This window comes from Clarias gariepinus, chromosome 18 (genome assembly GCF_024256425.1).
Source record: "Clarias gariepinus isolate MV-2021 ecotype Netherlands chromosome 18, CGAR_prim_01v2, whole genome shotgun sequence".
NCBI classification, from domain to species: domain Eukaryota; kingdom Metazoa; phylum Chordata; class Actinopteri; order Siluriformes; family Clariidae; genus Clarias; species Clarias gariepinus.
The window spans coordinates 24,969,239-25,041,327 of record NC_071117.1 but is presented as its reverse complement, the minus strand read 5'-3'; the positions used below and the strand labels follow the sequence as shown (position 1 = coordinate 25,041,327).

The window sequence follows — 72,089 nt, the reverse complement described above, 5'->3', positions numbered from 1 at the left end:
TTGTCTGTATAGCAATGTCCATGGCAGTGGGAAAAGTAGCATGGTCTCTTTCAAAATCTACTGTTTACTAATACTATGTTTTCGAAAAGACAATGTTAATGTAACTGCCATTTACCCCTTTGTGTGTCCACAGAGAGAGGACAACTGAAAGTTCTCCCTATATTAACTATCATGTTGCATATAACTACTCAAATGCATAAGGTGGCCAAGCAGCTTAGACTAAAACAACATGGGAACACCAACTGCGGCTGGTTGTACATGCTTTTTCCGCAAAACGCCCCTATTTCTCCCTCGTGGTTCCAGTGATTGTGGCTCTTATGCTAATCTGCATGTTTGGATCCTGTGTCCTTAAATGTTTTCAAAACATGATCATGTCACACCTTGAGACACAATACCAACAATACCAATGTGGTAGAGAAAATTTGTGCACCAGTGACCAGATTTTCATGTTACTTCATTTAAACATGCTATGGCTATAACATTTACATTTTTATTTGTGTTGTCTTAGGGAAAAAAAAATATTAATCATATGATTATATTTTGATGTATGTAACTACTCATCATAGGTTATAATGTAATCATGACGTCATCATTCTTCCAGGGTAAAGAACAACTACTACTATCATTATGATTTCTAAATGCTCAATGTGTGTGTTTAGGCAAATAACAGTTGCGCAAGGGCAAAGGGCAGACGGTTCAGTTTCTCCTTTGTAAATGCAAACTCTGTATGTATTGATATAACAGGCCTTTCTGCAAAAGAACTGTAAGATTTAAATTAATTGTCTATTTGATTTTTACTTACAATTGCTTTCTCGATCTTATTGACTCTGAAAGGATATTCCACAAGAAGTTACAGTACAAAATAGAACATAAATAGAAACTTTTTGTGTATTAAAACGTACTCCTTTATACAGTAAAAAGTAGAAGTATACAACTAGTTCCTGTAATTTCTCTCTCTCTCTCTCTCTCTCTCTCTCTCTCTCTCTCTCTCTCTCACTCACACACACACACACACACACACACACACACACTGTTAAAGTTGTATAAAATCAAGCACCTAGGCATGCCGACCGCTTCTAAAAACATTTGTCAAAAAGTTGGTCACTCTCACACTCAGTGAATTCCAACGTTGTACCATGATAGAATGCCACCAGTGCAGTAAGTCACCGAGAGGGGACAGTGGGAGACACAAAGTACACAGAGGTGCAGAGTCTTTGTGCAGAGTCACTAACTACAGACCTCCAAACTTTGTGATTAGCTGACTTCAGATTATCAGTGTGTAAAGAGATTCATGGGATAGGTTTTCATGGACAAGCAGCTGCATCCAAGCCTTAAATCACCAAGTGCAACATTTGATGCAGTGGTGTAAAGCATGCGACCACTGGACTCTAGAGTAGTGAAAACATGTTCTCTGGAGTAGCGAATAACACTTCTCTGTCTGTCAAGTCTAAGTTTGGTGGTTGCCAGAAGAACAGACTTCATTGTGCCAAGTGTAAAGTTTGGTGAAGGGCAGAAATTATGATGTAGGGTTGTTTTACAGGAGTTGGGCTGAGCCCCGGTTTATTAATCCTTGTGCCCAGGTTAGGTTTAGTATTTAGTGCGCATCGTTTCTTCAGTTTGTATATCTGTTATGTTACAATTATATTATAACATTTAGAAAGACATTTTATTTGGGGTAAAGTGACAGATGTGCCTTACTTTTTTCAGCAGAGCCTCTGTTTTACTGAATAATCCTTTTCTAAACGTGGGCTATTGTTGTTTACTCATAATATTTGTTAATTTAATTTAAATGAGGTTTGGGGTTTGGATTGTTGAGCCAGTCACTGCAATAGAATCCCGCCAACTCAACCACCTGAGAAGCACAGCACATAAGGCGACAACATAACCAAAGAAGGCACACGGTAAAGTGCTAGTAACCTCTTCTGTGTACCCCAACATGTTTTTGGACTAGAAGAAGATATTATTAAAGAAGCAGGTGGCGGGTAAAGATCCCCCTTAGCCATCCCAAAAGGGAGTTGCCAAAATTGTACCTGCGCACACACACACACACACACACACATACACACACACACACACACACAAATGCATTAAGTACCAAGAAAAATCTATTTGAACAAAAAAAATTGTATGTCCAGGGTTTTCTATAGGTTTTAGCAGTAACAAGTGTGTTCCTTACTTCTGTCAATTTGCAAATTACACGGCACAATAGATGACTATCAGTCCTTGTTTTGTCTGTGTAGCAATGCGCATTGCAGTCGAAAATGGCAGCATGATCCCTTTAAAAGACATTGGAACCAGGAATTGACATGGCATACAGGGAAATGCCTTCTGGCAATTTGCAAATTGCTCTTCATGAAAACTGACTAACAGTTCTTGCTTTGTCTGTGTAGCAATGTCCATGGCAGTGGAAAAAGTAGCATGGTCTCTTTTAAAATCTACTGTTTACTAATACTATGTTTTTCGCAAAGACAATGTTTATGTAACTGCCATCTACCCCTTGTGTGTCCATAGAGAGAGGACAACTTAAGAGATTTGCCTATATTAACTATCATGTTGCATATAACTACCCTAAATAGTGATGACCATGAGTCAATTTGGACAAATAAAGGGCCCCTATTTCTCCCTGGTGGTTCAAGTGATTGTGTCTCTTATACTGATCTGCATGTTTGGACCCTGTGTCCTTAAATGCTTTTAAAGCATGATCATGTCACACCTTGAGACGCAATACCAACAATACCAACGTGGTAGAGGAAATTTATGCACCAGTAACGATTTCAAGTTAAATATGCTATGGTTATATAATTTACATTTTTTGTGTGTGTTGTCTTAGGAAAATAAAAAAAAAAATGTAATCATGATGTCATGATTCTTCTAGGGTAAAGAACACCTACTACTATCGTTATGATTTCTAAATGCTCTCCTATTGTACCATGATAGGATGCCACCAGTGCAGTAAGTTCAATTTAATTCAATTTTATTTGTATAGCGCTTTTAGCAATTTTCATTGCCGCAAAGCAGCTTTACACAGTCAAAAGAATTATTTAAGTTTGTAAGTCATCGAGCGGGGACAGTGGGAGACACAAAGTACACAGAGGTCGCCAACTTTGTGCAGAGTCAATAACTACATACTTTAAAACTTCATGTGATTAGCTGACTTCAGATTATCAGTGTGTAAAGAGATTCATGGGATAGGTTTTCATGGCCAAGCAGCTGCATCCAAGCCTTACATCACCAAGTGCAACATTTGATGCAGTGGTGTAAAGCATGCAACCACTAGACTCTAGAGTGGTGAAGACATGTTCTCTGGAGTAGCGAATAACATTTCCCTGTCTGTCAAGTCTGAGTTTGGTGGTTGCCAGAAGAACAGACTTCATGGTGCCAAGTGTAAAGTTTGGAGAAGGGCGGAGATTATGATGTGGGGTTGTTTTGTGTTGGCCTGAGCCCCTTAGATCCAGTGACAGGAACTCCTAATGCTTATATATAAAATAAATGATGTTGTCTTCTTATTGGTATTAAATGATTTAAACAACATTAAATGCTTATAAATATGTTTTTTCTTTTCAGGAAAAGTACTTATTTATATATTTAAAAATAAAATTGCATGTTTTGAATATCACCATAAGAACATATGCAAATTCTTTTTTTTTAACCAACAGTAAATTATATAAGTATAATTTATAAGAATATTTATACAAAAAAACTTTAAATTAACTCTAAAATATCAATCATTAATTGCATAACCAATCAACTGAAAAATAATATATATATATATATATATATATATATATATATATATATATATATATATACGTTTAGGCTGGAAACATATGGTAACAATGACAAGCAGATCATTTTAAATATTTGACTTTTACATTTACATTTTAATTAATTTTAAATATAGGGTTTTAACTGGTTAATTTCAACTACTCATTTCAAACAGTCCATTTAAACAAAAAACGACCTATATATATTTCAGTTACATTCCCTTTCTATTAATTTTTAAATCATGTTTTAAATCTTTCCGGGGTGGGGGGGTTGGGGGTCAGACTCAGAACAGACTGCTCTGTTCTCATCCTTTATGTCTTGTTTGGTTAACACTCCATGCTTTATGCTTTCCTCTACAGAATATTTTTCTGAAATGCAGATAAAAATCCCATTGTGTGTCCCTCTCTTAGTGTAGTAGTGTTTTAGTAAAGGAAAGCAGATGACACTTTGCTGATTGAGAGCACATTTTAGTACCCTAAATTCAATTCAATTCAATTCAATTCAATTCAATTCAATTTTATTTGTATAGCGCTTTTAACGATTTACATCATCAAAAAGCAGCTTAACACAATCAAAAGAATTAAGTTTGTATGAAATGTGAATGTGTATGAATCAAAATTATATGATTGTCTCCGATGAGCAAGGCCAGGACGACGGCGACAGTGGCAAGGACAGTGAACCAGACTCAACAGGGAACCCATCCTCATCTGGGTGAAAACAGATAGCAGGGATTGATGTGCATAATAATATGCGAGATTGGAAGTTCAGTATAAAAGGACATGTGTAAGATTAAAGTCCAGTTTGTTCCTGGAGGCTCAGGTAGACTGTGAGAAATTCTAGTCCTGAACTATTGAGCGACTGAAGTCACAGGTCCTCAGAGAACAGCTGTCTGCATCAGTCGAGGACAGAACCACCTTCATGGAAAAGTGGAACCACCCCCTGTCACCACACGCATTCCAGGCAGACCACACGGGGCATCCATGTGATGAGATCTCCAACCAGAAGCAGGACTCCAGGATGAGTTAGAGAGGTCCAGCAGGCAGAGGGGGTCTGAATCACTGGCAGCTCAGGAGCAACATGTATAGCTCGACAGAGAGATAGGTAGAGGAAAAAGAAGAGACGGAGAGAGAGAGAGAGGATAGAGCAGAAAAGGAAGGAGCAAAAAAGATGGAGAAATAACAGTTAGGTATGGTCACAGTCGAACAATGTATAAGGTGAATGTATATTTAGTGCAGAGTGCAAGTAGGGACTTCGGCAGGACTAACTATGACAGCATAACTAAAAGGGAGAGCCAGAAGGAAACACAGACATGATGGCTTCCAAAGATGTAAAGCAACCAATCACCTCACCGTCAACAAACCTGAGTAACCAATGAGAGTGGGGAAGACAGCATCTAAACATACCAGTTCACCTACGTCTCTACGTCCATAAGTCCCCCAGATCTGCTCCTTTACCTAAGGCTAATCTATTTATAAAAATGCTTGGCTAAATAAATAGGTTTTTAGCCTGGACTTAAACACGGAGACTGTGTCTGAGTCCCGAACACTATTTGGAACACTATTCCATAACTTTGGGGCTTTGTAAGAAAAAGCTCTGCCCCCTGCTGTAGTTTTAATAATACACGGTACTGACAAGCAGCCTGCATCCTTTGATCGAAGTAGGCATGGCGGATTGTAAGACACTAGAGGTGAATCCCAATTCTACCCCTTACCCCTACACTTAGCCCTACCCCTCCGTTTGGCGCGTTCACGTGAAGGGGTAGGGGTGTCTCATTTCTCTTTTGGTTGGAGGGGTAGGGCTAAGGGGAAGGGCCAGATAGCCCTCGAAACGAAGATTTTTCGGGACCTCACTTCAAACGAAGGGCTAACGAAATTTTCAAGATGGCCGCTCACTTGAGCGAGCAGACCCGTAAATTTAACGATTTTTTGCCATTAATAAGGATTTTTATGACAAGTTTTTATTATATGTATATTAATTTTAGTCTTGTGTTTGTGTTTATGGTGATGTTTTGTAAAAAAACGTTTGCAAAAAAAACGCTAAAGTTTGCTAGCGGATAGCGCCGATTGCGCAATATTACAAAAATATATTTTTATGTCATATACACTTTACTACATGCTACAAACAAATATGAAAGTTCAGGAGCACGGCAGTCTGCCGAGCTTTTGATAACGCATTGTTTGTTTTGCTTACGGCCATACTGTATGTGTACATGTAAATGAACGGATACGTATGATGACGTATAACAGTGTTGTAGTGGTGTCCCATTTCTTAGGGGAAATATTTTAACCCTTCCCCTTTCCACTTCGTTTTAAGGGACAAGGGGAAGGGGCGAGGGGTAGGGGAAGGGGTAGGGGAAGGGGTAAGGGGTAGAATTGGGATTGGGCTTAGCAGTTCACTCAGATACTGCGGCGCGAGACCATTTAATGCTTTATACGTCAAAAGTAGTATTTTAAAATCGATGCGAAATTACACAGGAAGCCAATGCAATGTGGATAAGATAGGGGTGATGTGCTTATATCTTCTGGTTCGAGTGAGGACTCTCGCTGCTGCATTCTGGACTAATTGAAGCTTGTTTAAGCACCTAGTTGAACAACCAGACAGTAAGGCGTTACAATAATCCAACCTAGACGTGATAAAAGCCTGAACTAGTTTTTCTGCATCATTTGGTGACAATATATTTCTTATTTTGGCAATATTTCTGAGGTGAAAGAATGCTATCCTGGTAATATTATCTACATGTGCTTCAAATGAAAGGCTTGAATCTATAATCACACTGAGGTCTTTTACTGTTGCACTTGATGAAACAGAAAGGCCATTTAAAATCACAGTGTGATCAAAAAGCTTACTTCAAGCTGCTTGTGGTCCTATGACTAGAACTTCTGTCTTATCAGGATTAAGCAGAAGGTAATTAATTAACATCCAATCCCTTATGTCCTGCACACATTGCTCAATTTTAGTAAACTGGTTTTTCTCATCTGGTTTTGCTGAAACGTATACTTGTGTGTCATCAGCATAACAATGAAAACTAATACCATGTTTACAAATTATGTTGCCTAGAGGCAGCATGTAACTGGAAAAAAGCAGTGGGAAAAAGCAGGGTATGCTATTCCTATGTAGATATGAACATAGCTGCTGTGATACTACCTTTTCCAGAATTTTAGAGATAAAGGGGAGGTTTGATATCGGCCTGTAATTGGAAAGCTGACAGGGGTCAAGGTCAGGTTTTTTGATTAGTGGTTTAAAAACTGCTAATTTAAGGGATTTAGGAACATACCTACTGCGAAGTGAACAGTTAATTACTTTTAACAGGGGTTCTGTTATTGCTTGAACTATCTGCTTGAGAAAATGTGTCAGTATAGGATCTAATATACAGGTTGACGATTTTGAAGAGGAGATGAGTGAAATTAGTTCTCTTGCTTCAAGGGGAATAAAGTATTCTAGGTTCTGATGTGATGTGATAAATTTATCATCTGTATCACTTAAATTGCCTGGTTTCAAAGCCTGAATTTTTTGCCTAATATTTATGATTTTGGTATTGAAAAAGTTCATTAAATCCTCACTACTGTATGTTGTTGTTGTGGAGATTTCTGCAGTGGTCTTGTTTTTAGTTAATTTAGCTATGGTAGTAAATAAAAATTTAGGATTATTTTTGTTATTTTTTATAAGAGTGGAGAGATACATTGACCTAGCAGCATTTAGAGCTCTTCTATAGGTTAGGATGCTCTCCTTCCATGATATTTGGAAAACTAACAATTTAGTTTGACACCATTTGCGTTCTAATTTTCGGGCGGTTTGTTTTAGAGTGCGTGTGTGATCGTTATACCAAGGAGCGTGTTTCTTATCTCTAATCATTTTTCTTTTAACTGGAGCTACATTATCTAAGCTATAATGAAGTGTTGACTCTAGATATTCAGTCGCTTGATCGAGTTCTGTGGAATCAAATGGCGATCCAATCAAAGTTGAGAACTCTGGAAGATTATCGATATAGCTCTGTGTGGTATTTGATGTGAATGTACGTTTAAGGCGGTAGCGCGGTGCTGTGCGTACATTATTACTATGAGACACTAATCGGGACAAGACAGTGATCTGATATAACTTTAGACTGTGGAATTGTAATTATGTTTCTTATACTTAATCTGAAGGATAATATTAAGTCCAAAGTGTGACCTGCTTTATGAGTGGGTCCTACTACACACTGATTTACTCCTACTGAGTCCAGTATGGACATAAATGCTGTTCTCAGAGGGTCTTCTGGATTCTCAAAACTCATATTAAAATCTCCAGCAATTAACGCTTTGTCTACGGAAACTAGGTTTGAGAGGAAATTCACAGAGAAATTTAGAGTACGGCCCTGGGGGTCTGTAAATAATGATTAGCGGAATCGTCTAAGCTGACTTTATGTTACTATAGAGAATTTCAAATGCATTAAATTTAAATCTGTGTTTTTGTACGATAGCCAGATTATCGTTGTAAATAACGCCTCCTCCTCTACCAGTTAACCAAGGCTGGTGTATGTAGCTGTATCCAGGAGGACTAGCTTCATTTAGAGCTACATACTCGTCCTGTTTAATCCAGGTTTCAGTTAAACATAATATATCAAACTGCTGGTCTGTGATAGTTTCGTTAATAATAACTGCTTTAGATGCGAGAGATCTAATATTTAACAGTCCTAGTTTCAGATCAGAGGTGCTGGCTGCGCATTCAGTATGATCTGAGTTTGTAATATCTATGTTAATTAAATTATTAAAAAAGACTTTCTGAGTTTTTCTAAATTTGCTTTTAGCTCGGGGAACAGACACATTCTCAATACAGTGAACCCTGAGTGATAACTCTATGCAGCTAGCAGACAGTTGGTTTAGCCTGTTTGTCTGCTCCCTGGCCTGGGCTCTGGATTGTCACCGATTAACTAGGCCTCTTTTGAGACCATGAGCTATACTACAGGAAATGAGAGCAGCACCTTTCCGAGTGGGATGGACACCGTCCCGCCCCAACAGGCCAGTTTTGCCCTCAAAGGTCTTCCAATTATCTATGAAGCCCACATTGTTTTCAGAGCACCACCCGGACATCCAGCGGTTCAGCGACCATAACCTGCTGTAAGTTATGTCACCACGTCTGATTGGGATGGGACCAGAGCATATTACGTCATCGGACATCACCTTCGCTAATTTTCCGTAAAGTTATACTTGCTAACTTCTGACTGACGAAGGCGTATATCGTTAGCTCCAGCATGTACCACTATCTTGGAGAACCTGTGCTGTCCTAGAGCCCTAAGATTACCTGCTATGTCCGGTGCTCTGGCTCCCGGGATACACCTAACCACTGCCGCTGGCGCCCCTAAAGGTCTAGCTAATTTCACATGTCTCATTATAGAGTCTCCTTTAACCAGAGCTCTTTTTAGGTTTCTCAGTGGGTGCATCACTGAGGAGAGCAAACCTGTTGGACACGTGAAGCACGGAAGAGGTGTGCTCCGGTGGGCTAGCCTTAGCGTTAGCTTTGGCTGAACGAGTATGCCGCCGAGTCGTCACCCACTCGCCCCGCTGTGAGGGCTCTAATGCCGGAATCGGGGGCTGGTTATCTCCGCCTGCGGCACCCAGACTGTCCACTACAGGAATAACGCTGCTCTTACACTCTCTAACCCTCTCTAAAGTCTGGAACGCTGATATCTTCTCCGTTAGAGTGCTCACTAACATACACCTATCACAAGTAAAATTACCACTAATGACGGAGGAAGAATGTCTAAACATCCTGCACTCTACACACTGAACAAGCTGAATATTAGACATGATATCGTACCTGAGTCGGAGTTGTAGTTATTTGGTGATGGATTCCGCTTGTTGTTCTCAGATGATACGCGCGTTCTCCGAAAAAGCGCAAACAGAAAAAGGCAAAAATCCAGTAGTATTAAAGCCTGAAAATTAGTTAATGTTGTTATTTAGAATAAACAAGAAAAGGTAATATAATTTAAACCCTGATACAAACAAACAAGGAACTTTCGCGGGAACAATACGAAAAACAGGAAGCTACGTCACAGGAAACAGAATCATCAACAATCATAAATAGCAAGACTGGCAACTGTAGTAGATGTGTAGCAATGAGGAGGGCAATTTAAGAAATGTGGTTGCTTTAAGAAATTACAGTAATACTGTAATACAGCACCAAAGGACTGTCACCACATCCATAACACTGAAAAATCTACCATCCAGATAAACAAGAAACAATTCTGATTGGCTGCTGGATCCATATATAACCAAATCACATCAAAGAGAAGTAAATTTGCATAGAGGAGACAATCATCTTGGTTTTGAAATGAAGGTTTTGAAACGAAGTTTTTCGTTGTTAATATATCTCAAAACAGTTGTACTGTTAGTCGAAAATATAGAGTCCAGCAACTCCATTTCCAGTTGGCCTTTCAATATTTTGTCAGTGTTCACAGCAACCACTGGTGCAGTCAATTCCATTTGCGGAATAGTGGTTTGTTTCAGAGGTGCTACACGAGAATTCCCCATCATAAAGGCACAATGTGTGAGTCCATTAGCATTTACCAACTTGAGGTATGAGACAATTCCATATCCCATCTCACTTGCATCTGAAAAGTAATGAAGTCGGGCTGTAGTTGTAACTCCAAAGTCAACTGGTTTTATGCATCTTGCCACGCTGAACTTAGACAATTGATGCAACTTTTGTAGCCAGGCCTTCCATCTTTTTGCAAACTGTTCAGGAATGTTGTCATCCCATATGAGTTTTTCTTTGCACAACTACTGTAATGCATTAAGATCTTGGCTGGCAGTATGACAGGTGCAAGGAAACCCAAGGGGTTGTAAATTGAACTAGAAATTGACAAGATTCCTCTTCTGGTCACAGACTGCTCTTTTAAGCTAATCTTAAACTTGAACGTGTCTGAATTGATGCACCACAACACCCCTAGAGCTCTCTCGACAGGAAGTGCATCTTTACTCAAATCCAAGTCTCTCATGTCTTTGATTCTTTCACTCTCAGAAATAAAAGTCAGTAAGGCACGACTATTATTGTACTTGCCCACTTGGTGAGGTGGAACCTGTCAGGGATCGGTAGGGGGCGTGGTGGATCCAAACGCAGAGGAAACAGATCACTTTAGATAGCAAATGGAGTTTGGGTGCTTGTGACTTGGTTGACAACGTTATAGTTTAAATGTCTTGACCTTAATTCCGCATAGAGCTGGGATTTGTAATAAATCCACTGGAAAGCGGAAGCGCGGAGCGCCGGCACGAGCGGGCCGAGGGAGGAGGGGGTGTGTGCGACGCTTGATTCGCAGAGACGCGGAAGCGCGAGCTTTATGCCGGTATGGATGAATCTTGCGGGTACCCAGCTTCTCTCTTCAGGACCGTAACCCTCCCAGTCCACTAAATACTGGAGACCACGCCCACGGCGGCGAGACTTGAGGAGTCTGTGAACAGTGAAGGCTTCACCCCCATCTAAGAGTCGGGGGGGTGGAGGGGGTTGGGAGGGTGTGGACAGTGGGCAAGAGGCCAGGCGACGAATCTGGGAGACGTGGAAAGTGGGGTTAATTTGGCGCATGGTGAGAGGTAGCGATAGCCGGACAGAGCATGGATTGATAATGCGGTTAATAGTGAAGGGGCCAGCGAACCTTGGAAAAAGCTTCTTCGAAGTGGTCTTGAGGGGAAGGTCCCGTGTAGATAGCATGACCCTTTGACCGACACGATACCTGGGGGCCGATGATCGATGACGGTTAGCATGACGCTGGAAGGTACTCACAGTGTGCAAGAGTTGCTTGCGGGCCTGCTGCCATGTCCTTTTGCAGCGACAGACAAAGTTTAGCACTGAGGGAACCGCCACCTCCTCTTCTTGGGCAGGAAAGAGGGGTGGCAGCAGTGAAAGGGGAACATGCCTGTGGAGGAAGTTGGGAGCGAGTTGTGGGCATACTCGACCCAGGAAATGAATCTGCTCCAAAAGGATGGGTCCCGGGAAGCCATGCACCTTAGGGCCTGTAGGTGCATGTTATTCACAAGTTCTGACGCGTGTCTTTACTTACACAGTGTCACTGACGACATCAGACGATTCGTTGATTTCTTTGTCTCTTGTTTATTTTCAACATCAAAAACAACGGTTGTTACAGTTTCTTGCATAAATCCAATGTAGTCACGACAAGTCGCTTGCTGTGTTCTGTAGCTTCGATAGATTACAGTTACAACAAGTTATTTTACTGTATTCCTTTTAGCTTACTGTCTCTTGGTCAAAAGCTTGTGTGCTCCACACCTTTCTGTATCCTTCCGTGTCTTTACAACAACTACAACTAACGTGCGTGATAGACATGGAACTGCATAACTGTGGGATGATGTAACAGAACAACCCATGAAATGATGTCACAATACAAATTATGAGTATGATACTTAATGCTTAATGCTTAACTAATAAACTAAAATAAGATAAACATAACAACAAATCACAAGAATGAAATATGGCCCTTACATTTCCAGCCCCTAATTGACAGGCAGGAAGACTGACAATTACACACATTTTTTGTTTTGTTGTTTTTTCCTTTTTTTTTTTTTACAATTGGGCCACAACATTTACTATTGGATTAAGATTTGAATTAACTTTTTTAACACTTTAGAATTGACTTTCTTAACACTTTAGACATTTGTTAACGGTTTAACTTAAGGTATTCATATCGCTGCGTACCAAATGAAAGGAACATGACTACTTTATAAGGTAATTAACAGTCCATTTCACATATGAGGCACAGCTTATCGATGGGTTTTTCCAGGGTACTGGTTTTAGTTTTGACCAGTACACGTCTCACAAGTCCTTTTTTATCAGGGAACACTTTCGTGATCTGTCCGACGACCCATGAATTTCTTGGAGAAGACTCATCAATTATTAGAACTACGTCTCCAATCGAGAGGTTTTTTCTCACCTGAGACCATTTTTGGCGCTCCTGAAGCAAGGGCAGGTATTCACGCACCCATCGCTTCCAAAATAGGTCGGCAAGGTACTGAATTTGCTTCCACTTGCGACGTGCATAAATGTCCTCTTTTTTGAAAAGACCAGGAGGCAAGTTTGGGGCTCCAGGTCTGTGGGATCGTCTGTAGCGGTGGTAAGGGGACGGTCATTCATTATAGCTTCCACCTCACACAGGAATGTGTGCAAGCTCTCATCGTTTAGTGTTTGTTCTTTTAGTACAGACCTCAAGATTTTTTTAACTGACCTTATCTGCCTTTCCCATATTCCACCGAAGTGAGACCCAGCAGGAGGATTAAATATCCATTGAAGGGTCCAAAATAGTCTACCCCTACGTTAGTGAACGGTGGGTGATCTGGTGTTATTCTATCGCAAGGCACTTCTGACATTTTTTGTTCACTATTCTTCGCTCTGATCTTTCTGCATGTCACGCAACTGAAAAGAAACTTTCTCACAAGGGAATTTGCTGTCGGAATCCAGTATTTCTGCCGCAGTTTTGAAAGCATATAATTCCTTCCACAATGTCCGACCTGTTCGTGAGTGTTTCTTAAGATTAGAGTTGTAATGTGTGAGTCTTTGGGTATAATGACAGGGTGTTTTGTATGCTCAGGCATTGCAGACCTACCAAGACGTCCTCCAACTCTTAGCACTCCATTCTGCAGTACTGGATCTAGTTTAGAGAGACAACTGTCTCTTTTTACGGATGCATTACCCTTTTGTAACATGGAAATTTCATCTTTTGAAGTTTTGGTTTTGAACGAACTTAATGACTTCGTTTTCTGCCATTGTTTTTCTGTTATTGAGTTGTTTGCCTGTCCCTTAATCCTTTTTGTTTTCTGTTTAAGCATATCCTTAACGCAAAGAATCCAGGCAACGGATCTTTTTAACTTATACCAGTCAGAGTGATAGTAAATCAGTTTACTCACGGCATCTGTGCTCTCTGTAGTTTTTACGAGATTCACTGAGGCTGAGTGGTTAATCTCAATGTCATCCTCTTTCGTTGACAGATCGTGAATGTTTTCAGGCCATTTACTCTCTGGTGTTTTAAGAAAGGGGGGACCATGGATCCAATTGTTGTTTTTCATGAATTTTTCACAGAAAACTCCTCTGGAAGCAGCGTCAGCTGGGTTTTTTGAAGTGTTGACGTACCTCCACTGCTGTGGCTTGGTTGACTCTCGTATGATGGAGATTCTGTTAGCGACAAAGGTTTTAAAGTGAAGTTTTTCATTAACAATGTATCTCAAGACAGTTGTGCTGTTGGTCCAAAACACAGAGTCCAGCAGTTCTATATCCAGTTGACCTTTCAACATTTTGTCGTTGTTTACGGCAACCACTGCCGCTGTCAGTTCCATTCGGGGGATAGTAGTTTGTTTCCATATCCCATTTCACTTGCATCTGAGAAGTGGTGAAGTTGTGCTGTAGTTGTAACTCCAAAGTCAACTGGTTTTACGCATCTTGCTACACTAAACTCAGACAATTGATGCAACTCGTGTAGCCAGGCCCTCCATCTTTTTATAAATTGTTCGGGAATGTCATCGTCCCAAGCGAGTCTCTCTTTACATAACTGCTGCATTAAGATCTTAGCTGGCAGTTTGACTGGTGCAAGGAAGCCTAAGGGGTCATAAATTGAACTAGTGACTGACAAGATTCCTCTTCTAGTCACAGGCCGCTCTTTTAAACTAATCTTGAACTTGAGCGTGTCTGAATTAATACACCACAGCACCCCTAGAGCTCTCTCAACAGGGAGTACGTCTTTACTCAAATCTAAGTCCCTCATGTCTTTAATTCTCTCACCCTCAGGGATGGAAGCTAGCAATGTATGACTATTAGTTGCCCACTTGGTGAGGTGAAACCCTCCACTTGCGCACAGTTTGGTGAGATTACTATATAGCGCAACTGCTTGACTATGACTAGAGACAGACTTTAAGCAGTCGTCTACATAAAAGTTTTTAAGTACTGTGTTGACTGCCTCGGCAGATGCATTGCATGAAGTATCTGGGTTGCCGCCTGATGCCCCGTAAATGAGCGATCGAAAACTCTTCTCATTTCGTCAGTGAAGGTCTTATACATGAAGCAGCATGGAACTTGGGCATCCCATAATGCCGTCCCCCACTCTCTAGCCTTTCCAGTGAGCAGGGTAATAATATAGGCGACTTTGGAACGCTCTGTGGGAAATGACATAGCCTGCAGCTCTAGCACAAGGGAGCATTGAGATAAAAAAAAAGAGTGACACGTGCCTGGGTTGCCATCATAGGTAGGTGGAGCAGGGAGGCGTAGCTCCTGAGAGGGAGGAAGTATCTGAGTGGGGGGGGCGAGGAGTGGGTGCAGGAGGTGGCCGATCCTGAATCTGAGCAGAAAGAGATTGCAAAGTTTCTGTGATGGTTTGAAGAGTATTAGTTATCTGAGAGATTTCCTGCTGGTAAGTGCCTAAGAGGGCTCCTTGGCTCTCCAGTGCCCCCCTCAGGCGAGCGGCTTCTGCTGGATCCATTCCTTGGCCAGTTTATTCTGTCAGGGATCGGTAGGGGGCGTGGTGGATCCAAACGCAGAGGAAACAGATCACTTTAGATAGCAAATGGAGTTTGGGTGCTTGTGACTTGGTTGACAACGTTATAGTTTAAATGTCTTGACCTTAATTCCGCGTAGAGCTGGGATTTGGAATAAATCCACTGGAAAGCGGAAGCACCGGCACGAGCGGGCCGAGGGAGGAGGGGGTGTGTGCGACGCTTGACTCGCAGAGACGCGGAAGGCAGGAGCGAGCAGAGCCGGCGAGAAGCAGCAGCGTGAGTCCGGTTAGGAGAGGAGATAAATCGGGGTCGTGGAGCTGGCGAGGGTCGAAGCCGAAGAAAGGGGAAGAGGTCCGTGATCCAAATTCGTGGTCGATGGCAGGTAAGCAGTCGGTAACGGGAAAACTCCAAATGTGTCAGATCCAAAACGAAAGGCGAAGTCGTAGTCAAAAGGGCGAAGCGAGGTCGATACTTGGCAGGCTGAGACGAGAGATAGCGCTGGTAAATTGAGGCTGAGAAGGCACACAATAAACTGGCGATGTGGTGGTGTCAGCGCATGGCTTAAATAGGCATGAGAGGTGATTGCTGATAGGAGACAGGTGTGTGGAGAGCGGAAGGTGAGGCGGTGAGTTGGAAGGAGTGGTTGGGAGAAAGGAACGGGAATGCTTTAACGATCATGGCGAGACTGTGGCTTGACGTGGCATGACTGAACCCTCCACTTGCACGAAGGTTGGTAAGATTGTTATATAACGCAACTGCTTGATCATGGCTCGAAACGGACTTCCAACAGTCATCTACATAAAAGTTTCTAAGTACTGTGTTGACTGCCTCAGAAGATGCATTGCTGCGGTTTTCTTCTGCTGTTTTCCTAAGGGCGAAGTTAGCAACACTTGGAAACGATTTTGCACCAAACAGATGAATGACCATCTTGTACTCGACCAAATCTTGATTTACATCTCCATTCGGCCACCATAGGAAGCGCAGCAAATCTGTGTCTTTTTCCGGAACTCTCACCTGATAATACATGGCTTCCACATCTGCCATCATGGTAACTTCCTCTTGTCTAAAGTTGTGTAAGCATGCCAATGAGTGAATTCGTCATGTCCGGTCCCTGTATGAGCTCGCTATTCAATGATACTCCCTGGTAGCTGGCAGCACAGTCAAAGACGACCCTTAGCTTTTTCTTCTGAGGATGATATACACCATGGTGAGGTATTTACCACACTTGACCATCTTGTCGACTCAAGTGGGGTGTAGGAACCTTGACTGCATGACCTTTTTCAAACATGTCATTCATGAAGTTTGAATACTCCTCGTGAAAAGAGCGGTTATTCTTGAATTTTCTTTTGAAATTCAGTGCTCGCTGCATGGCTGCACTTCAGTTGTTGGGCATTTAAATAGCTGCTTTCTTACATGGAAGACCAATATATAAGTGATTATCAGTAAACTGCAGAGAGTTAGACACAGAGTCTAAAAACTGATAATCCTCTTGTGACAACTCGGCCTTATCATCACAATTATGTTCAGGAAAATCATGGTTGTACTGTTGTATCAGCATTTGTTCCACACTTTCGATGGAAATTCTGTTGGCTGTAACACTCGCCTGCTCGTTGTCATACGTGCTTTCCTCTACCGATTCTCGAAGAGGCCCATTTACAGTCCAAGAGCAGTCTTTACTGCATATGGCCCTTTGTGCCTGCTGTTAATTACTTGTCGTGCTGTTGTGGAATGTTTTCCACTGAGACTGGGATGGTCTTTTGTGTAAACACTTTTTCAGTTTTATCAAATTTTACCATTACCTGAGCTGTGTCTTGTGCAGCAATGTGTAGCATGCGAGGATGTTTCTTTGAGCACGACTGACATGTGATTGTTCTTGTGCAGTCTTTGCATAATGTCCTTTTACTAAACATCCAAAGCAAAATCCATTATTTTTCAAAAAGTCCAATTTGTCTTTATATATCTTAGCATTGAACTGGTAGCATTCATCTAAGGTATGACTTTTCTTACAGAATTCACAAAGTTTAGTGAAACTGGTAACTAATGCACCATTACTCTTCGCTGTAATCAAGTCTTTATGATTTTTCACCAACCTGTTTTATGCCGGTTGCAAAGCTGCTACCTCTTTTTCCTTCCTTTTTTAGCTTGGATCCTTGAAGAGATTTATTACAGTGTTTCTTATCACTAGGTCAGAATGTCCAGATCTCCAAAGAGTGGATTTGACAATACTTTTGCTTGTCGATCAACGAATTCCACCAACTGCACGAACTTGGCTCTTTTCCGACGGCGCTCCTCGTATTCGTATGCATGGACCCTCCATCTTTCACGCAATTTGTAGGGCAGTTTTGAGATAATAATCCTCATGTTGGTAGGATTATCTAACTCATCCATGTATTCAATGTCTTCCATAACATTGCAGCAAGTTACCAGAAACAGGGAGAAAGCGCTTAATGACTTTCCATTCTCTGACTTTATTTCAGGCCATGTGAATGCCTTTTGCATCAGCGCTGTTGCAATTTTTAGCTCATTTCCAAACCTGTTATGTAACAGTTTCATTGCTTCTGTATAAACTGTGCTGGCAGCTCACAAGGTCTTTAGGCTCTCCTCTAGTGTACTGCTCAAGAAAGTATAACTTATCAGCATCACTATCAGTTCTAGATTCAACAACATGTTTAAACGCCTTCATAATAGACCTGATCTCAAGCGGGTCTCCATGAAACAAAGAAACGTCACACTGAGGTAAAGAAATCAATGTATCAATATTTTGGAATCAATATTCATTGTCTTGGGTAAACCGTTCCTTCAAAGTACTTGTCTTCTTAGGTCTGACACTTACGGGCACACTTGAATGGGCTGCTTCACAACATGACATTCAACATGACATTCTGCCATATTTTGATGACACACTGTACTTGTCATGTTCATTATGTTCCGATTTGGAAACATGCACCACTCGATTCGATGACCACACTCTGTTTTGCAGGATGTTGTCGTTCTTCACAATCCTGGTACACCTTTAATTTAGCATCAGACAACGGCAAATGCCGTTTCGATTTTCAGCTTTTCCATTTTAGCCCTTAAGTGTGCTCCCTTAGTTTTTTAATTGTGCCTTTAATTGTGCTTCCTTAGTTTTAATTGTGTCTTTAATTGTGCTTCCTCCATTTTTAATTGTCTTTAATTGTGCTTCCTCCATTTTTAATTGTGTCTTTAATTGTGCTTCCTCCATTTCTAATGCCTGCCGTTCTTCTAGGGTCACTGATTTAACCAACAAATCTGCTCTGTGAGGTTCTTCTTTAAGACGAGCTGAGGATGCTGCAGATGTTGAGGACCTTTTGGATACTGCCGTAGCTACACTTCCAGGCTTATTAGAAGCGAGTGTCTTATACTCCACCGTTGACACGCTGTCCATTGGTGAAACTTCATCATTGAATGTTTGAGACATCTTAAAGCGGTTCTTAGTGTCCACAATCCACAACTCCACTTTTGCCATGAATTCTGCACAGCAATTTGGGCTGATACCAGTTTTCCTGATCAGGTTTGTGTTCTTCTCCATTTAGCACTTCCGCATTGCTTTAAATAACCTCTTCTAACAGCTTTTTGTAGTTCTTATGATACTTAGTTTCAACATCATTCAAATTGCAAGCATTGTTCAAAAGCAACTCTATTTCATTGGATTTTGCAGTCATTTGACTTAACTTGCCTCTTCTGGCATTAATCGTTTTGTGAAGCTTCTCTTCCAAACTTTTGTCGATGAGCACCCTCACACGCTTAGACTCGGTAATGGTAGCATTGTCATCGTCGTCTGCCATAACGAATTTCAAGGCAAGCAAATCCTCTTATAGTTTTAATTACTTATCAACACTCACATAAGGAGGAAAGCGTCTGTCGTTAGCAGCTTGCAACCCTTATTGCCTCTGGGGATTGGCCCTTGGATAAAATCCCCTGGCTTTTAGCCACAACTGAAGAGATCGCATGTGCAGAAGGTCCCAGGGTATCACCGTGGAAACAGCTGCCAAAAGTTACTTTCTGGCCTAGCTTGATCTCCTTTAGGGCATTGAGAATGGATTCAACATGCGCAGGAGACAGCTGTGCCCGCATTGCGGCCGAATCTCATATGACGCCCATAATATGTCGTACTTGAGCAGGAAAGAGAATGCTGTTCGTGGCATTAAATCTCAATCCTAAGAATTAAAGTGAGCTAGGATGACATCTCAATGTCGTAGCGCTAGCTGCTAAGACTGAGTCAGAATCGGCCATTCATCTGTGTAATTCAGGATACGAATGCACTGAAATTATAGAGCCAGGGCTGCATCTGTACATTTTATATATGTGCGATACTGGTAGGCTTCGCCCGAAAGCGAACCTCGGAAATTTCCTGTGTTGTGGCAATAAAAATATGCATCCTTCTGGTGGATTGTTACAAACAAACGCTCTGGTTTGATTTGAGAAACAATCATTTTGGCCGTCAACATTTTGGTATTCAGCCCACAAAATGTAAAATTGGACGCAACCCCCCGTGTCCAAGAAATACTGACTATAATAGCCTGATTCTCTGTCTGGCAGGGGAACATGTTCTATGGCCCCTTTTCCCAGCAAAGCCTGTAAACTCTGCAGTGCTTTGTGCCTAAAGAAACATATCTGGCAGTAGGTTCCCTGCTGCCGGCCCCTCAAAAAGGTGCACAAATTTTGACAGTTCGGCTACAGGGGGGAGGGGGGTGGCGTTAGATGTTCGGCATCCTGAAACATGGCAGGATGGAACCATACACCTAACATTTTACTAGAGACTGTTGCTCCCCGAAACACTCGTGGTGACGGAGATTGAACCACGGCCTCCCTGAAGCGGACTGCGAGGCGCAGCGAGTCCTACCCTAATCTGCATGGGGTGCTTGCCTCGGCACACCCTCTGCGCTTCACACCTGGCGAGAACCGGACCTGGTCAGGACTGGATGGCTGACAGTCCCAACCACGGAGCACGGCGTGGAGAAACCTCACAAAGGCCTGCTCATAGAACTTAGCCTTCCCAAAACCTAGTGGCAGCGGTGTTCACGGCTTCGCCAAAAATGCCGGAAGGCGAGATGGGGGCATCAAGGAGAAAGACGTGATCCCTGTCCTTGATGTCCGTAAGGTTAGGCGACAGTTGTCTCCCTGTGGTGACCATGGCGGCCATAGAACGGCCGATAGCACAGGCCGTCTGCTTGGTGGCATGGAGAAATAATTTGTGTCAAACTCATAGTTTTGCAAACTCCGCATCATTTACAGACCCGCCAATGCTCAGATCTCCCAGTAGGTCAGCCTGGTATGCCTGCAAAGCCATTGTGTGCTGGGCAGCACCAGCCTGACCCACTGCCTGAAAAAGCTTTTCCCACCAACGAAGATGTTAGTCTACACGGCTTGGTGGGGAGTGTGGATAGTTAGTCTACACGGCTTTTTAGGGAGGATGAGTTCCCAGGAGAGAGAGAGCCCACAAGCGTCTCTTTAATCTGAGGCATCAGAATAAAAAAACTTGTTTTTTTTTTCGGATCAACGAAATTTGAGCAAATCAATGTCGATAGCACAAAACACAGGATGAATACAGCTTATTTCATGAAAGAGTTAACTTATCATGGAAGTTGCCAAGAAGGGGAGGGGCCATCGTTGAGAACAGAAACCTGTCTTTTAACTTTGAGCATTTGGGGGATTTTATTATTTATTTATTTTTTACGGCGAATCGACGCGTATGTGTTAGACCGTACAGCACAGAAACAGTTTGGCAGTGGCAATGTTTTATGTCATGGAATGTAAATGACCCTGAGGTACAGAATTATCCTGTCCTTAAAGCAGAACCTAGTTTTCCTAACGGCGCAAATATAGTCTGCCTGGGCGATATTTACAAGACTACCATGATGTTGTTCATCCGTGCTAGGACATGCTAGCCTCCTGATTGCTGGACCTAGAGTGGGACCCAGAGCCAAGGACGAGGGTCTAAACCACATAGAAAGGGTACGAAACTCTCCGCGCATATCCCTTATTGCCTTTGGGGATTGGCCCTTGAATTAAATCCCCAGGCACTTAGCCACCACTGAAGTGGTGAAAGTTACTTCCTGGCTTAGCTTGAAATCCTTTAGAGTGTTTAAAATGGATTTGACGCACGCAGGAGACAGCTGTGCCCGCATTGCGGTCGGATCCCACATGACACTGAATGTATGCTTTGTGTAGGAACGAGAACACTTTTCATGGCGTTGAGACTCGATCCTAAAGAAAATAAGGTGAGCTACGATGACATGTTGATGCCGAGGCGCTAGCTTCATAGAGACGGTAAGAGGCTCTTGGCGCGTAACCCTTGTTGCCTCTTAGCTGCTGGAGGGAGTATTTCCGGGCCAGAAATAGAGTTATTGTTTCGGGGCAATTGATGTGCCACATGAGTAGATGACCTTTCCAGATCCCTTGGGCTGGGCGGCCATCTAAGGCCGTTAGCAGCCTGCGATGACCTTAGACGGACCTAGAGTGGGACTCAGAGTCTAGGACGAGGGTCTGAACCACATAGAAAGGGTACGAAGCTCCTGGCATGTAACCCTTGTTGCCTCTGGGGATTGGCCCTTGGATGAAATCCCCCGGCACTTAGCCACCACTGAAACCACTCTAGGAGCAGTGATGTTACCACCTGGCCTAGCTTATGCTCCTTTAAAGTGCTATAATAAATTCGGCGCACATAGGAGACAGCTATGCCCGCATTGCGCTTGGATTCCGCATGACACTCAACTTCATACCTTGTGTAGAAAGAAGAATGCTTTTGTGGCATTAGGGCTTCACCCTAAGAAGTGAAGTGAGCTAGGGCGACGTGTTGATGCCGAACGGCTCTGTCTGGGAGGGGAACATGCGCTATGGCCCCTTTTACCAGCAAGCCTGTAATTTTGGATTAACAGAGGTGATCAGTGTGGCTTCACGGAGGTGTAAACCCACACTGTTAAAACACAATGATAGAATCCAGTAGCCCGTGAGACATGCTTGACAGTCGCTTACACATTGCCAACTTCTCCGATGGGGCGGTAGCTTTGTTGCTTAGCTAGGCGGAGGGGTGGTGGTGATGGTGGTGGCTGTTAGGTGTTCAGTGTCCTGAAACATGGCAGGAGGAACCCAAGCACCTAACACTTTGTTGGAAGACCGCTGTCGCCCGAAACACCAGTGGTGGCGGGAATTGAGCACCGGCCTCCTTAGGGTGCTGGTTTTCCACAGTGCTTCATGCTTAAGGAGACATAGCTGGCAGTAGGTTCCCCACTGCCAGCCTCTCTAAAAGTGCACGAACTTTGACACCTCGGCTAGATGGGTGTGTTAGATGTTCGGCATCCTGAACATGGGAGGAATGGCCCAGACACGTAACATTTCGCTGGAGACTGCTGCTCCCCGAAACACCAGTGGTGGCGGAGCTTGAACCACGGCCTCCTGCTGCTCTCAGTAGGTCAGTCTGGTATGCCTGCAAAGCCACTGTGTGCAGGACAGCACCAGGCTGACCCGCTGCCTGAAAAATCTCCTCCCACCAACGAAGATGTTAGTCTACACACTTGGTGGGGAGTGTGGATTTTTCCTGCGAGGATGAGCTCCCAGGAGAGGGATAGCCCGCGAGCATCACTCTGATCTGGGACATCATCATAAAGCACCGCGTTTTCATCCATGACATTGGAACAAATCAGATGTCACAAAAACACGGGATAAATACGGCTTATTCCATAAAAGAGTTAACTCATGGAGGTCGCCAGGAGGGGGAGGGGCCATCCTTGAACTAACACACTGGCTCATCACTAGAGGAGAGCCTGGTTTCCATAACCGCGGAAGCGAGAGAGAAAGTTCTTCTCCCCATCACAAGAAGTGCTGAAGCGCGCTTGAGAAGTGGAAGGTAAAAGGCTCATGATCAGGCGAGAGAGTCTCGTGCGCTTTTACCAGATTTGCACACGAGAAATGCGCTGCAGGTCGTGGTTTCGCTTTTAGACGGTGAACCCGAGTGCGAAGGACTAGGGAGAAATCGCAATACTTACCTGCTCCCTAAAGCCCTAGGATAGCGTGCTCTTCCCCCAAACACACAAAACAGAAAGCGTGGAGATCGCCTCAGCGAGATATTCTTTTACACGGAGGGACGGACTCATGTCTAACTCTGCCATCTTTCTGGTGAATAGTAAGACACTTTCTATTTTCTCCTTCTGTTAAAAAAATGCTTACACACACGCACACACACAACATGTATCCTGAAGATAAAAAGATCTGAGGATGTTTCCGGTTCATGCCTATTTATAACCTCCAGGTGCACCTCATTGGTTGACGTCACCTGCCTAAGGTTATACATGCCAAAATATTTGCCGTGTTTGACACACACGTGCTTCACAACTGGTCACAAGGAATCGTTTCCTTGAACTCCAGAGCCCTTCGCGCAGCATCGAGTGTAGCTTTTGAAAGGGAACAACTTACTAAAGTTGAGCAATGTGTGCAGGACATAAGAGATTAGATGTTAATTAACTTCCTTCTGCTTAATCCTGATAAGACAGAAGTTCTAGACTGTAAATTTAAATGGCCTTTCTGTTCCATCAAGTGCAACAGTGAAAGACCTTGATGTGATTATAGATCCCAGTGCTGCTTGTCAGTACCATGTATTATAAAATACAGCTGGGGCAGAGCTTTTTCTTACAAAGCCCCAAAATTATGGAATAGTCTTCCAAATAATGTTTGGGATTGCCAATGTCAGACACAGTCTCAGTGTTTAAGTCTAGGCTAAAAACCTATTTATTTAGCCAAGCATTTTTGCAAATAGATTTGCCTTGGGTAAAGAAGCAGATCTTTATGGATGCAGTGAGAGAGGACATGAAGTTAGTTGGTGTGAGAGAAGAGGATGCAGAGGATAGAGTTGGATGGAGGCGAATGATTCGCTGTTGCGACCCCTGAAAGGGAACAGCCGAAAGACAAAGAAGAAGAAGAAAGAAGCAGATCTGGGGGACTCATGGACATAGGGTATTATGGTGAACTGGTATGTTTAGATGCTGTCTTCCCCACTCTCATTAATCACTCAGGTTTGTTGACGGTTAGGTGATTGTATGCTTTACATCTCTGGGAGCCCTTGTGTCTGTGTTTCCTTCTGGTTCTTCCTTTTGTTTGACTACCACCATACCTAACTGCCATCTCTCCTATTCTTTTGCTTTCTCCTATTGTCTCTCTTCTCTTCTCTCTCTCCCTCTCTGTCTTTTCCTCTACCTGTCTCCCTGTTGAGCTATACATGTTGCTTTTGAGCTGCCAGTGATCCAGACCGCCTCTGCCCTCTGGAGCTGTCTGACTCGTCCTGGTGTCTTGCTTCTGGTTGGAGATCTCGTTGCATGGATGCCTTGTGTGCTTTCGCTTTTCCAGAAAGATGATCCTGTCCTTGGCTGATGCAGACAGCTGTTCTCTGAGGACTTGTGACTTCAGTCGCTTAATAGTTCAGGACTGGAGTTTCCTACAGTCTACCTGAGCCTCCAATTACGAACTGGACTCAATTTTAACTTAAACACATCTCCTGTTATACTGAACTTCCAGTCTTACACAGTATAATGCAGATCAATCCCTGCTATCTGTTTCACCCAAATGAGAATGGGTTCCCTGTTAAGTCTGATTCCTCTCAAGGTTTCTTTCTATTACTATCTCAGAGAGTTTTTCCTTGCCACTGTCGTTGTCATCCTCGGCTTGCTCACAGAGACATGTCATTCATTCACACATCTTATCATTTTGATTTATACATGTTTACATGTCATACAAATTTAATTAATTATTTTAATTGTGTAAAGCTACTTTGCAACAATGTCAATTGTTAAAACACTATACAAACAAAATTGAATTGAATTGAATCTTTAATCCACCACATTTTTTACATTTGTCTCCTCAGTTTCATAAAAGACTCTTCTTCAGATAAAACTCATCAACAGAACTGCCCAAATGACTGTTGCTAATGGTGGCTCTGAGTTTTACATGGCTTGTCGCAAACTGCAAATGGGACTTCTTATGGCTTTCTTTTAATAAAGGCTTTCTTCTTGCCCCCTTCCATAAAGGTCAGATTTGTGAAGTGCGTGACTAATAGTTTTTCTGTGGGTAGATTCTTCCCCATGAGCTCATCCAGAGTTACTATGAGTCTCTTGACTGCTTCTCTGATTAATTCTTTACTTGCCTGGCCTATTAGCCATGTGTTGGTAGGTTTGCAGATGTGCCATACCCTTTTCATTTTTTGATGATAGATTTAACAGTGCTTTGTGAAATGTTCAAAGCTTGGAATAATATTTACAACCTAACCCTGCTATAAACTGCTCCACAGCTTTATCTCTGACCTGTCTGGTGTGTTCCGTGGGCTTCATGATGCTGTTTTTTTTTACTAATGTTCTCTAAAAAACCTCACAGAACAGCTGCATTTATACTGAGATTAAAGTTGTTGTTGTTGTTGTTGTTGAAGCATGTGTGTCAAACACGCCAAAAATTTTGGCATATATAACCTCGGTCAGGTGACAAAATTTGATTAGGTGCACTTGGAGGTTATAAATAAGCATGAAACGGAAATATCCTCAGCTCTTTTTGTCTTTAAGGACCGATATTGTGTGTGCATGTGTGCAAGCACTTTTTCAAAGCAGAAAAAGAAGAAAAGCAAAAAGAGAAAGCGTCTTATTGCTCACCAGAAAGATGGCAGAGTTAGACAGGAGTGACGTCCCTTCGGGTAAAAAAATATATTGCTGAGGAAGATCTTCACGCTTTCTGTTTTCAGTGTTTGGGGGAAGATTACGCTATCCTTGGGCTTAAGGGAGCAGGTAACTGTTGTGATTTCTCCCTATTAAAGTCCCTCACGCTCGGCTCGCCGTCTTTAAAATGAAAAAATGAAACCGCGAGCTGCGACGCATTTCTCGCGTGCATAACTGGCGGAAGTGCACGAGATGGAATCTTCCTTTTCTCTCGCTTTCTCACCGGATCATGAGCCTTTACCGCCCATGTCTCAAACGCGCTCTGGCGCTTCTTGTGAAGGGGCGGAAGAAACTTTCTCTCTCGCTTCCACTATCATTTCAGAGCGCTCCACTAATGATGAGCGAGCGTATCAGTAGATTTTAGAGGTGGTAACACATGCAGTCGAACGCGTACACCTCGATTCACCGTAAATAAATAAATAAATAAAATCTCCTAAACGCTCAAAGTTAGACGACAGGTTTCTGTCGGGTGGCCGGAGGAGGGGCCTCAATGATGGCCCCGCCCCTTCTCGGCGACCTCCATGATGAGTTAACTCTTTCATAGAATAAGCCATATCATTCATCCCCATGTTTTTGTGCTATTGACATTGATTTATTCGAATGTTGTTGATGCGAAAAGTGCGCATCTATCTTGCAGGCTATCTTTCTCCTGGGAGCTTATCCTCCCTGAAAAAATCCACACTCCCCACCAAGCCGTGTACTGTAGACTAACATCTTCGTTGGTGGGAAAAGCTTTTTCAGAAAAAAGCAGGTCAGGCTGGTGATGTCCTGCACACAATGGCTTTCCAGTTTCTTCCTATTACCATCTCGGGAAGTTTTTCCTTGCCACTGTCTCCGTTGTCCTTGGCTTGCTCATCAGGGACAATCATATTATTTTGATTTATACACATTCACATTTCATATAAACTTAATGCTTTTAATTGTCTAAAGCTGCTTTGTGACAATTTAAATTGTTAAAAGCGCTATACAAATAAAATTTAATTGAATTGTGGATGACGCGGCATTTGCGAAGCTACGTCAAACCACAGATTTATTTCTCCATGCCACCAAGCAGACGGCCTGTGCTATCGGCTGTTCTATGGCTGCCATGGCCTAGTAGTCAGTCCTCTAGAAGAACTTATGCCCTTAAATGGAATGTATTGAAAATTGGTGCATAGTAAAAGATGTAGACCCAGTCCACTGCCAAATTGTTTCAGTGCTGAAGTTTTTACAAAAAAATTGACCCCGGGTTCATGCCCTAGTATTCTCAGAACATATTTAGCTGCTATTTTGGCTTGTCATGTCTTTGCCCCTGGGCCGGTCAAGGCTATTCTACATCCTCACCCCAACCATCTTCCGAAGGTTCCATTCTCAACCATGCACCCAGTTGTTCTCTAAGCCTTTTGTCCTCTGCATTTTACAGCTCCGGAGTACAAAAAGACTTTACTTACTGTGTCCAGTACGTGCTCTTCAGATTTACGCCCACTGCACTAGCCAGTGCTGTAAGTCAGAACAGCTTTTTATTAGACAAACACTGTCACATTGGGTGAGAGATGTTATTGCCCTAGCCTACCAGGCGCGTGGTCACACTTCGCCTAGGAATCAGGGCTCATTCGACCAGGGGGATTACCTCTTCAACTTCGCTGGCAAGAGGTGTCCCCTTGCAGCAAGGTTGGTCCTCTCCGCACACATTTGTCAGATTTTATAGTTTGGATGTTTATGCTACTCAGGGCTTGCAAGTCCTCGAGTCAGCATCCCAAAGTTATGTCTAAGACCTCTTTGGCTATTGTGGGCACACCACACAACCCTGGGGGGCCAGACACTTGCAGTGCAGCGGCATTGGTATTATTTGGGAGTTCATCTGAATAATAAACTTGACTGGTCGCATAGCACAACAGCTATCTACAAGAAAGGACAGATCCAGCTGTATTTTATGAAAAGGCTCAGGTCCTTTAACGTCAGCAACACCATTCTTAGGATGTTTTATAAGACTGTTGTTGCAATTGTAATTTTTTTTACATTAAAATGCAAATATAAAAAAATTGAAATGCAAAAAAAAAATGGTTGTTATCATGCAACTGATCAGTTTAATCATTTGGCAGAAGACGTCCAGATAAAGCCACCCCCGATCCCTCTTATGTAATTCATCATTCTTGGCATTCTTGGCTTATTATGTGTGGCTTCTGCTTTGTTGGAATGAAAGCCTGCCCCCGCACTGGACTGAACTGTGGTTCTTGATAAAGAGTAACTAGTGCCACAGGTTGCTCCACCTTTCGTGCCAGTTCCTTTCAAATGATTAGGTCAGTCACAATTAAAGAAGACAAAGACTCTTGTTTTAAAAAAGAAAGTAAGTTTCATCTATTATGTTTCTCCTCATTGCTGCTAGGAATCTAAGGGGTGTAAGGAAAATTATAGATCTTAACTTTAAGATGTTCAGGTAAAGAATCGACTCCTTTTTCAATTCAACAGAAGGATAAAGTTTGCTTTAGCCTGTCTGGGAATGTGGAAATTAACCAAGATGCTAAAGTACACACCCAAATCTGGGGATTTGCTGCTTAACTGTGTGATTTAGAACAGAAAAATACAATAATGTGCTTGAGAAGGCTGGGAAGCTATGTTTGGGAACATATTTACTGTACATAATATAAATACAGTCATATTTTAGTGTGGGTGGTCGTTATTTAGGGCATGTGTATGTGTGTATATATATATATATATATATATATATATATATATATATATATATATATATAATGATCTACAACATTAGACATTACAAAAACTTTTTTTTTTCCACAGGGGTGTGTAGACTTTTCATATCCACTGTCAGAAGTTATAACTGAATAAAAACCTTATCGTATATTTTAAAGAATAAAATGTATATATTATAAAATAATTATATATACTTGCTACATAAAAAGGTGTATTGTGGACACTGCTTAGTGGTAGGTGTTTCACCTGCTGTGCGCAAGGCCGGGTATGATTTTCAGCCAGTGCCCAAACCCCAGCCACTGGATGCAGTGGTTGCATCAGTCAGGGCATCCGGCGTAAAACCTGTGCCAAGTTGTAGTGCGGACTGGGTATTCCGCTGTGGCGACCCCTTGTCGGGAGCAGCCAAAAGACCAACAACATAACAAGGTGTATTGCAATAATAAAATAATTACACAAATATATATATATTCATTTATTTATTTATTTTTGTCCAAAAAAAAAAAATACACTCTTTAACGATTGTTATTTAAGCCATTTATATACCTTTATGTAAAAGTGATTAAGTTTAACTCTAAAAATATTAAATAATCGAGTACAACTACTCAGTTAATCTTTTCTAATTAATATTGTGGCGTGGGTGGGGTTTGAGTTACAACCATCATGCTTTGCGGGAGGGAGTGTTTTGTGTTCACCGTGTTGGGGAAAGGTGTTTGGGGTAGTGGTTTCGGCCAGGGTGTGTGTGTGTGGGTAGATGTTTGTTTTAATTAGTGTGGATGTGTCTTTTGGGAAGTTGGATGTGCTGTCTTGTGCTGGTATTCAATAAAATACTCCCAGCCATTTGCATTGGGCAGCCAGGAAGCTCACTCGTCTCTCCAAGTTCCTGCTTAGCGGTGAAAAACGCTACAATATATATATTGGTGGTGGTGTTTGTTTACATTGACCAAGTAGCTTATTAGTAGCTTATTTTAAACTAGATTATTAAATCTGGCAAATAACTGTTCAAAAGAACTTCGCTTAATGTTTCATTCTACATACTATGTCTATACATGGTAAACTATCTATTAAGTGATGCTTACAAGTATGCCCAAATCTAGGCAAGAGAACTGAATTGTCTTTGTTGAGTGACGGGTATGGCTAAACCCACCTAAAGGCAAAAGCACTGAATAAGTAAAAACAACACCGTGATGTAATCTGGCATGACAGACACACAAGCAAACAGACATACTATACATACACACTAAAAGACTGGTTTCGGGTCATCCAATGTATGAAACATAAAGATTAAAGTAGGGTTGTCATACATTCCTTTTATTCCAGCCAACTGTAAAATAAATAAAATAGTAGCCTAAGTTAATTTATGCTAAATGAAAAAAAAAAGTGTCATCTACTGCTGAGATAGCACACCTGCAGTTGTATAAAAGGCAAGGGCACATGGGTGATCTTCAGAGAGGGAGATCTTTCCAGAACATAACACGTGTGTGCTTTAAAGAACAAAAATTATAAGTACACATTTGCCGAAAAATGTATACACACTTCAAGAGTTATCTATGCCCTCAAATAGAATTATGGCATTCTAGACTCATAAGGTGTGGCTTCTGCTTTGTTGAAATAAAGGCCTGCACCCACTCCAGCCCTTTCTGAATCACCTGTGCATGTAAAGTATCTTTAAAAGTTCACTTTTATAAACTAAAAAGTGGGACAGTTTACTGCCAAGAATTATAGAAATGGTACGCTTGCATGTATAATACTAGTATATTCATAGTAGTATACTTACTACATAAAGTTGTCATCGGTGTGGTAGTGATGGTGGTGACCTTTTGGATTCTCCCATTAAGGGTTCGCCAGGGCAAACCATCCGAATGACCTTTTCTGACGCAACCCTCCCATTTTATCTGGTCTTGGAACCTGCACTGCATCTAGTGGCTGGGTTTGGGCATTGGCTGGGAATCAAATCAAGGGTCTCTCTTATGCTGGGCAAGAAACTGAACACACTTACTGTATAAAGTATACTTAGCAAATATACTTGATCTTTAATTAAGTTCATTTAATAAAACTTATTTTAAGTATACTTTTTTGGTTACTGTAAGTTATCAACTGAATGCTTATGCTAACATTTAAGAATACAGCAGTCGCATAGCAGCAACAGAAGAATAACACACACAAATGATGCAAGATAAACTGATCTGAACACATACAGTACATTAAAGGTGCTGTCACACTAAGTACTACTGCTTGTCCCTCTGCATTCTTCCACAGACCAGGTTTTTAAAAGGCTTTTTTGTTTAACAACCTAATTGTCACACCTGGATATAAACCCCCTTTAATTTCTAAAAAATTTAAAGCATTCACAAATGTAGTATAATGATTTGTCTTCTTCTGGGCAAATATGTATCCCCTGTAAATATTCCCTTTATCCTAGCATACCCATTTTAATTTTCCACCTTCTGAACAAAGCTTATTTAATTTCTAGTTATATTTAAAAAGATTATACAGTAATCATAATTATAGGCTTTGCTAAGTGTACAGGCTATGTAAGAGAAGAGAAAATAAACCCAGGTACTTAAGCCAGTCTACAAGATAAGATATATAGATACAAGATTACAGACACACATACATTTTTTTAAGTGCTGTCTCACCACTCCTGCGGGGTAACGCAAATCTATACTGACTTAAAAGCTATCACCCTTTTTCTCGATTAAGCACTTTCGTTCATTTTCGAAAGAACAAACCTCATTGTTCTCTATGGCACTAGGAGTAATTTAGCGATCATCGCAAGGTGCAGATTACCAGTAAAATGCATAGAACGAAAATTATCCTTTCTGTTCAGCATCTGAAGGATCGAAAATGAACTATGTTGATGCACTGGAAACTAGAAATGCTGGACTAGTACTGTCCGATAAAATGTTATTATCTTAAAAAAAATACAGCAATATTTTTTTCCCATAAAAACATAAAAACAAAACAAACAAAATATGGGGAAGCGTGACTCCGGGCAGCGCCTCTAGCACTAAGCTCTTCCCTGAGCTCTGGTCTCCAATCATGGCAATAGCGAGCAGCGCGAGGTTCTTTTTTTTTTTATTATTTTTTTTTTTTGTGAGTTGGCCATGATAAAACAAGTCAAAGACTGCTGTATCAAAAAAGAAAGTTAATTTCGTCCCTTATGCTTCTTCTCAAGGCTCCTTGTAATCTAAATAGTATGTAAGGCAAATTACAGTTCAAAAGTTTAAGGTGTTCAGCTGAAGAATCGACTCCTTTTTCGACTCAACAAAAGGATGAAGTCTACTTTAGCCTGTCTGGGAATGTGGAAATTAACATCATGCTGGAATACACACCCAAATCAAGGGATGATCTACTTAAGTTGCTTAAGTGTGTGATTCAGAACAGAAAAAAAAAAGAAATTCACATTGCCTAATGAAACCAAGAAGAGCAAGGTTGAGTTCTGGTCCTGTATGACCAGCTAGAAATACTGAACCTTAAAATGTATTTAATTGAATGTTTGTTCTATTACTACCAATTTAGCGTACAGTAGCTGTACTGTATTAAAGAGTAGTAATACATTGTTAAAAACAAAAAAAGGTGCCTCAAAACAGTTTAGTAACAAGTTGCACAGGTAGTATTGGTTTTGTTTTTTTAAAGATTATTCACCTTATAGAGAAATTTCTGGCCAAACTTAATATTTTAAATTGTTTTTTTTTTATTTAAACTAGTACACAGTTCAAAATCTTAAGGTGACTCAACTTATCTCTAGTACAAATATTCTCAAGTAGCAGAGGTTGTGGTATATTTCTCTAATGTTAACTTATCCCAAGTTGTATTTTTTTCCATTACAATTTTTGGTTCAGTTAATTATTCATCTCTTGGGTCAAGTTAGACGTTCCTTTTAGTGAAAGCAATTAGTAGTCACAGCCCATTTATGTAGTTCGTTCAAGTGAATTTTATGTAAGAATACCCTAACAACTAAAACACACAAACATTATTTAAAAAACTTTAGGTTAGTAAAATACCTGGACAATACCTGATGCTTCTTGTTCTTTTATGGATTTTAAATTTAAATATTATTAACCATTTTTAAAAATAAGCAAAGATTATTTGTGGTAATTTTCCCCCCCAGTGTGACATAAAAAAGACCTATGCACATGAAACCCAGTACAGATTTAAAGCTCACTGAGCTGAACAACTTTCGTGTTGCATGTCATGGGCTCAACTCAGCAGGAAGTCAGTAATTTTGTGTCATTGGCAAAAGGCACCCGATGGAATTTGATATACTCCCCCCTAGGGAATTTATACTATCGCCAAAAATCCAGACCTATGTGATCTAAAGACACTGAGGATGCAAAATTGTGGAAGGATTTTTAATATCTCAAACGGTCTTAAAATGTCTTAAACTTAAACTTAATAACTTTTTGTGTGACATAATATTTAGTAAGGGCCTTGGTCGCTCAGTGATAGGTGTTTAGCCTACCATGTGGAAGACCCAGGGTCGATTCCCAGTCAGTGCCCAAAACCCAGCCACTTGGATGCAGTGCTTGTCCCAAGCTCGGATTAAATGGCAGAGTGGCTTCAGGAAGGGCATCCGGCATAAAACCTGTGCCAACTTGTATATTCGGACCGGATGGTGCACCCTTGCTGGAAGCAGCCGAGAGACCAACAAAAACATCTTCAGTGACATCACATTGAGTGCCATTATGGTGTAATGCTTTTTTTTCCAGCATCTGAGGCTTTTTGGAGATCTTAACATAAAGTTAAAATTACTTTTTCTAAAATTACATAATAATGCTATTGGGATATCCCCTATACAATATCTATGTTAGGTTTACAATGTTTTTTATAATATCATATTAAATCAGTATACCATAAAAAAGAAATATGGTTTATTAAATTATCCTTTTACTGGCACATAGACAATACCAGGCAGCTTAATGTTCACGAGGTCAGGAACCTTAAGGTCTGATGAGTTTTTCATTGATCCCCAGGCCCCAGCTATTTTATTCTGTGCTAAAAGGACATAATAATTAAAACAATTAAATATTACTGTAGATTAGTGTCACAGCGTGCACCTGTGATGGGCATGTTCCCAAATCTATTATCGCTCTTCACTTACTCTATAGGCTGCGGGTATGCAAATGGATGGAGCCGCCTATTCGGGCTGGCTGGCGATAATTAACATTAATAGGATCTCGGGTTTGCTCCGCATTATAAAAGCAAGGTGTGGAGTTTTAGTCCAAAGTCCGGGAAGTCCAATATGACACGCCCCAGGGACTTTTAAAATAAGACACTGGAATTCCGGCCTTTGATCCAGCACAAGAAAAAGCTGCGCGAGCTCTCGCGGCTGAAGAGGGAAAAGGCTGCGAGGAGGATTGCGTTAAGGCCCCCGTTACCAGCCGAAAAAGCAACCCAGCCAACAGACGTCAGCAAGGACTCCCGCCTAAGGCCACGCCCAGAGAGGGCTGGGAGCGGCCAGGCCGGCCATCGACAGTGGGAGAAGAACCATTGAGGGAGTGTGCAGGAGCGCAGCCTCCACGTGTTCTGTTCTGCTAGGACCTGCACGTGCACTTTCTTTCCTTTCCTTTCCATCCTCCCTCCTTTAACCCTTTCCTTATTGGTGCCGTCCATGCACATTGGGTCAAACCCGTTACATTAAGTTATTAAAATAAAAGTAAAATAAAATAAAAATTGGACAGCCAGTGTTAAAAAATAACAAAGCACTAATAAAGCTAACTTACTAACATAACCCCGAAATAGGATGGAACACTTCAATACTATTGCAAAAGTTTGTTACGAAAATGTTTGGAAGAAACTGAGTCTCATTTATACCATATGTTTTTATATATCCAACACTATTAAATTTGACTGACCACACCTTGTCTCTTCAATGCAAATATGTAAAATATCCAAATTTAGACTCCAAATCCCATAAAATACAGAAGATGGTAAATGTAAAAGTAAGTCGCATCCATAATGTTAGTCAAGTAAAATAATTTAGGTACCCCTAATGTGCTAATGTCTGCTGTTTTTTTGTTTGTTTTTGTATGGTTCATAGAAAAATTCATCACAAAGGTTAATAAGAAGTAATAGTTCTACATTTGATATTGTGATTCCACATGATCATTCTGAAGCCAAGCTAAATCATGGGTTTGCTTTTTACACCCGATACATGATACTACTGTATGTTGTTGTATTCTTTGGCAGCCATGTTTTAGGTCATTCTGGGTTTCAGGAGTGGGAGGTGATGAATTTTATCTCTGTTTAGAGTATATTTAAAGGAAATCTCATTTGATTTAAAATTATTTTTTTTACAAAAAAATTCTACACTGCTATTAAAAAACCACAGGCTACCCAAAAGCTGTTCTTGTATTTGTCAATCATTTAAGAATTGCTGCTTAATCTTTATGGATTATACAGTCCCTTGCAAAAGTATTCATACCCCTTGAAGTTTTCCACATGTTACAAAGACAAACATAAAACTATTTTGGGGGGGATTTATGTGGAAGACGAACACAAAGGAAAATTATGAATGGTTTTAATTTTAATTTCTTTCTTTCTTTCTTTCTTTTTTTTTTTTTTACAAATAATTGCCTGTGTGGTGTGCATTTGTATTCTCAGCCCCCTTTACTCTGATACCCCTAACTAAAATCCAGTGGAAGTAAGCTCATTAGTAAATAGAGTCCACCTGTGTGTAATTTAATCTCAGTATAAAATACATCTGTTATGTGAAGCCCTCAGAGGTTTGTTAGAAAACATTAGTGGACAAACAGCATCATGAAGCCCAAGGAACACAGCTGACAGGTCAGGCATAAAGTTGTGGAAAGATTTAAAGTAGGGTTAAGTTATAACAAAAATACCCCAAGCTTTGGACATCTCACATAGCATTGTTTAATCCATCATCCAAAAATGAAAAGAGTATGGCACAGCATCATCTTCAAAAGCACACAAATATGCAGTTATGCATCATATAAAACTCTTTAGAAATCCTAAAATGAAATGATTATCACCATTCTTTTAGCACATTGTTTATGGAATTATTATTTAAAAAAAAAAAAAAATTAAGCCAGATTTATTGCCCACCAAAACATACAAACTAGAGTTAATGAAAGTTTATGCGAAATTAATCATTATTTGTTCAATTGAAACATAATAAATAATAATGAATGATTTTCCAAGCATGTCTACTAAAAAGGCTTTCTGTATTGTAGAACTCTTTGACTAACTTATTAATACAAACAAATAAAATTGAGGCTGAGTTGTTCTTTTGTCATCAGCCAAAAACGCTCCCTGTTTAGTAATGTGATGTGAAATAGAAAAGCATGTACTCAAAAAGTACACCTAAATCTAGTCTAGGATATTTTGTTACACACTATAGTGAGAAATAACAAACTCTAATTCTATTACTTTGAATATTATGCCAAGAAATAAACAGATTTTAATTAACTGTTAGGTAAGTAGGTTTTAATCAGAAAGTGAATATTTTTATCTTTGACAGTTATACCATTTAAAAAAATATTTCCATTTTTCTCATAATCGATTTATATATACGTATATATTTGTATATTTGCACTGACATTTAAGTCTAAGAAATGATAATTCTTTTGAGAGCCTTCTTCAGACGATCCTGGCGGCTTTTTAGGTTGTTGCGTTTGATGTAGATGTCATCAGTTTCTTCCAGCAGCACATCAATGTCATTGAGCCGCATGAGCTGTAGCATTTCTCTCTGCAGCTGCTTAGCTGATTCCTGAAGCATTATGTACCTAATCACCATTGGCACCTGGTCAGCCAGTCGCCTACTTGCAATCTAGACACATATTCAATAAAAGAATAAAAAATTAAGACAATAAAAAAATATATACTATTTACCTCTTACAGAGTCAGTCAGCTAAGCCATGCATGTTGTTTTGATAGATTTAGATATTTGACAGTAATAGAAGTCTATAAGTCTATACAGTATGTCAAATAAGATTGTATTCAAGACCATGAATAGCCAAAGTGAAGTCATGGCTAAGTTTTAAGAAGGTTAGGACCAAGTCATAATCGAGCTCAAAAGAAAACCACACCAATTCATGACTTTATCCAAAGCCCATGTTTAAAGAGCCCAATGCAAAAGACTAATGCAAATGCCAGTAAGTACAAGACAACTTAAATTCAGTGCAGAAAACCTCAACACAAAAAGGTGAATAAATAAAAGTGGAAGAATTTCAGTAAGGTTAGCCTTAAAATTTTATCATCAAGAGAAATACATAAGAGAATAATTAAAAATTATTCTATTCTATAGCTTGTAATGAAGATACACAGCATTATCCTTTAATTTAGCTGACCTCGTAGTGTTTTGGTTAAAGGTAACTGTATTAATCTGTAATAAACTTAACACAATTCAGATTGAACATTACTGGAATGTGTTGTCTTTATATATACTTGAATTATAATAATTTGTTAAAAATCAAAACATCTACTATATAAAATTAGGATTTCATGAGATGTAGAATGCACTACCCATTATGATTATGCACTTTTACTGTAGTTAAATAAGATAACATTGGAAATATTCAGTAATATCAATTAAACCTTAAGTAAATGAACTGTTGGTAATCCTCACTTACGCTGTAGTAAGACTTGAGGTGGCGTGTCAGTTCCTCCATGGCATCTTCAATATCTGACTGTTTGTACAAACCACCACTACGAGGGTAAGCCACACCATGGGCTTGTCTCTCTGCTTTTTCTTCCATGAGCTTCAGCTTCTTCAGACTGTCACTGTACATGCTATCTTGGGTGTAGACCATCAGCTCCATTCTAAACTGAGTCCTCAGCATTGATTCTGCTTCTTTTTCCTTTGTCTCCTTTATGTTCTCAATCTTGGTCTAGAAGAACAAAGAACCATCTCACCAAGACAGGTTTGTACATGATCCTCCCTAATAGCTTGATTAACTTTTTCAGCCTTATTTTTGTGATTATTGTCGTGTATACTGTCATTTTGTGCTTAGGCCAACAGTCGTAAACAGAGATGGTTGTTATTAGTATCTGTGGTGTTTTGTTGGTATATACACTATGCGGACCTACCTTTGCAATTTTAAGGATTTGAGGGAATTCTTTAAAGTTTGCTTCAGACAGATGAATCAATATATTCATAATGAGATCTAAAAAAAAATAATGGAAGATCTCTGTAAACATAACATGTGCAATAAAACATTTAGGGGAATTTTTTTTTGTCACTCTATTATTTTCACTCTACACGCTACCATATGTGAGAGCACAGGTTATGTTTCAGCCACTTATCTTTTTTATTTTAACCTTATTTTATTCCATTTTATTATGTTATAATTAAGCCTTGCTTTTATGTTTTTATGTCCATTGGCTTGCTGTGGATCACTCTGGGTTTCATTTATTTTAAATGCTAATGTCTGTTACTGTGTCATTTAATGCTGCTGCATAACTTTAATGTCCCTCATGATTTATAAAGATTTATCTTATATAAATACATATTATTACTAGCATTACTTTTAGTAGTAATAGCAGTAGTATAAGTAGTAGTAGTGTCTGTAAATAAATCCATCCAATATACCTGAAATGTCATTCATCCTCGCAACAGCAGGTTCCTCCAGCTCCTTGATCTGGTTTCTCACTATCACCTCGAAGGCCTGATAGTTCAGGAAGCCTGGACATTCTCTGCCACGGTATTTTTCCTCATATTCCTTTAGTTCCTTCTCAATGACCTTCTTAACTAGAATGTTTTTCCCAAAGTATTCAGAATAAAATTAAATATAAACATCAATGTGGTCAATCTTACAATCCCTCCACACTCATGTTTTAATGTCATTCAGTAAGAAGTGGGTACTCATTGTATAACACTAAACATAGTTATTGTAATTGTCACAATTATCTATATCTGTAGACATTTACAACTTAGTACATCAATTATTTGGTTCTGGCCTCAGATATGGTTATACATATGGTTATATTTTTACTAATTTCTCATGAATTTTCAGAAACTCTGAATAAAACAAAAAAGAAGTCATCTTCACCTAGTTTATTATTTATTTTATATCACCAAGTCTCTTCTCCTATATGTAAAACACTACAACAACTCATTATTTGATAATTTAGCATGCGAGCGTATTTTTTTAATATGCACTCATTTCAAACAACATCCTTCAAAAATAATTCTGAAAGGGTGAATTAAAGACTAATAATATGACAATTACAAATTGGTTATGAGTAACAAGTGTTGTTAAACAGGTGAACCAATTATGTAAGAGTAGACAAGGAGTTTCAAAGAAAGTCATAATCCTAGAGGAAGGATATGGTGAGGCTCACTAATTAGCCAACAGATGCACCAGCAAATTATCCAATAGTTTCAGGATAACATTTCCCATTGTTAGTACACAAGATCATCAAGAAATCTATGGAAACCCATCATGATGTCGACTCAGTACCACTTTTGGAAACCTTCCATTAACACATACATCTATAATTTCCAGAGGTGTCAAAGACTTTGCCTAAGAGTCAATACTTCAAATAGTTTTTAGAAACTGTCATGTTCTCTGGGTCAATGAAGAAACGGACAAATTAAGTTTTTATTAGCATTAGGCCCAATGGTAATTAACCCATGCCACAAACACTGGCATATGACTGAAGTTAACTTTTTTAGTAAACCTTACAATGTAAGGTCACCATTGTAAGGACACGGGTCTCATGGTGACCTTACATTTATGTAAGGTCACCATTGAAAGGACACGGGTCTCATGAGGGGCAGATCCGCAGGCTGCTACCCCGCGAAGTTCTGAACAGGCAGAGGTGCGGCTACTTATACATGCAGTTGCCAGGCAACGCAGATCGTTAATTAAGTGCAAACATGCACTGTAAACCCGAATAAGTTGGCAAAACTCAAAATTTGAGGTAATCAGTTACACAAAATTTAAGTAATTATGTTTCCAGTTATAAGTAAACGAAACTATAATTTTTTGAGTTTGTTGTACTCATTTATATTAATCGTTCTTTACTTGTATTATTGAGTAGCCTAACAAATTCTTTTTAGTTGTTGCAAATTAAATAAATAGTTGTTGGTCTTTCGGCTGCTCCCGGCAATGGGTCGATACAGCAGACAATCCGGTCCACACACAAGGTTGGCACAGGTTTTATGCTAGATGCCCTTCCTGACACAACGCTTTTATCTCGGCTTGGTACAGGAACTTCATCCAGTTGTTGGGAATCAAACCCTGGCCTTTCGCATGGCAGGCGAAACACCTACCACTAAGCCACCAGTGCTCTATTGTCCTAATGACATCAGACACAAAATCGCTAGTCTGAAAGATTTTAAGTTGGTGAAACTTTAAGGTGATAGTTACTGTTACTTACTGTAAGTACTTAAAGATACTAAAAACATAAAATTTGTTCAGTTAAAGTGTAATTTCTACATACTTATAAATACAAAGAAGTTATAAATTCTTATCAAGGTCTATTCATTTGAACTAATTGTAATTATTTAAGTTAACAGTACTCAATATGTTTAATTACTTTGAGCATTAGGGTTTACATTGTAAATTATCTCTTATAAACTATCTCTCTCCTATAAATCCTTGATAAGGGTGTTATGATCACAAGTCATATATATAAATATAAATGTATTGCATAATAAATTGTTTTCTTTCCTTCTTTGGATTTCTTGTATGTTTGAGTGTTGTGTGTGTGTGTGTGTGGTGTGGTGTGTGTGGTGTGTGTGTGGAGTTAAAGGAACTCTTCTGTGAGATCTTCTGTGTCTCCCCTATTCAAACTAAAATTTTATTTGTCACATACACAGCCATACACAGTACGATATGTAGTGTAATGCTCACAATGCATTCAAATAGAGTGAAGCAAGCTGATTGGACAAGCTGGAATTACCATGTAAAAAACTGTCCCTCTCTCTACCCTGCCACTCCGAACTAAACCGTTTGCGTGTGCGGTGACCAGAATTGAGTAGCAATTTGGAAACTTCAGTTGTGTTGTTAACTAGTGGAAAAATAATCACTGTATATATTGAGCACTTTGTTGCCTTTGTCAGAGTGAGAAGCCCCTTTTATTTTTACCCTCTGTTTTTTTGTGTTTGTTTGTTTAGGAAGTTAGGCTAGACAATTTTGTATTTTACTTTGTATTTGATTTTTGATTAGGCAAGCCTAGGGCGCGGTAGAGTATTTTTGTTTGTTGTTTTGGGCATTGCTCAACTCAGAGTGTAAATAAAGGCTACATAGCATTGTAGCACATATTTTAGTGTTAACAGCTGCAATGCCCTTAACACTAGAACCCCTGGATGTTTGGCTCGAACCAAACTAGCATCTTCTCCTTCTACTCTGTACACATGCTGTGGCCTTTCCTCATCCATTATAATGGAATACAATTAAAATGTTTCTTAACATGTTTAGAAAAAGTGCGGAGAGTGGTATCATTCATATCAAAATATCAAATGTCTGCATTTATAGGTATAATAGGTGATACTGGGTGTGGATGCATACATGAGGCTTTTTGTTTCACATTTTATATTTACACAGCCAGTGTTTTCTATTCATCCTACCCCTGTTGAAAATTCTTGGGCAAAGTTTAAAGTTGTGATGTCTTGCTAGGGGTTAAGTGAGTAACTGCAGTAACCAACTATTTTAATACTAACCAAACTGGTCTGGAGATGTAGGCAGAGGGGCTACTAACCTTGTTTGGGACAAACATTTTTGTTGGCTTCAGGGATTCTAGTGCTAACATGCAGCCACAGTGATGTAGCATCCCACCATGTCACTTACATTTCTCTTCTGATTTTTGTAGATCAGTCTTCCAGTCAGCAAACTCTTTCCTCAGACTTGAGAAGATGTTGACCTGTGGCAAATTCTTCAGCTCCTCTCCAGCTGTGAGGTTGATAGCATCCTGATTGAATGCTGTTATTTTCTAAAAAAAAATATATATATATATATATATATATATATATATACAATATTATTTAGTCTTTTTTTGTTTTGTTTTACATTAAAAAACTCTTGAAAAAATGAACGCTTTACAGCACAGCCATATTGAAATGGTAGCATATAAATTAAAAGAATTAAAAGAATATTTTGCTACAATAGAGATGAAAATGCAAATGTGTGTTGCTCTATTAGTGCAATACCAGTGGCATGTTCTCCCGGAGGTCAAGGTCTTTTTACGGACTGTACATTTCAGTTTAGTTAAAAATAAAATACTAATACTTTATTTCTTTTGCGGTAGGAAACTGCCATCTTAATTTTTTTCACTGAGTACAGTGAGTGAAACAGTGCCACACCCACATTACCTAAGGAAAGTGTGGTGAAATGCGGTGTTGCACTTTTACCACCATGTCTGAAAGGAATGCTTTGAAGTTTCCATCATTAGATAAATACTTACACTGGGTTACTAACTAAGTGCCACCAGTCAAACATATGTAGTTGAAAGGGTTTTTTTATGGAGTGTGATGAGAATTATTCCAAATAGTAAAGAATATGTTTTGAGTCATCAAGGTTTAAAGGTTTTCAAAGACTCAGGTATATGGACGTCTAGAGGAAGTTTATTTCACCACCTCAGTGCCAGAACAGAAAAGAGTCTGGATGAATGTCTTTCTAGATCCCTGAGAGATGATGGGACTAGACGACCTGTGCTGGAGAATATGAGGGAAAGTGGTACAGTGCATCGTATGATAAGGGGTTTTGATGCGTGGAGCTACAGGAAGCCTGTGCCGGATGAATTGGCTTCCCTTAAAAAAAAAAAAAAAAAAAATCAACAGATCCAGTCAGAGTATGGCATCTTAATAGCATTGTCAAACTGTGAGAGTGTGACAGAACCATGCCAAGGGAAGCCAGGGTGTAGTTGTAGTAAACAAATAAAAAAATAGGATTAACCAATCAGGTGAGGATGTTGTCATACTGCCAAAAACTGTGAAGCCAGATGTCCTTCTCTATCACGTTAGAAAGTTAAGCCATGCAAGATTGATTGAGTTTTTGGTTAAAAAAATAAAAAATAAACAAAAAAACATTTGAAACTAACCTACTGCTGCAGCTGGACAGGAAAAAGGAGGCATTCAGACTTTCACTTAGAAACATGTCCACATCAAATGGATAACTATTACTAGTTTTTATTACTAATAAACTTTAGCAATGACTCCTATATTGCATATTGTGCCTTGCTTTCCTGGATTAGCTGCAAAGATTGATTTACTAAAAGGGTAATTTTCTTGTGACTGTTAACACACAGAAAATAAGAAGTATAAGTTAATTTATTAGTGCTCGCCCTATTATCCGGAGGTCATGACTTTGATTCCTGGGTGATGCTGTAACCTCTTGCATCTGGAGGTCTAGAGAGAGCTGATTGGCCGAGCTCACTTAGCAGGGTGGGATGAGAGGTATTCATTCATCTTGTGATCTATTTAAATTCATTCATGAACTCAAGTGTTTTAAGTAGATACGTAGCATAGTTTGAAAAACATTAATAATGTTAACAATGGGAGAGAGAAGGAAATAAAATCAGATTTTTTCTTAATTTTTACGTCCTAAATAAATCTATTCTCTATTCAATGTTTATTAAGTTACATTTGCCTACTGCCCTACATAGACTTTGAGATTATGGTCGTTGCGTGTTTTTTATATTACTACACCTGCCAATCCCCTCTGACCCCAGTAAATCAATCATCCAAGCCCTGTCCTAAATAAAGATTTCAAACCTATCCATGTGTGTTTTTACAGCTTACTATTGTCAATAAATTGTTGAACTGCATTAGCATCTTCATAAGTAAATAGCTAGGTGAGCGATGAAAGCAGAAAGTTTAATAGAAGAAGGGATTAAAGAAAAGTTTAGTAGGCCCTCCAGTCAAACCGGGACTTTTGATTGTGCCAAACAATGGAACAGTTATCAGAGTAAAGATTACTTTTATTTCTCTGTATAATCCTCTGCTACACTAATGCACTTATCCTATTTTTTACTAGTGTTTGGCTTTTGAAATGCTGGCCATCCAGGAACTTTTTTTTAAAAGCGCCAACATGTTGAAGTGGCTTAGAGCATCAGGTCAGGACTGTACAAGGAAAGTGGCAATAACTCCCAGCAAAGGTCCTGTAATGTGGAAGAAGTGTTTATGAATGATTATGTGGAGTTGCCACAGACAGATGCGTTTCTTCCACAAGTTGTTTACAAGTTGGTCATTGGTTTTCATGCATCAGTAGTTTCACTGTATATTTATGGGAACAACTGCAGTGGGCGCTGAGCCACCTCAGCCAGGATCATCATTTATTAATGTATGGACTTAAATATTTGCACCATTCAATTGTTTTTCTTTGGCTACGAGTCTCATCACCATACTATGCTTCAAGTCTTCATTCTTTATTTCTTCATTTAAATTTTTTTTTATAAGTCTGTTTGACGTGAATGCCTCTTGTATTTTCCTTTATTTTCTCTAAAAAAAACATTTTCCTTATTGTAAACCCTATTCCAGTTTGTCATTGTTTTTTCCATATTCGTTCCTGGTTTAAAATTTTGGCAATATTAAGAAATGTTAATCTTGTCTGTTCTATTGTTTAATGGGCAATATTTGCAGCAATCGAGCATCGAGTGTATTGTGAAAAATTCTGGACATGCAGGTTAACAGCAAAAAATAGGTGGGCCTATTCAATCTAGAAACATTAGATTTTTTTTTTTTTTTTTTTACACATTCATGTTAAATTACATTATTTGAGATTTCACAAACTTTACTATTAGTTCCTGTTATTTATTGTTGTGTGCAACTTACAAGATCATTTAGAGTTACAGATCTGGCCATTAAGAATGTACGTTTCGAGGAAAGGGATCCCGCGACAAGGTGTGAAAATACCCTTCATTACCTGTAGGGGACAGTCGTGTTTCAATCTGAAGTATTGGGTGTCTACTGAAGCCGAAAATGTGTTCTCTCTCTTAGGCGCCCATTGACAGCAAGCGACAGAGCTCACAAACGTGTCGAGCTTAAACTGTAAATACTGATATGTATTTATTCTTAATTTTATTCTCTCCTTCAATGATGGTACTTCTTTGACTGCGCTTTCTCCATTCAGTATTATTATAAGTAGTAGTAGTGCTCCGATTTTATTATTGTTATTGTACTTATTGTAACGCATCTGCACGTGTCTGCAAAAAGACGAAGTACAACAAAGAATACAAAAATGTATGATATGCTAGCCTAAAACAATGTTTTATTCAAACATATATATTTATATCAAACTGACCATTTTGATTCATACAAATTCACATTTCATACAAACTTAAATAATTCTTTTGACTGTGTAAAGCTGCTTTGCGGCAATGAAAATTGCTAAAAGCGCTATACAAATAAAATTGAAATTGAAATTGTGTTTATGAGCGTTAAATATACACTTAACAATAAACCCTGCCTTTTGCAAAGTGAAAGTGAGTTGCGCGTGCGTCTTTTTAATCAAAAGGCTGATAAATGCGTGCACAGATATGAGCAGATTTATCGACAAAACTACAGACATGAAATGAAAAACACAAAAATATGTGCAACTCGCTGAATACAACACAACAGCATGCAGAATCCCCGGGCTTTAACTGCACTTTCTCCATTCATTAGTAGTAGTACTACTACTAGAAGGTTTCTGTAAACACATCGTTGGGTTGTTTGTGCTGGGTCAATTCTGTGTTATTTCGGGTACTTTAATCACACTGTTGGGTTGCTTTTGCTATGAATACTAAAAGTGCTGCATGATTAAACTCAATGCAAAAAATGGAAAAAAAAATGTCTGCATTTCCTCCCTAGATCTTTTGTTCTGGTGTTTATACTGTACAGTAAATGGGTGAACAAGATTTAAGTATTTAATTAAACACGTAAATATAAAAGTGGCATTTTAATTTAAATCCAACATTTTAATGGTTAGTGATTGGTGCATGGGTGTCAACTCGCACGTTCTGTAATATTCCATTGTCATTCATGCTGCCGTTGTTTTAGAACCCTATACTAAAGCATTCGCTAGTTAGTAAGTAAGTAAATAAGTCAGCATATATATACACAATATGCTGAAGTACCATTTAAAACTATTTATTCATTTATATTTTATTTCCTTTTAAATATATACACACACAATCTCTCCGTGTAGAAACACCATGCAGGGAACAACTGAAAAGGTCTTCACTTTGTAATACACCTGGTCATAAATAAAAATTAATATTTAGGCCTAAAAAGATGCTTTAAAATTCATCGGCGTGTATAAACCCGCAGCCTTAACAAAAGGCAGCGTTTTGATCAAAAGGATGATAGACGCGTGCGATTTATCGATAAAAATGCAAACATAAACCACCACCCCCATCCATATCAAATCCAACTATTAAGTCTGATTTAATTGCTATTATTAATCATTATTTTTTTTACTTATTTTATGTCACACCTATCGTAAATGAAAGTTGAGAAGAGATTCTGCAAAATCTGACACAGTGCTTGCTCTGAAGGACTATACTCAACAAGAATATAATCATATTATGATTATATATTATGAGAATAAAAATCATATTTATAATAAGATAATTAATTAAATAGTGAAATTATATCAAGTAAGAACTTTATCTTAAAGCCAGACCGACCAAATTTCTCATTCACTGCTGAAGTAGTTAAATATGCTTATACGTGGGTTACATTTTAAAAGTACGATTGCAAGTAAATTAAAAATTGCATGTAATGTAAAATATGAAAACAATATTACACAAATATATGATATGGTATCATATAAAATGAAAAAGCTTAAAGAGCGCTCAAATGTAAAGCAAATGCAATTTTTTTATTGCATATTTAACTTTATTCAGCCGTTTAAGTTATAGGAAAAATAATGTCCCTACCAGCCCACTATTATTTTCTGTTTTAAATTTAAAGATGCCTGTGCGTGTGCACAAAAAGATGAAGTACAACAAAGAATACAAAAGTGTATAATCTTGAAATAAAGTTAGCCTAATACAATATTGTTTCCAATACTGAGGCAAACATGATTTTGTTTTAGTCTATTTGCTGAATACAACGCGAATTTACAGAATTGAGGAGTTTAAACTGAATTAACAACAACGAATTAAAACGAATTAAGCAGACGTTTCTGCCTAAAATGTATTTTGCCAGCAAAACATAAACAGTAATAAAATGTTTAATGATACCAATTAAATCAGACTTCATAGTTGGATTTGATACTTTGAGTGTAATTCATACATTTACTGAAAATAGTCAGATTTTGTAGAATAACGAAAGCTGTTTCCTTCCTAGACCTTTTGTCCGCATCACAATGAACTGAAGCTCAGCACGTCTACTGTACTTTCCTTGTTTTAATCTGTAATGTTTATGTAGAATACATTTTGCATATATGCTTAAATATTCCTTTTTATTTATGGACAGGTGTACAGTCATGGCCAAAAGTTTTGAGAATGACACAAATATTAGTTTTCACAAAGTTTGCTACTAAACTGCTTTTAGATCTTTGTTTCAGTCGTTTCTGTGATGTACTGAAATATAATTACAAGCACTTTATATGTTTCAAAGGCTTTTATCGACAATTACATGACATTTAAGCAAAGAGTCAGTATTTGCAGTGTTGGCCCTTCTTTTTCAGGACCTCTGCATTTCGACTGGGCATGCTCTCAATCAACTTCTGGGCCAAATTTTTGATAGCAACCCATTCTTTCATAATCATTTCTTGGAGTTTGTCAGAATTAGTGGGTTTTTGTTTGTCCACCTGCCTCTTGAGGATTGACCACACATTCTCAATGGGATTAAGATCTGGGAAGTTTCCAGGCCATGGACCCAAAATTTCAACGTTTTCGTCCCTAAACCACTTAGTTATCACTTTTGCCTTATGGCACGGTGCTCCATCATGCTGGAAAATACATTGTTTTTCACCAAACTGTTGTTGGATTGTTGAAAGAAGTTGCTGTTGGACGGTGTTTTGGTACCTTTCTTTATTCATGGCTGTGTTTTTGGGCAAAATTGTGAGTGATCCCACTCCCTTGGATGAGAAGCAACCCCACACATAAATGGTCTCAGGATGCTTTACTGTTGGCATGACACAGGACTGATGGTAGCGCTCACCTTTTCTTCTCCGGACAAGCCTTTTTCCAGATGCCCCAAACAATCGAAAAGAGGCTTCATCGGAGAACGCCTTGGGTTACTTTGCTGTAACCCTGTTCCCTGAAAAAGCGGGAACGAGATGCTGTGCGACAACGCTATGGGAAACGATTCCTCATGACCGGTTGTGAAGCACGTGTGTGTCAAACACGCCAAATATTTTGCCATGTATAACCTCAGGCAGGTGATGTCAACCGATGAGGTGCACCTGGATGTTATAAACAGGCATAAACCGGAAACACCCTTAGGTCAATTTTGTCTGAAGGATGTCCAGTCATGCATGCAGTGCGGCATTGGAGCGCAGCATCTCGTTCCCGCTTTTTCAGGGAACAGGGTTACAGCAAAGTAACCCGAGACGTTCCATTTCAAAAGCTACACTCAATGCTGTGCGACAGCGCTATGGGAACGAGAATACCCACTCCGCCGCACTGCAAGTGTCTGGACCCCCAGGGTTGTGTAGTGTGCGCACAGTACCCCCAAGGAGTCCTAGACATAATCCTGGGATGCTGACTCGAGGACCCGCGAGCCTGGCATCCCCCTATGAAGCCTGACCGATGTCTTGCGAAAGCCCCTCTTGCCGGAGCAATAGATGAGGCAAGCTTCCTGGTCTAATGGCCCTAATCACTAGAGGCGAAATATGCCACGCGCCTCATAGGCTAGAGCACTAGCATCTTTAACCCGACTCGTCTAATGGTGGCCACCCTTGGGCCGCGACCCTTACGACATATGAAACCCTGCTCTAATTTACGGCCCTGGCTTAATGCAGAGGTGCACTGTAAATTGAAGAGCATGAGCTGGACACAGCAAATGAAGACTTACTGCTCCGGAGCTAACGGCGGAGGACAGAAGGCTTCGACTGTGGGAGATAGTTGGGCAAGAATGCAGAACGGCTTTTTTTTTTTTTTTTGCAGAAACTTCCAGCACTGGAACAGTTTGGCAGTGGATTGGGTCTACATGTTTTATGTCCTGGAATGTAAAAGATCCTGAAGGACAGAATTTGTCCTGTCCTCCTAGGCTAGGGCACTAGCATCTCTAACCCAACTCGTCTAATGGCGGCTGCCCTTCGGCCGCAGCCCCAAGACGTATGAAACCCTGCTCTAATTTACAGCCCTGGCTAATGCGGAGGTGCACTTTAAATTGAAGAGCATGAGTTGGGCACAGTGAATGGAGTCTTACTGCTCCGGAGCTAACGGCGGAGGACAGAAGGCTTCAACTGTGGAAGATAGTTGGGTAAGAATGCAGAACAGCTTTTCCTAGCCAGTTGGCAAAGCCTAAACACACTAAGGGGTGCTTTCCACCAGCCTCATCAGTCAGGACGTAGGCGAGAAGCGGCTACGTATGTTCTGAGTATACTAGGGCAAAAGCCCGAGGTCAACTTTCTTGCAGAAGCTCCAGCACTGAAGCAGATCGGCAGTGGACTGGGTCTGTTTCGCCATGTCCTAGAATGTAAATGATCCTGAGGGACAGAATTTGTCCTGTCCTCAAAGCAGAACCTAGTGAGCTAGTCTTCTTAGCGGCATGAGCTTAGTCTGCCCAGGCAATATTTACAAGACTGCCGTAGTGTCTGCGCTAGGACATGATAACCTCTTGACTGCTGGAGGGAGTATTTCAGGGCCAGAAATAGAGTCATCGTTTCGGGGCAATTGATGTGCCACACGAGAAGATGACCTCTCCAGCTCCCTTGGGCTGGGCGGCCATCTAAGGTCGCGCTCTGGCCCCTAAGGGAAAAACGTCAGCCGTTAGCAACTCGCGACGACAGCATGGACCTAGAGTGGGACGCAGAGTCAAGGACGAGGGTCTGAACTACATAGAAAGGGTACGAAGCTCCCGGCGCGTAACCCTTGTTGCATCTGGGGATTGGCCCTTGGATGAAATTCCCCGGCACTAAGCCACCACTGAAACCACTCTGGGAGCGGTGACGTTACCACCTCGCCTAGCTTATACTCCTTTAGAGTATGCTATAATGAATTCGGCGCGAGCAGGAGACAGCAGTGCCCGCATTGCGCTCGGATTCCGCATGACACTCAACTTTATACCTCGTTTAGGAAGGATAGTGTGCTCTTCCCCCAAACACTTAAACAAAAAACGTGGAGATCGCCCTCAGCGAGATATTCTTCTACACGGTGAGACGGACTCATGTCTAACTCTGCCATCTTTCTGGTGAGTAGTTAGACACTTCTATTTTCGCTTTCTGTTAAAAAATGCTTGCACACACGCAACATGGATCCTAAAGAGAAAATGATCTGAGGGTGTTTCTGGTTCATGCCTATTTATAACCTCCAGGTGCACCTCATTAGTTGACGTCACCTGCCTGAGGTTATACATGGCAAAATATTTGGCGTGTTTGACACACACGTGCTTCACAACCGATCACGAGGAATCGTTTCCCATAGCGCTGTCGGGCAGCATTGAGTGTACCTTTTGAAAGGGAACATGACTTTGCCCCAGTCCTCAGCAGGCCATTCACCATACTTTCTGCAGAAGATCAATCTGTCCCTGATGGGTTTTTTTTGGAGAGAAGTGGCTTCTTTGCTGCCCTTCTTGACACCAGGCCATCTTCCAAACATCTTCGCCTCACTGTGCGTGCAGATGCACTCACACCTGCCTGCTGCCATTCCTGAGCAAGCTCTACACTGGTGGCACTCAGATCCCGCAGCTGAATCCCCCTTAGGAGATGATCCTGGCGCTTGCTGGAATTTCTTTGACGCCCTGAAGCCTTCTTAACAGAAATTGAACCTCTTTCCTTGAAGTTCTTGATGATCCTATAAATTGTTGATTTAGGTGCAATCTTAGTAGCCACAAGATCCTTGCCTGTGAAGCCATTTTTATGCAACGCAATGATGGCTGCACGCGTTTTTTTGCAGGGCACCATGGTTAACAATGGAAGAACAATGATTTCAAGCATCACCCTCTTTTTAACATGTCAAGTCTGCCATTCTAACCCAACCAGCCTGACATAATGATCTCCAGCCTTGTGCTCGTCAACATTCTTACCTTAGTTAACAAGACGATTACTGAAATGATCTCAACAGGTCCTTTAATGACAGCAAGGAAATGCAGTGGAAAGGATTTTTTTGGGATTAAGTTAATTTTCAAGAAGGACTATGCAATTCATCATTCTGCAATCTTCATAACATTCTGGAGTATATGCAAATTGCTATTATAAAAATTTAAGCAGCAACTTATCCAATTTCCAATATTTATGTAATTCTCAAAACTTTTGCCCATGACTGTATTATGTTTGATCTGCGTTATTGCGAGAGGCGATGACTTTCTTGTAGAATATGTCTGCATTTTAAATCGATAAATTGTACGCGTTTATCAGCCTTTTGATAAAAACGCTGCCTTTTGTAAAGTGAAAGTACGAGCCAAGGTTGCGTATTCTATTGCGTATTTTCCTTATTAAATATCGCTCCCGGAACATTGTTGTCCATGCGTTTTATGTACTGTATATGGAAAACAGTGAAACCTAAACACAAACAGAAAGGACAAATAAAGGACTTTACAAAACATTAACACCTTTACCGTGTTCAAATGAATAAAGAGTTACTGCATTATGTTTTAAGACATCCTTAATTGACATTTTTCTCCTAATTATATTGTTACCAGGTGAGGTGTGGAGATCCACACCACTAGATTTTCTACTGATAAGAGCCCTGACGCAGAGCTTTAGAGGGGGTCAGTAAAAAATAGGAGTTATGAGTGCTTATGACAGACACGGGAAGACATTTCCGTTTGGGAGAGCATGGGATTATTAAGAAACTTAAAAAGAAACCAAAAGAAAACTGAAAACATAAAATAAACAGAGCTCCGCCGTCTATGCGAGAACGGATTCTGGAAACTAAAACATTAAACTAAAGATCCTCTCGGGACTTTAACCCGAGAGCGCACACTAAACTGATGCATGTCGCTCTCCCTCACTTTCTCGCTCGCTCATCGGCGTCTTAGACAGAGTCTTGGGATTTGCCTATGTCTTTTTCTGCGTGCTTAGTGTTTGATCCGACAAATTTTACTGGTGCGACCTAATGATCACACGATGTGTCGCGGCTCCACGGCCCTTTATATAAACATGCTGCCAGGTTCGACCCATTCAAGCTACTTGCCTGACGGCGACATTGCCTGGCAACCGCGTGTATAAATGACCGCGCCTTTGCCTGTTCAGAACTCCACATGGTAGTAGCCTGCTTATTAGGCCGTTCCGAACAGTTTATGGGCGTTTTTGCCGCGTCGTTACATAAATGTCCACAAATACTTTAACATACACTTATCAATTATCAAAAATTGCATTTCATATAAATGTCACATATGAGACACACTATCAGATAGCGTACTATCAGGAAATATATTTCAATACCATTTAAACCGAGGCATTGCCATGTCTTTCATTGTTTTGTCCTTGTTAAGACATTACAAAAACTATATAAGAATCTTACTATGAATTTTAAAGCATGAATTTGGGCATCTCAGTTCATCATTATAAAAATACGAAGCACATACACTTTATCATGAAGGATCTATTGTAAAACAAAATAAAATTCATGTTTGCTTCAGCATTGGAAACAATATTGTTTTAGGCTAACTAATTATACACAATTCATTGTTGTACTTGGTCTGGCTTTTAGATAAAGTCCTTCCATGCGCCATCTGGCAGATATTCAGTGAAGCACAAAGCATTTAAATTCCTGAATGTTGCTTGCGGCACGCCGCGCGCCAAAATGCGGCATCTCGTGGGAAAACACACGCATTCTTAATGGCCACATCTGTACCAGCCTCAGAAATCACCAATTAATGAACAGCACCTCAGATTTGAGTCCCTATTTGGGCTTTACAGAGAGAGATTTTTGCATATTTTGGATGCCTTCAGTATAATGAGTGATAGTAATTCAGTTTAAAGCTCACATACATGTCTGCCTGTCTTTCTGAGACAGGTTTCAGGTCCACCAATAACAAGAAACATTATATAATTTTTTTTTTTACACATTTATGTTAAATGACATTATTTGAGTTGTGTGCAACTCACATTAGTCAAGAAGACTATCTTTTCTTCTGGATCTGTAGGAGCTCCTGAGCCATAGCGATTCAGTTCTCCCTGAGTTTCAGCCAACTTACTCTGGATTTGCTCCTTTAGTAGTGGTAAAGATTGCTAAAAAACACAGCCAGATATTTCGTTAAGTAGGAACATTAGTTTATAATACTGTGTGTAGACTTTCTGAAAGAGCTATCTTTACCTCAATGTGATGGACAAGTTCATGTGTCAGTTTGTCAGCCAGGTTGTGAATCGTGGCTTTTTTCTCATCATACAGCTTGCTGTGAAAAATATAAACCACATTGTCTTACTGAGTTAATCCACACTCATATCAGATTTTTTTAAGTCTCAAATGATAATTATGTCCTCTTGCATATATAAAATAAGAGACTGAATGTCATCAAGTTCAAAATAGATGGTCGCAAACCAGCAAAGCTGAGCTATTTGCTTTTTTTGCAAAAACAGTATTGTGAAAAACTGGAGGAGAGCAAACCAAAATGCATCCAAGCTGTAATTGCAAATCAGGGTTATACCACTAATTACTAATTTCTTAATTACGCATTAACACCAATTTATTTGCTAATTATTTTCGTTCAATCATTTTGTTTAATTAGAGTTATTAAAGCTCTGAAAATACTGCATGATCTTGGGTTATTTTAACATGCTGTCATGTAATTTCCTTTAAATATACAAAGTACACTCTAAACAAAAATAGTTATATTTTGAATTTAGGAGATCTATTGTCAGCAGTTCACAAAAAAATAAACAAAACAGTTTTTTTTCACTAATACATGCACCTGTAAGAAAAAAAAAAGAAACACAAAAAATGAGTTGATCAGCTTTAATATAATCAGTGATATTATTATTATTATTATTATTATTATTATTATTATTTCATTTTTAAGCTCACATACATGTCTGCCTGTCTTTCTGAGAAAGGTTTAAGGTCCTCCAATGTATAAAATGTAAAGATATCATTGAAGGAGCAAGTTCTGTCCAATGTACGAACAAAAACTTTTTTTATTTATACAGATATTTATGTAGTCCCTTAAAAAAGTATTTGCCTTTTCCTGAACTTAGATTTTTTTTGTGCATATTTGTCACACCTAAATGATTGCTAAAAATGTGCACCTGAAATACGGATGTGTATTAAAGAAGTCCCTCTCCTTCCTCATGGCTTCATGTAGTGAGATGTTTTCCATGATCTCTTGCTGTCCTCGGCATCTGACAATCATGTATCCTTTACTAAGGTAAATGGCCTCGTTATTTATGATGGACAACACTGCATCCTCCATGCCTCTATCCACCAGGTCAGGCTTTGTTAGGATGCCTGTTATAAACACACAAGATAAAGGATGAAGACATTAGACAATTAAGACACAAGAAAGTTAGACAATAGGAAGATTTATCACAAGTTTTGTAATTCACTATACGTTAAAATACAGACCAAGGGTTCTCTCGCCATATGGATCAACTTCCTGAGCCATCCTTAATGCTTCAGTTGTGGCGATGTCCACGTTACATGGCACCACCACTAGAAGGATGGTGTTTTGATTTGTGATAAACTTTCGTATCACGCTCTTACTCTAAAAGAAAATCAGGCATGTGCTGATACATTTGATAATGGTTTATTTTAATAATTCAACAGTTTGTATTTTATCTGTGATTACAGTATTATAGTGTTATATTTGATCAGTATACTACATAATATTTAATAAACAACCCCTAAAAATAATTAACCTGTTCTCCGATGTCCTCTGGTTGTCCTCTGATTGAAACACGGACAATACCAGGCAGATCGATGAGTGTGAGGTTAGGAACATTGGGTGATGTTATCTCAAGGCTGATGAGCTCATCACTGATGCCCAAAGCCCCAGCTATTTCATTCTGAGCTAAAAACACATACAGATAACATTAATCAATACAATAAAATAATACCATAGAGAAGTAACTAAAATATAAGCTACTCCTCCTACTACTAGTAATCCTCATAATCATCACCATCATAAAAAATAAAAAGAAGCAGTTCCTTTTTTGAAATTTGACTGGACATGTAAAATACAATTATTTGAATGAGCGATGTTCATTCATGGAATAAAATTCAACCAAATATTTGGCCATATTGTGTCTAGAATTTAAAGGACTTGATAAAAGTAATTTTTTTATACTTTTAATATAGCGATTTAATATAGTAATATCTATGATTTGGCCAAAAAGAAAATGTGCCACAAATAATCAAAGCCATTCAGATAAACAGCATACAGTAATTCTGAGTGTAATTTGGGTATGTGCACTACCTTTTCTGATGATTTTCTCCACATCTGCTGAATTTTTAATTTCTCCCTCATAATCCTTGTAATTTATCTTTCCATGCCAGAAGTCTTCATTTCTGCTCTTCTTCATTTTGAGTTCAAGTGGACATCGTGTCACTACACCTGCATAATATGTATAATAATAGCAGATAATTAAAAATAATTAAAGATAAATTAATGTTACATACTGTTAGGTGTTGGGCATGGTGTGGCAAGGCATAGATGCAGAGGGGATAAGGTGCAACAAAGAAAGTCCTTTTAATAATAACAAAACCAAACAAACATGAACAAGGAAGTTGGCTTTACCTTGGAGCATACTATAAACAAAAACAATAATCAACTAATACACAGACAAGAGATTACACAAACTAATATACAGTACAGACAAGGGATACAAACCAGACGAGACTAGACAAACTAAACAGACTAGAGGACTAAACAAGGGACTATACATGCATGGGGCTAGACACACACAAGACAGGCTTGGCTAGGCCTATTAGCTGTTATGCACATTAGCTGCTAAGCTAGATAGTAGCTAAACAGACTAATTGCTAAACTGGCTAGTAGCCAGAGACCCAAGAGACAAACAGACTAGTCATAGCAGACTAGGTATGAAACAGACTAAGAACTCTAAAGGTTAGTGGCTAAACAGGTTAGTAGCTAAACAGACTATGACCTAACCAGACGGGGAGACTAGACAGACTCGAAGACTAGGAGCTAGTAGACACAGAGACAAAGAGACATACGAAATTAAGACAAATAAACTTAACTTAAAGCTCCAGAAACCAAAAGGCCAACGATAATTAAGCAAACTAAACCAGAACATAATCAGAGAAAACGCAGGCCCACTTAACAGAACCTACATTAATGCTCGACCCAGTTTCCCAGAACAACCAGCTATTTATAATGTAACTAATAGTTACCTCGTTTAGGTGAGCACCCGCATCACCCGGGAAACTGAGTCTACCAACAAAAACTACACACCAAAAACAGTGTCCTCTAGTGGTGAACCCTCACAATTAAAGATACATTGTTAAAGATAATAGCAGATCATTAAAGATACACTCCTGTGGGCAACAAATGTTAAATGTAAAAAAATGAATACAAGTTTCAGTAAGTTGTAAACCTGAAATGTAAAATATAATATGAAGATAAATGTTAAATATAATGTAAATATTAAATATGAATATGATAACCGAAATCCTTAAATGTAATTAATTTAAATGTGTGCATTGGTTCTATATGATGTCATGGCGGTGCCTGTGATGGGCATGCACTCAAATCTAATATTGCTCTTCACTCACCCCGAAGCTCACTAGCTAGGCGGCCTCCCTTCTGTGCCATCTCCGTTGATTGATCCCAGCGCTATAACATTTACATTTACATTTAGGCATTTGGCAGACGCTCTTATCCAGAGCGACTTACATTTTTATCTCATTACACATCTGAGCAGTTGAGGGTTAAGGGCTATAAAACACAGCAGGGAGTGTAGCTCGGGGTCTGTTGGGTGACTGAGGACTTTTGTAAGTGGAGATTGCGACACGCAAGAACGCGGAAGAGTGGCATACAAGTGGGACTATGGAACAAGCCCCAGGGACTTTAAAGAGGTAAGTACACCTTTGATCACTGAAATAAGGACAGCCGAGTGCTCACTGCTGGAGCTGTCGTGGCTGTTCAGCTCTCACACAGTACCGAATTATCATGACCCTGCCGCCGAGGAGGAAAAAGCCGCAAGGACGTACATGTTACGCCCAGCCGCTGGATGTCAGAGAGGCCACGCCCACTGAAAAAGCTGGAAGGGGCCGGTCTGGCCAACCACCGAGAGAAGACTTAGCACGAGAGAACTGCGAAGGAGCTGCTGTCCATGCGGGCCCACACTGCCACTCTGCCTGCTGCCCACCGCTCACCAGCCTGTGCGTGCATGCCAGACCTGGTGGCACTGCCCACCAGACCTGCATGTTCACAACCATCCTTCCCTTTCTTTTCCATCCTTTCTTTCCTTTAATTAATAAATTATCCTTTTTCCCGTAAAACTTCGTCTCATGTCCGCGCTTTATGGTGTGCAACATGGGTCGAACCCTTTACAATGAACAAACTGAGTTGTCTTTACACAATGTTTTTATACACCCAACATGAATTGATAGTCTCGAAAACAAGAGCCAACGTAGTTGCACACTTACATCTAACAGGCCACATGTTCACATTTTCAATATAAAGATGTAAAAAAAATCCAAATGAAGGCAAATGGGGCAGTAATGGCTTGAATGGTTAAGGCTCTGGGTTACTGGAAGGTCAAGGGTCAGGTTGTTACTGCAGAGTCTTTGGCCAAGGCTCTTTATCTTGTCTGCTCCAGCGGCGCTATATCCTGGCTGACCTTGCTGTAATGGCAGGCCACTCAGTGAAGTCGCTTCTCGAACACACACACTGCGCAGATCACGTAGGGTGCGCCAACTGCAGAGTGCACCTAAAAAGGGGGTGGGCCATTGGAACTCACCTGGGCTGGAGACATATCAGCAATCTCACCATTTAGTGTCTGCGCAGCCTTTATATAGGCTGGAACAACATCCCGGTGGTTAGTATCTATCTAAACACTGACGTATACATGTCTCCTGTCTTCCCAGACTCGAGTGCTTCCGAGTCCTGTTCGTCTATGAGAAAGCTTACTGTCCGCTCACATGTCTGCTGGTCTCTTCTGTTCTGCACAAGCCTGTGTGCCTTTGATGACACCGCCTGCTAAGGATCTACCCACAGCACAGCACATAGCATATTCAAAAAGAACTGCATACTTTGCTGCTAAACCAAAGCTTTCAAGTAACATCTGCTTACCCGTGTTTTCTGTTTGTGTGCCAGACCCGTTACATTGGCGGAGAATGGAATGGCATCCTAACCCTGGCCAGCCTCATACGTTTTTGTTAAATGTTTGTGTTCTGATAAATTTTTATACAAAACTACAGGAATCTAAAAAAGATCTCCTGGTGGTTCCTCAGGCAAAGTTAAGGATCACTGTGATGCACCTGGTGCATTCCATGCCTTTCGGGGATCACCTGGGAGTACACAACATCGACAAATAAAGGATGGGTTTTACTTGCTGGGGCTCTATTTCGTGCTGCACCTGTAAAGCCCGCCTGCTCCACTAATCCCTCTATCTATTATAAATTTACATTTTGAGCGAATTGGTATGGATCTGGTTGGGCCACTACCGAAAACACATCACCTGCCTCACCAGGGGCAAAAGGACACTGGATCATTGCTACACAACAGTCAAGGACGGCTACAACGCCCAATTTTGCCCTCCATTTGGGAAATCCGACCACGCTCCCATCCTCCTCATGCCAAAATACAAAGAAAGGCTCAAACAGAAAGTTTCGATTCAGAGGACGGACCAATCGGTGGCCGCATTACAGGACGCATTCGATGGCGCAGACTGGGACAAGTTCCGAAAAAGCTCTGATGACATCAGCGTGTTTACGAAAGCGGTTGTGGGATTTATCGGGAAACTAGAAAGAAGAAACCCCATCCTGCTTCCCTCATTTACTATCGCCCTGTAGTCCTCACCTCAGTAGTGATGAAGTGCTTTAAGACTGATCAGAGACTTCATCATCTCCTCACTACCTGACATACTGGACCCATTACAGTTTGCGTACCACCCAAACCGGTCTGCAGATGATGCCATCTCTCACCTCCTCCAAACATCACTCAGTCACCTGGACACTCAGAAGGGGAATTATGTTAAAATGTAGGCAGTAAAGATGGGCGGACATGTCTCAGCCTTCCTTACTCTCAGCACTGGAGCCGCCCAGGATTGTGTTCTGAGCCCCCTGCTGTACTCTTTGTACACGTATGACTGCGTGGCCACTACCAACTCCACCACTGTCATCAAGTTTGCTGACGACACTGTAGTGGTGGGCCTGATCACGAACAACGATGAGACAGCCTACCTGGAGGACATTGGAAATCTGGAAAAACTGTGCCAGAAAAACAATCTTCTCCTGAACGTGAAAGGACATAGAAGCTGATAGTGGAATTTAGTACAAAGCAGGAGAGGAACTAACAGACTCCTGTCATCAATGGGAGCTCAGTGGAGGGAATAAACAGCTTTAGATACCTCGGTGTTCACATCACGCAGGACCTGTCATGGTCCTGTCACATCAAAACCGTGGTGAAAAAGGCCTGACAGCGTCTCTACCACCTTAGGCGCTTAAGAGACTTTAGAGTGCCCTCCAAGGTGCTCAGGAACTTTTACTCCTGCACCATATAAAGCATCCTGATGGGAAACATCACAACCTGGTTCAGAAACAGCACCATGCAGGACAGATGAGCCCTACAGAGGGTGATGCGATTAGCTAAGCGCATCATCCGCTTCAAGCTTCCTGACCTGCACTCAATCTACAGCAAGCGGTGCTGGACCAAGGCCAAGAAGATCGTAAAGGACCTAAGCCACTTCAGCAATAGACAGTTCTCTCTGTTGCAATCTGAAAAGCAATTCCTCTCCCTGAAGGCCAACACAGAGAGACTGAAGAGAGATACTTCCCACAGGCGATAAGGTCTCTCAACCATAACACCACACAGGACTGATACCATTTTTAAAACATCCACAATCATGACATTGGCTTTTGCATTTATCCTGGACACTCATGGACGCTTATGAACAAATTCATGGACACTTCATATTTATGTTTCATTTTTGGATCATGCACACAAGTCACTTTTATGCATGTTTGCACACCCCCCAGTCATTTTTCTTTATTTATACAAAAAGTTCCATTTTTTATATATTTCTATTGTACAGAATGTTTTATTTTTATTTGTACAGAATATTTTTACTCTCTTTTTACCTAGCTAAATTTATTTTTTATTACATTTTATTTTCTACTGTATTTCTTTTTTTATTCATATTTATTTCTTATACATACACTGCATTTCAAATTATTATGCAAATTGGATTTAAGTGTCATAAATATTAAATGTTTGGTTTTTAAATTAAACTCATTAATGGTATTGTGTCTTAGAGCTCTTTGGATCATTGAAATGAATCTCAGACACCTGTAATAATTAGTTTGCCAGATAAGCCCAATTAAAAAAAAATACTGAAAAAGGTTGTTATTTGCAGGCCACATTATTATGCAGGCCACAGGTTTCACCCAATATGGGAAAGAAAAAGGATCCCTCTGTTGCCGAAATGCCTTGGACGAGGTATGAAAACATTAGATATTTCATGAAAACTTAAGCGTGATCATCATACTGTGAAGACATTTGTGGCTGATTCAGAGCACAGACGGGTTCATGCAGATAAATTGGATTAAGAGAGCAGCTGCTAAAATGCCATTACAAAGCAGCAAACAGGTATTTGAAGCTGCTGGTGCCTCTGGAGTCCTGTGAACCTTAAGGTGTAGGATCCTTCAGGGGCTTGGAGTTGTGCATAAACCCACTATTCGGCCATCCCTAATCAATGCTCACAAGCAGAAACGGTTGCAGTGGGCCCAGGCATACATGAAGACTAGTTTTGTTTACTGATGAGTATCGTGCAACCCTGGATGGTCCAGATGGATGGAGTAGTGGATGGTTGTTGGATGGCCACCATGTTCAACAAGGCTGCAACGTCAACAATTTGGTGGCGGAGTCATGTTTTGGGCCGGAATCATAGGGAGAGAGCTGGTAGGCCCCTTTAGGGTCCTTTCTTCCATGGTAAAAAAAAAAAAAGAACCGTGCCTTCCGTAGCAAAATCATCTTCATGCATGACAATGCACCATCTCATGCTGCAAAGAATACCTCTGTGTCATTGCCTGCTATGGGCATAAATATGGGTACCCCATTGAGAACCTTTGGAGCATCCTCAAGCAAAAGATCTAGGATAGGAGGCAGTTCACATAAAACAGCAGCTCTGGAAGTCTATTCTGACATCCTGCAAAGAAATTCAAGCAGAAACTGTCCAAAAACTCACAAGTTCATTGGATGCAAGAATTGGTACGGTGATATCAAAGAAGGGGTCGTATGTTAAGATGTAACATGCCCTGTTAGGATGTTTTTGATTTAAATAGCTTTGATTTCAGTAAATATGACCTCATAATGCTGCAAATTCAATGAAAGCCTATTTTCAGTTTTTTTACGACCTTTAAAATGTTCTAACTCTGTTGTGCATAATAATTTGGAACAGTGTGTTTTCAGTTTTTTTATTTTTTTAATAATTATTGTTATCATTAGGTTAGTTCAATAAAATTTTAATTATACCCTAATGGTTGATGACTTGAAAATTCTACTGACTGTCATTTGCATTGATTAATTATGAAAATCAGAGAAAGATATCATTTGCGTAATAATTTGGAACGCTGTGTAATCTTAAATGTACAAGTAGGTAGAAACCATGATATTAGTTAGGTAGCCTAATTTAACTTGTATATAGTGGTAAGTAGGGAGTCAACACCCTTTTTGTTCCCCTGCCCCCCCTTTTCTCCTGGTTAGGCTAGGCAGGGAGTTAGGTAAGACTCTACATATTTTTATTTGTTTTCTTGTTAGGTTAGGTAGACTGGTTTCTTTAGTTAGTGGGTTCCCTTTAAAAAGCTACACTCGATGCTGCATGAAAACGCTATGGGAACATCTTTCTGTGTTGCCGGTTGTGAAGCATGTGTGTATCAAACACGCCAAATCTTGGCATATATAACCTCGGTCAGCTGACATCATCTGATCAAGCGCACCTGCAGGTTATAAATAGGATCGAACCGGAACATTCCTCAGATCTTTTTGTCTTCAGGACCATATTGTGTTTGCGTGTGATGTGTGCAAGCGAATTTAAAAGTATTAACTCACCGATATGGTGGAGTTGTTAGATCTGTACCTCCGCGTGATAGATCACTTCGGAGTGCGATCTTCACATCTTTGTTCCGCATTCTTAAAGAGAATCAGAGAGTCTTAAAGAGAGTTGCGGCGCATTCCTGGGGTTAAACAGTGCAATCTGGCAGGCGCGCACGAGATGGAATTCCCCTTTTCTCTTGCGTTCTCCCTGGATCAGGAAGTTTTCCATCCACTTCTCAAGCGCGCATCGGCGCTTCTTGTGAATGGATAGAAAAGACATACTCTCGCTTCAGCGGGTATGTAGGAGTTACTGCAGGTAAGTAATGCATGTGATCAATCAATCTCATATCTTATTTGGCTGCGGAAGCGGGATTTTTCCCCAAGCGCTCAAAAGTTATACAACATGTTTCTGCCCGGTGGCCCAGGGGGAGGAGCCTCAGCGGCACTCTCTCTCTCTCTCTCTCTCTCTTTCCCCCTTTTTTTGGCAACCTTCATAACGAGTTAACTCTTTCATGGAATAGCCTTATTCATCCCGTGTTTTTCGTGCCATCAACGAAGGCATGGTTATATGATGATGTCCCAAATAGAAGAAACACCTGTGGCTATCTCTCTCCTGGGACATCATCCTCCCTGAAAAAGCACACACTCCCCACCAAGCCGTGACTGACATCTCCCCTGGTGGGGAAAAGCTTTCAGGCAGCTGATCAGACTGGTGCTCTACTGCACACCATGGCAATTTTGCAGGCTTACCGGGCTGACCTGCTAAAAGACTTCTACGTCATTCCTGGAATTACGCCGAGCCACAGACCTGTCTCTTTGTGCAGCAAAGCAGACGCTGTTAACGTCGCCACTAGGTGGGGGAGGCGAAATTATATGAACAAGCCTTTGGGAAATTTCTTCCCCGCCGTGCTCAAGAGTCCCCCTCATAAGACTGGGGTGCGGCGTGCTTCGCTTCGCAATCCGCCTCAAAGAAATCGGACCTACGTACTGTCTTCTTCACGAAAAAGAAGTCCTGAGGCTCATTCCCCCAGGACCGTGAGGGGGATGCGTAGAATTTCTCTCAAGGGTGAATTGTTCTCCCTCCCTGAATTGTTTCAGTGCTGGAGTTCTGCAATAAAAGTTGTCCTCGGGCTTATGCCCTAGTACCCTCAGAATGTACGTAGCCACTATTTCGTCTTGTCATGTTCTGACTGATCAAACCACTAGGGCCAGTGCCTGTCTGGCTTCTGACTCTTAAGATGTTTTTTCTTATAGTTACTTCCTTCAAGAGAACTGGAGATCTGCAGGCCTCCCGTCCGGCCTAGATTTTGCCTCTGGGCTAGTCAGAGCTATTCTGCATTCTCAGCCGAACTATTTTCATTCTTGACTATGCACCCAGTCTTCCTCGAGGCCTCTGTCCTCCGCCTTTACAGCTCCGGAGCAGGAAAGGGTTCACTTACTGTCTTCAGTATGCGCTCTTCAGATTTACGTCCACCGCACTAGCCAATGGCGTAAGTCAGAGCAGCCTTTTTTATGCCAAATGCTGCCACATTGGGTGGGAGATGCTAATGCCCTAGCCTACGAGGATTTACAGGGCTCATTCATCCAGGGGGATTGCCTCATCTATTGCGCTGGCAAGAGGTGTTCCTCTGCAGCAAGTGTGTATGCGGCAGGTTGATCCTCTCCGCACACATTTGTGAGATTCTATAGTTTGGATGTTCATGCTATTCCGGGCTCACAGGTCCCCGAGTCAGCCTCCCAGAACTAGCTCTGAGACCTCCTTTGTGCGCACACGCTACATAACCTTGGGGGTCCAGACACTTGCAGTGCGGCGGCATTGGTATTCTCTTTTCCATAGCGTTTTCACGCAGCATCAAGTGTAGCTTTTGGTAAAAATGAATGTCTCGGGTTACTTTGCTATAACCCTGTTTCCTGAAAAAGCGGGAATGAGATGCTGCGCTCCTTTCAGACAAAATTAATCTGAGGAATGTTCCGGTTCACTTCGATTTATAACCTGCAGGTGCACTTTATCAGATGACGTCACCTAACCGAGGTTATATATGCCAAGATTTGACGTGTTTGATACACACATGCTTCGCAACTGGCAACACAGAAAGATGTCCCCATAGCGTTTACACGCAGCATCTCGTTCCCGCTTTTTGAGGAAACAGGGTTACAGCAAAGTAACCCGAGATGTTTTGTTTATTATTCTGACATTGTTTGACAGCTCCTGAAAATATTACCACCTTTGTAAATAAATGTAAATAGAATTCTGTTGCAGTTGTCTCACCCCCTGTTTATTTCCCCATTATTATTATTTCCTTTTCCCAATTTTTATTTTCTTTTTTGTCAGTTACGTCCTGACCCTAGACCAGGACATAACAAGCATTTACTTAGTGACAAGGAGGTGCAAAGCCTAATGGGTGCACATAGCCATAAGCTTATTTCCTTTAGAGTCTGTTACCACAACTGTGAGATTTTTTTTCTTATTGATGTACTGTATAAAATTACTTGAAACCAGCAGGAACAGTAATGGTAGATACAATATGTGCACCAGTGACAATGCTATGCTATGTTTATAAGGTTTGCATTTTTACTCGGGTTGTATTAATATGACAAAGAAGGGAATTTCAAGGAACAATTTATGCATATAATTATATTTTGATGTATGATCATAGGCTTCTTCAACAGTTATGATTAATTAATTCTCTCTGTGTGGGATCACGCAGATAACAGCTGTCCAATGCCAAAGAACAGTGTGTTCTCTTCCTCTTGTGTTCCCCCCTAGAGAGCATAAGAGGAGCGGCATGGACATGCAAAGCCGGTATAAAGCAGGGGTGGGGCGGGTGGTGTATTGGGTTAAATAAGTTTTTATCTTTTTTTTTTTTTTACTTATAATTTCTGCATTAATCTCTTTGTGGATCTCTTTCCACAAATTACATTAAAAATATATATAATTTTAAAACTATTATGTACTACTATAAGTGTACTTATGCAGAGCATAAGTAACAACATACACACCCTGACAAAAGTCTTGTCACCTATCATTACATTATTTTATATAATAATATAATAATATTACATTATTTCTGTTAAGTGACAAGACTTTTGTCTAAGCAAAGTCTGACATTTCTGTCCTAATTAAATAATAAAAAATCAAGGCATTATAGGATTTTCTTTTGGTAAAATAAGCGTAATCTAGAAGCCTTTGCCTTTCATATAAGCCACTTCTGATTGCAAATGATCAACTAAGTCAAATTATTATTTATTGTTCCTACAACTTGGATAAGTGACAAGATTTTTGTCAGGGTGTGTATCTCAAAAGGAAATTATTGCATATTTTGTGTGCATTAGATGATTAAATTAAAAGGTGTGTCCTGCACTGGAAACTAGAAATGCCGGACTAGTTCTCCCGGATAAAACATCTGTAAATTAAACAAAAATACAGCAATAATTTATTTTATTTTCATGAAAAAATTTACTTGTGCAGATGGGCCTCTTAAAATTAACCATTTAAAAGTTGAGTTACTTGAGTTACATGTTTATCATATTTTTGTTTGTTTGTTTGTTTTATCATCTACATACTATACTAGAAATTCTAAAATGATTATATAAAATGCGCATCTGATCAAAACTATGCATTTTTAAATTTTGAATGTAATATATAATAAATTAGTATTTTAAAAAGCTGTGGTTCAAAAACCATAAGAATCAAAGCTTGCTAGTCGTACTTAACAGGATTAAAATATTAAAATCATTAAAATAATTAATGAATAATTTGTTAAGCGTACAGGCTATTAGCGGGAGGAGAGCAAAAGAACCCAAGCCAGTCTACAAGATAGAAAGATATAACTGGGCGTTATACACACAGTTTCTTTCTTTCTTTCTTTTTATTAATTGCCGTCTCACCACTCCCGCGGGGCAGCGCGACTCCGGACAGCGCCTCCAGCACCGAGCTCTTCCCCGAGCTCTGGTCTCCGATCACGGCGATGGTGGGCAGCGCGAGGTCCTTCTCCACACCGAGCGCGCGCAGAGAGTCGATCAGGTCGATGCACGGACGCACGTTCCTTTCATAGCTGTTATTTAGGCTCGCGCTCATCTCTGACAGCTAATAAGTGCGGGATAATAAGTAAAATAGGTAAAATAATAATAACAACAATAATACTATGTAATCTTCTCTGGCTTATGCGTGCGCTTTTACGCAGTGCTGATCCCGCTGTGTTGCTCGATAAAGAGTAACTAGTGCCACAGGTAAGACACCTGTCGTGCCAGTTCTTTCCAAATGATTCTTCTAAGCGAGTCAGTCACACTTAAATCTTTTGCTCATATAGCCTTCAAGACAAATATGTCTAACTTAAAAGAGTATGCCTCAATCAATCAATCAATCAATAAATAAATCAAGAAGGAAAGAAATAAAGAAATGTTTAATTAAGCATGTTTAGCCCCAAGGCTTGTTATAAGACAAATTCTATAGGAATTGAACTGAAGAACTGACTCAGCAAATCGAGTCCTTTTACGATTCAACAGATGGAGGTGGTGGTTTTCTTTAGCCTGCCTGGGAATGTGGAAATCTCGAACCATGTTACTGCAATAGACACCTGAGTCAGGAGATCAACTTCCTAAATTGCTTGAGGTTGTGTGTGTGATTCAGTGTTTGATTAAAAATAATAATAATAATAATAATAATAATAATAATAATGTTGTATTGAGGTATGGTCATTTGTCACTTTTTTATTTTACATATAACAGCTGTCCATTGCCAAAGTACAGAGTGTTCTCTTCCTCCTTACTTAAGGTTCCTCCTTAGAGAGCATAAGAGAAGAACACACAAGGTGCTGCATGGATATGCAAAGACAGTATATAGCGGGGGTGCCGCAGGTGGTGGATTGGGTTAAATAAGTTTTTACTTTTATGTTTTTTAACTTAAAATTCTCTTCGAAATCTCTTTCCACAAATGACATTAAAAAATTTAGAAAAATTTTAAAAATCTTAACTATTATGTACTACTATAAGTGTACTCATGCAGAGCACAAGTAACAACGTACACACACTGACAAAATTCTTGTCACCTATCATTACATTATTTAATATAATAATATTATAATAGTACATTATTTCTTTTAAGTGACACGACTTTTGTCTAAGCAAAGTCTGACCTTTCTGTCCTAATTAAATAATTAAAAATCAGGGCATGTTAAGATTTTATTTTGGTAAAATACGTCTAATCTAGAGGCCTTTGTCTTTCATATAAGCTGCTTCTGATTTCAAATGATCAACTAAGTCAGGTTGTTATTTGTTGTTCCTAGAACTTGGATAGGCGATTTTTTTTCAGGGTGTGTATCTCAATATCAACCGTGCAAAGGAGATTATTGCTTATTTTGGGTGCCTTAGGCATTGTTTCCATTGTAAAAAAAAAAAGATGGGTGTGGTTATTGTATGTGTGTTGTGTCACATTTTATCTTACAACGCCTAATAAAACAAAGAGGAGCAAAGCTAAGAAGAGCGTACTGAAACTTAAAATTGTAATGAAATGTTTTTTTTCTATTCCAACCCATACTATAATAAGGAATCATAGTACTTATGGGCCTTGGGTGTATAAACAGCACTGAATAGTTAACAGTTATAGATACATAGCTGGTATTAAACACTAGATGGCGCTGTTGTCTTTTTGTCATCTGCATGTCTTCTGTATCCACACAGCCTGTGTGTATTTTAATCAGTGTCTCCCATATATATGTTAAGGTACACCTAGGAAGTGAGCAATCCTCTAAGAAAAGTTTTACTGAACAATGCTTAAACAGTAAGCATAGACTACACAAAAAAGTTACACCATACACTAAAAAGTGGTCTTTTTTCTTTTCTTTTTTTTTTTTTTATAAAACTGGCAATATACCCTAAAACAAAAACAATCAGGTACCATACAGTAAAATAGCAACATGCCATAGAAATTAATACATGATAAAGAGTGAACATAGACTCTTACAGAGGCTCAAAATCTAAATGAACTTGTTTTGGGACTGTTCTGTAACATTAAATGTAACTGTAAGAACACAATAAAGACAATGCTTTCCTATGAGGTAGTTGTTGATTATTTTTCTGTAACAGCATTTCTTGCTCAAAGTTACTTTAGTCTACACTCTATGATAACTCCTTATAATAAAATTAAATCCTGTGCATGTTATAATAATCAACCCAGTGTAAACACGGCGGAAAAACATCATCTCCTTAAATAATCTGCCCAGTTCACCATGCCATCATTTCCATCCAGCATTTATGTGATTGTCTAATTTTAGGCATGGGAATGACCTTTTTCCCCCACAGATAAGAGTCTACAGAGTATCATGTACAGTATTATCCCGACCCTTTCCTGTCTGAATCAATCAAACACACACACACACAAACACACACACACACACACACACACACACACTTTTCCCCTCATTGAGCTTGGCTTCCTTCCTTTGATTTCAACAAGGACCCATTAGGTTCAGCTTTGAGAAAAGTCTGAGGAAAAAAATATGCGTGAGCAAACGACTTGGCACGTAATCCTTTTTTACACAAATTTTTAGCATCTTGAGCACAAATTTACAATTATTATAGCTAAATAGCTAGGATTGTAGCTCTTTGGGCAACATTCCACAGCATTTACATAAGAAATAGCAGACTTACACACTGTTAAAGGAAAATTATGAACAATAGGATGATGTGATGAAACAGGGCTACTGGTATTTTCATAAAAACAGATCCTTCCAATGTAGCTTTATTCCTCTTATACAACAGTCATTTGCCAATACTAACAATTCGGCAACAACTTGGCACATTTCTTATGCCGGATGCTGTTCCTGACCCAACCCTCCCATTTTATCTGGGATTGGGACCGACCCTGCATCCAGTGGCTGGGGTTTGGGAGGGAGATGACCCAGGCTTTCCATATGGCAGATGAGAAACAATTGAGGCACCAATGGCCCAATAATAAAAATAATAATGATCACTCACTCACTCATCATTATTACCTTAGCTTAATCCTGTATTTAGGGTCGCAGAGACCAGTTTTATTTATATAAAACAATAATCCCAGGAGACTTAAGGCACGAGGCGGGGTATACCCTGGACAGGGCTTCAATGCAATGCAGGGCACACACATATATATATATATATATATATATATATACACACACACACTACGGGCAATTTGAGAACACCAATTAGGAGGAAACCCACCAAGCACGGGAAGAACATGCAAACTCCATGCACACAGAGACGGGAATTGAGCCTGGCCGGGAATTGAACCTGGACACTGGAGGTGCAAGGCGACAGTGCTAACCACTACACCACGGTGCCGCCTCTAATAATAATAATAATAATAATAATAATCTGATGTCAAGTACTTAACGTTTATAGCTCCTGCTTTGACACGACTGCTTTTAGTACTGAACGAATGGTTTAACATTAACTTTTGGCTTTCTGTGTTAGTACTGTACATGTTCACAGAGTGTGTTAAGGGGAAATTCAACACGGTATGCAGACAGCATTTGAAAAATGATCAGGCCACGTGTATGTATACAGGAGTAGTTGTACTAAGCCAGAGTAATGCGTAGTTTAGACCACCATAGTGATGTGTGTGTGTGTGTGTGTGTGTGTATGTGTTTGTGTGTGTTTGTGTCTGGTCCTCCTCACGTGTCATTTTTATCTCTGGACTAGGCAGCCTAATCAGGCCCGAGTCTAATGTAAACCAGAATGTCTTTTTTTTTTTTGTATCCGTTGCTTATTTTTGCAACCCTGAGCCTTTGAAACTTACTGTTGAAAAAGAACCGCTCTGATCAGTGTGTAACAAAACGGTCCGACGATAACTGTGAGAGAAACCACAATATCATGTTCTCATGTGTGTACAGTAGTGGTGTGTTAATTGACAGGAATGTGTATTTGCTCGAATGTTATATTCAATGATTATTGTTTTATTTATATTAAAAAGCATGTCGATCCTAACATTCCACTTCTAATCTCAGGTTTCCTCTATATTAAGCTATTTTTTATAATCTTCAGAAAGTTACCAGCTCCTTAATGTTAAAAAACTGTTTGTTTGGAGAGATTTCTTACAGGACCATAATCCAAATACTGAAAATTTAGTCTCATGATTTCCACATGTATATGAACCTCAGTATATTTTAGCTGTTATAATTATTTCTGTTTTTAGATGTTTATTTTGTCTGTTTTATGATTATTGAGTTTGGTATTTTTCTCCAAGAGTTTTGTTCGTATTATGCTTAGAATTAATTGTTTTGACAATTGTTTTGCAATTTATTTTTTTTTTTTTTTTTTTGTATTTTGTCTGAATGACACTTTTTTTGTCTAAGAGTTTTGTCTTATTATTGGGCTGCATCAAGCAAAAAGATTTGAAATAACTGGAATTGTGTTAAGAACTGTTCAACATTTTATTAAAACCTGAAGGATAGTGAACCATCAACTTCACAGAAGAAACATGGTTGAAAAATTATGAAAAAGAATGATGGGAGATAATTTGAATGCTTCATGAAGTTGCCCACTAAATAAGCGCTATGTTCAGGAGTGAAGTAAGAGCATTTCCACATGATGAAAACTCACAGGGCTGGAACTAAATAGCTGTGTGAAATAAGAAAACCACTTGTTAGTGAGACTAATCAGAAAACGGGCTTCAGTTGCTAGGAAGCATAAAAATTATATACATTGGAGCGATGGAAAAAAGTAATGTGGTCTGATGAATTGAGCGATGCACCCTTTATGTACTGTATATCGGCCACTTGTACAATACTCTGGAGACAGTGTTCTGATCTGGGGTTGCTTCAGTTGCTCAAGTCTAGACTCAGCAACATTATTTGGCAATAAATTGACGTCAGCCGATGACCTGAATGTCCTGAATGACCAGGGTACAGGCACAGTTCAGGAATCTTTTTCATACATGACACCAATAAGTCCTGACCTTGACTGAGTTGAAATCTTTCAGGATGTGCCAGAGAAGACTTTACAGTGATGTTCTACTCTCCTGTCATTGTATATAAATTTTGTGATGCTGCATACGGTTGTAGTCAAAACAATGTCACGGTGAGTGCATACCATAATCAAAGCTAAAGGTTCAATGAAATACTGTAGTGTTTGTCTTTTTTTGGCTAGGCAGTACATTATACACATAGAGAGATAAATCAAATTCAAATTTTATTTGTCACATACACAGTCATACATCATGTGTAGTGAAATGCTTACACGACCGCCTGTGACGTTAAATAAAAAAAAAATTGACAAGAAATAAGAGGAAAATAAAAAGAAGCAACAAATAAATAAATAGTTTAACTATAAGAAGTTAGACCAAAATATAAACAAAAATCAAAAATATACAAGAAATATAAAACTTTTCTGTAAAAGACAAAATAATAGATCAATCAAATATCATTCATAGCACTTGTAAATGTTTTTTTATGTAAAGTATGCTGACTATTATTTGAAGTATGCTTCATGTATTTTTTATTTAGTTTTTAGTTGTTCATTAAACTAATTCCTTTAAATTTCCTTTGTTTTTCTCTATACAAAATTCTATGTAAAAGTCTTGAGTCACTCCTCATATTTTCCTATTTTGATATTTTCGATATTTTTCCTCCAGGCCTTCATGTATAATTTTAATGTATGTCATACTGTATAATTAATGTTGAGTTCACCAGGCTTCTTGAAGGTCTTCCATGGCTCTCATATTCAGTCCAGTCCCTGAGCCTGAGCAGTTTCAGAGAAATGTTTTTGTTCATTAAGCCGCACAGTGACCTATGAATCATTCAAGCAAAAAAAATCTAACTTAAGGCATGAACAAGTAAAAAACAGGTGCAGATGATGACAGATGATAAAGCTGGTGATTAGTATACTGGTGATGGTGAATGCTGAGTACTTGGACCAGACAAAATGAGGTTGCTGCAGAGCTTTTTACATAAACAACCAAAATTCAATCTGTAGACAGTTTAGGCTTAATTACACACACCAACATGCACAATTTATTTGCACTACCGCATCTTAGCGCTGTGTACTTCATGTTGTTCTTAAATAGTTTTTAGGTTTTTCTTAATGTTAATTTGTTGTTTCCAGCAGTTAACTAGTCAGGTCTTGTCCTAGCTAGTTTTTGTTAATTTATGTTGTATGTTGCGCCGTGGTCCTGGAGGAACATTGCTCATTTCACTGTGTACTGAACTGTATATTGGTGAAATGATAAGCCTACTTGACTTGACTTTGCAGCCTGTTACAGTGAAA

The 72,089-nt window shown here is 39.8% G+C and overlaps 1 protein-coding gene across 1 annotated transcript; it reads right to left on the bottom strand.

The window, feature by feature from the left end:
• Positions 1–35,869: 35,869 nt before the first annotated feature.
• Positions 35,870–66,030, bottom strand: LOC128506658 (interferon-induced GTP-binding protein Mx1-like). Its single transcript, XM_053477214.1, has 12 exons — positions 65,736–66,030; positions 55,044–55,181; positions 54,487–54,638; positions 54,194–54,332; positions 53,878–54,076; positions 52,949–53,027; positions 52,741–52,863; positions 41,386–41,527; positions 38,181–38,339; positions 37,679–37,755; positions 37,222–37,479; positions 35,870–36,419 (listed from the first exon to the last, which is right to left on the bottom strand). The coding sequence occupies exons 1-12, from the start codon at positions 65,923–65,925 to the stop codon at positions 36,198–36,200; spliced, it is 1,878 nt and encodes a 625-aa protein (XP_053333189.1). The 5' UTR covers positions 65,926–66,030; the 3' UTR covers positions 35,870–36,197.
• Between the last annotated feature and the right edge of the window lie 6,059 nt (positions 66,031–72,089).

Excerpts from the sequence above, each read along its gene's own strand:
- LOC128506658 (XM_053477214.1), bottom strand. The coding sequence starts at position 65,925 with ATGAGCGCGAGCCTAAATAACAGCTATGAAAGGAACGTGCGTCCGTGC. Across the intron at positions 55,182-65,735 it reads CGCGCTGCCCCGCGGGAGTG|GTGTAGTGACACGATGTCCA; the intron begins GTGAGACGGCAA and ends CATATTATGCAG. Across the intron at positions 53,028-53,877 it reads AATACACATCCGTATTTCAG|CAAGCTGTATGATGAGAAAA; the intron begins GTGCACATTTTT and ends TATTTTTCACAG.